The following is a 71,369-nucleotide window of genomic DNA, read 5'->3' as shown; positions in this document are numbered from 1 at the left end:
TTTTTTACTCGAAAATATATCAAAATAATATTTTTTTTATTTTTAATAAGAACTCATCAAAACAATCCAAAATACATAAAAAAAAAATTAATTTTTTTTTTAAAAAATTGATTTTTTAGCAAACCTTCTCCCAAACAGGAGAGGTTTAATTGCATTGCAGAAACTGAACTGGAGTCAGTAGTTCACCGTCGGGCAGTGGACATCTATTGATGAAAACAACACCGTGATGACCAGTATGTTACTCCAGTAAAATTCTCTGTTACCTATAGTTAAGCTAGAGAACAAGATTGATGCATCTTTATGGATATGAAAAACCCACCGGCGGCACCATCTCACAAGAATACCACATCTTCTTCTTCTTGTTCCAGGACTACAGTGGCAAGGGCGAGTCTATATGCAGAAGATCTCAGGTTCCTAACAAGGACATATATTTCCTTCTTCCTTTGCTTCACAGGCATCCCAATCCACTGCTCCTCCCTAAGCTGAGCTAGTAAAACTGCCTCACAAAAAGCCTCAGCCACTAGCTTCTTGCTGCAAGCAAGGTACGAATCTGAGTTAACCACCACAGACAAAACTGCACATTTTATGGAAGAGAAATGTCAATAGATGTGCTGCACAAGAGCTTATCATACTAACCTCCCTCGAACAAATCCAGCAGTGACAAAACCAATAGGCCATCTATGAGATTCTCTTACCACAGGGCCCTGCGGTATCCAGAGTTCCCACTTACTAGAAGGTAGCTCTTTGAAATATGAACCCACAGATGACTGGGAAATTTGAAGTCCACCTTCATTATTTTCTGAACTGCAGCATACAAAAGAAGTGGATGATATTAGCTCACAAGTGTGATGCGCCTTAAGAAATGCCAAACAAGGACTAGTGTTATTTCTCAAGAATTATATCCTTCATGGAGTCAACTTGCTCCATTGGTTCAACATAGATACTAATAAATATTCTTGAAGCTTCACAAATATCTTTAAATCATCTTTTCCAATTATAAATCCACCATTTGTGATACAAAGCTCAAAGAATGATGATGAAATTGTTGATGTCAAAGAGAGTAAAGCAGTTATCATCAGTGAGAAAAGGGAAAAGATGAGAAAAGTTTTGTTAAAATACCTAGAAATCCACATGGATAAATCATTTGGACCAGGAGCGCAAACAACTGCTCCTTCTTCAAAAAAACCTTCCTTGTATGCATGTAGAAGAACTCTAATGAAACACAATCTACGGTTAGAAGTGATTTGGTGGGCACTACATTGACCTTTACTGAGGATGCTTTCATCCTTTATAAACTCTGAAAGCCTTGTCTTCTTATTTGGAATGTGAGGAAACAAAAGCAAATGACTGGCATGGATTTCACTCAAGAAATCAATCAGTATACTGGATGTCCGTCCTACAAATCCATCAAATGAATTACAATGACCAGTGGCTACTGTTTTTGCACAATCCCCATCTTCTGAGCTCAATAATGAATTGTCATCAATGTTATCTTTTCGACCAGAAATTTGAGGATCTTGAACTATAGCAGATCCTTTATCAAGAGCAAGACGGACACTATTCCATGGGAAAGGCATGGGAACTTTCAGAGGTCTTACAGAAGGAGGTAGTCGTTCCACTTTGTGGTCAAGGGCAGCCCTTTCGTTCACCATAAAAGATAAGTGCGCATTACAATCAGGAAAATCAGAAGGAAATTGTGGCAGCCCAACCTGCAAAGGCTAGAAAATTAGCATGCATGGTTTTGCAACATTGTATGGAAAACTGTACAGTTGTCAACTATGCATACTTCACAAGCAATCCATCGCTTTTCTCTCAGACCTATTGCATGTGCTCCTTTGGAGATGAAAGGAATCCAGAAGACCCTAACCCAGCTTAAGGGAAGTATAACAGACCATCTGAAAGAAAAGGAAGTGCTTATCAGATTCTAATAAGGTCTTAAAGCCCATTCACATAAAAAGGCCATGACAGCATATATTTAGAGATGGCAAAGGTAAAAAGGCAATGAGCAAGTAAATCTTATATATTCAGATGTAATTAATGGCAGAGTAGAGAATAATTTTTTTTTAATGATGAGAGCAAGTTCCAAATTGCTTTATCTGAATGGTGTAATTAAGCTATCACAAACCACTTCACAATCTAATCCTGTGTAAAATATTTGCAATTCATTCCAACCTCTCTTGTCGAAAGTGATTCTGATTTGGCCCATGAAGGCATAAACAAGATAAAACTTGAACTACTTTGGCCCTGGGCTTCGATTCAGGGGGCAAAGAGTTGGGCAGGGATAGGAATAAGCTCCTATAGGTTCAAAGTGTGAATTGATGATAAAATACATGAACAAACTCACTGAATAGGGTCAGCCAAGCAGACTTGATGGAATCCATTATAATTAATGGCAATATCAAGGGCAATTTTCTCAATGTATGCATGGGATTTTTTCAGTGCACAGCTTTAGGGATTTAAAATTGTCCCAAAATATAACCAAGATGGGAAAAAGGAGCAAGGAAAAATAAGGGACAGGTTGGGACTCCATTTGGGGGGGGGGGGTGAATTTAATTCCTTAATTCATGACTACTCTGGCACAACAATAACATCAGAATAACAATTTAAAAAGACAACTACCACCAAAAACTTCTCATCATCTTAAGCATTTCTTCATTCTGCTTTGTTCTTAAAAACAAGTGAGCAATTTGATTCTTACTTGCAGGTTACATCTATTGCGATACTTAGCTCACAAGATACCACTTAGAAGGTATCCATATTTGGGAAAAAATACCAAGGTAAAAAAGTGGTACATGAATATGTCCAACCTAGGTTTCAAGGCATAAACTGCAGAAATTAACATAATTGGAACTATGCCAAATGGAAGAATGAACCTGGAAAGTGGAATTACCGCATCAGTGAGTCCATTCCGTTACTGTTTGTAAGAAGCAGAATAGGGCAAGATGTTGAACCCTGCACCTTAGTTGAAGTATTTGGTGTCCTTGATTTACAACCATCAAGGCAGATAAAATCCAAACGCAAATGATGCCTTTCCCAGCAAAGAACATTCTCTTCCACTGGGGGAGTTACTCTGCTGCTTGCATCCCACAAACTCCTATTGTCAGGGACACTGCTACTCCTTTCAGGTTCTGAAAGCGATGAATGAGGATGTTTTTCACCATTTCCAAAATTTACGGTTAAGGCATCATGCTCTTTTGCTTCATCTTCTGGAACATTATTGAGTACACTAGTAGGGGTTGGCTTGGGAATGTCAGCAATATTTACAGGCAGTGAACGAGGATCCTTGACAGCAAGAGATAAAACTGAACAAGGAGAAATGTTCTTGCTTTGAAATATAGATTTCTTCAACTCAGAGTCACCATCAACTTCCAAAACAGAGCAGTTCCTCAATTGCCAAGAATTATCTGAATTACTGCACACGATAAGCATGTTTAACCATTTTTTACTTTTTATCTTGATTCAAAATAATCTAATTGTACTTTTGAGTTGCTCACCAAGAAAAAGGATGTAATGTCTTTTGTAAAAGTTTCGATGCCTGTGATCCCATTACTTCTAACTTTGCAAGCTGGCCTTCGAGTGACAAACAATTGATCAAAATGCCACTCTCATTCATCTGTAGAGAAAAAAAACAGGAAGTTAAGAAGTTAGCATATTAAGAGCACATTAACAAAGCCTTTTTTTTACAGAACCTTATATTCTTCATCCACTAAATGTTTAGAATGATAAGCTGCATCCCAAAGAAACATAGTTTTCCAGTTTAATATATAAAATAAATAAAAAACAGACAAACAGACACAATTTTTACCAAAAACCAGTGAGCTCAAAGGAAAAAGGGTTCCTAAAATCCTTTTGAGGCAGGGTGGTCAAGCCACCAGATAGATATATAATAGGTTTGGCCAGAATGTCACTAAAACACGCAATTTCCTCATGAGAACAGAAGATAGACCATGTACCTGTTTCTGACAAGCGAATTTCAGAGCATCATATCCCTCGCTAAAAGCTGATGCATGTATCCACACCCAAAGTTGACGATGGGAAGAACAAGCATCAGAGATTTGAGTTTCATTAAATCCACCAGAACTATGTTCGTTATTGCCATTTTCTCTATTGCGAAGACAAGAAGGTCGCCACATATAGTTCACAGGAGCTATCGGCTGAGAAACAGGTGCTCCAGCATGATGCAGCTGAGAAAAAATCAAAGAGTTTATATATCCCAATACTTAAGCTATCCTTGTTTCACAATGGTTTGCAATGGGCTAACCTACCATAGCAGTGCCATAGATAACACCAGTAAGAATAGACTTGGCAATATCGCGAGATTGAGCTGATGGAGAAGGCACTAGTACCATATTTAGAATTGAAATTAATGACTCCTGGAGATCACACAACGTATCATCTCTATTTAGATTATGAATTCAACAATGGAGGAATAAAAAATGCGCCACAAAGCTTGATATAGACAATGCTTATTCTCTAACATGTAATGTGGCAAACAAATAAAAAATATTTTGCTAACTTGACAGAAAAGTGAATGCCTGCCTCTGGACCCTTCAACTGGACAGCAGTATGGTAGCTTGCATCATGCACAACCGCTCCGTCTCTGTACCACTTCAATAGAGCCCTGGATCCCCTCCCTCTGCACCACACGAAATACATCATTAATTATTAACTAATTCCCAAAATAATCAGAATAAGTTAGCCTTACTTCCTAATTACCTGCCGTGCAAACCAAGAGGAAGGTGAAATCCCCAAAGCTTAGTCATTGTAAAACGTTTGGCATGCCAGACGTGAGTTCTCAATCTCCTGGTGCCATCGCCGGAAGTAGCAAAACCAGATTCTGGATTCTTTTTCAGCTCAATTCTCCTGCGAACTCGGCGAGGGACTTTCCTTGGCTCTTTATTTTCTGAAGCCGACGACAGGTCATCATTGGCTTTACCGAGGAGGCCTAAATTACGTCTTTTTCGATGTCTCTTTTTCGCAGCTTGATTTTCATAAGCAGTGGTTCTTCTTCTCTTGTTTCTTTGAGACCGGAAATTGTTGTTTAGCCGGTTTGATACGATTGTGTGAAGACTCTCCAGTTCAGATGCCCGGGTTTCTGCAAATTTTTGAACATTGATTTTTCTAGGTGGAGCTGTTGATACTTTAGATTTTTTGCTTCCATCAACAGCCATTGCAGCCTGATTCCCGACAAATAACCTATCTCCCTGCCTGCTACTGTAAGCTTTGGATTGATTATAGTTTGGCTAGCTGTGGTCTTTAGGGTTGGGTTAGCCACTGGTGGTGTTAGAGCGCGCGGCACCTGGACAAAACGAGGAGATGAGCAGAACAAGACTCCCCGTTTGTTTTCTGTGTAAATCTAAAACGCTACCGTTTACTTTTTTCTGTTTAAATCTTAAACGCCGCCGTCTGCACCGTTTCTCCCAGTGGGCAACTTAACACTACTTGCTCTTTTAAGAGTGTATTTAGCAGTGTAGTACGGTTGTATTTTGATTGAAAAATTATTTTTAATTGTAACTAGTTAAATAAAATATATGTTAAACACAAATTATGGTTAAAATTATTATTGATAAAAGGCAGTTTAAATTATAGTTATTAATCTCGACTTAGGTGTTGACCTGGCCAAAGAATCAGGTTTTGGGTCACACTAGTTAACCCTGAATAATCTGGAAAGATTAAAAAAAATATTTGAAATTTTAATATTTAACATGAAAACGATAAGAAACAATCAATGTGAATATAAATTATATATGTTATAAATAATAAAGTTTAAAAGATTATTTTAAAAAATATATATTTCATATTGGAAAGATATTTTTTTATTCTTTTAAGTTGAAAATTTAAATCAAAAATATTTTTTATCCCATGTTGAAAAAATACAACTTTCTTCTTGTAAACATAAAATATATATTAATGAGCTTTCAATCTCACATTGGAAAAATAAAATATTTTTCTAGTGTTTATATAATGAATTTTAATACGGGTTAGTAATCAACAAGGAAATGGTGGTAGGCTCACGCATACAAGGTTAGATTGAGTAAGAGAAAAATCTTTCTTTTAATTTTTCTTATGTAATTACCTTTTGGTGGTTTAGGAAATTTTATATTAGGATTATCAATAGTCTCCAAAAAGAATACATGTATCAAGTGCATCGCTTTCTCATCCTACCAAAACAAATGTAAATTGCATATCAAAGCAACATGCAATCATTATGTTTTGTATTAGTACACCTTTTCTAGTGATAAATGAAATTTGATTTTCTTAAGATATGTAACCATACATATATGTTTTATCAATGGCATCAATGCAATTCTACATGAAAAACAATAAATATCAAATTGAAAATAATTAATAACATTTTGAAAACAATTTATATTCGACACTAATGATTAAGAACGATATTTGCGTTACCGTGAAATGAGGCATATATTTTGGATTCATCGCAATTTCTCATGAAGTGTTTCTAAATTCAGTGTCTTTTAATGTTATGACATTTATAACAACAAATATATCATTTTTAAGATTTTATTAAAACATTTACTAACAAACTTCCTAAACTTCCCTATTTAAAGCACCTATTGTTATTGTACAGAGAAATGTGGTCACCTTTTCAATAACATTCATTCTTCTTGAAGTTTTTAACCTATACTGTGTTTTTAAATCATAGTATAGGCTCATTAATATTATTGTATCCATTCTAAACATGTGGACACATCATTTTCAATGTCCTTTTAAAATTTCAATCAACCATATCATACATGTGTTGCATGAAAACAATACATGGTTTTTTATGCATATAATTAACATAATATATGTTTAAAACTCTAATTACGCATACAAGTATTTTTTAGGATCAAATTGTCGCTTCCAAAACAATTCACCATCCTCACCACTATTATACTTGTGATTTTGAATATGGGCTTTTATACATAAATATTTCTAATACTAACAGTAGTTTATCAATACTTTGAAATTGTAAATGTCATAATAAAGTTATTATTGCTTTATATAGAATATAGCAAAAATTGAATAATAAGACTCAAACAATAAAATATTAGGTGCAAGGTTCAGTTAATAATCACTGCATAACAAGGCTAAATTAAAGCTACTTTAAATGGCATCGTTTAACAGAGAACATAATGCAAGGAAAACAAGGATGGTCTTATATTAACTTACGACTCTCTCATGGCCACCTTTCAACAAAATAATAATTGAGCTTCAAATAATAAGAATTCATAAAAAATCATAAACTATTTTCGGTCATAAAATTTGTTAATGAAAAAGGTGAATGAATAACCTATTAAGCCAGTAAACTAGTCAAAATTTTGCTAATGTGCATAAGCAATTGATTTTAAGAAATGTTGTTAATGAGAAATGAAAATACTAATAATATATTTGTGCTAATATGTTTGAGAAAATTTCATGATTCATAAAAAACCAACAACATTCATTCACACAAATATCCTAAGAAATCACATAGACAACATGAAATTCATAATCAATGAGCATTTATTGCCTTAGGATGATTTCAATGAGATTATGATATTAAATATTAAAAACATGTTAAATATTCAACTAAACCAAATATCCTTAACATAATAAGCCTCATTAACAACTAGAACCAAAACAAATGCTTTTAGAAAGTGACCTTCCTACCATAAGTTCACATCATAATTTCTAAAACTAGATTAACATAAGATATAAAGGCAGCTACCAACACCAGACAAAATTTAAATGACTCCTTACAATAATTCTAGACAACTATAAACAAGACATGATATTTTACGATCATTCTCTATTACATTAATCTTTAATCTTCTACCTCTTCCACAACAAGTAGTAGCAATCACATTAAAGTTAACTCATTAAATCCGTGACTCGGACCATGAACTCAATCGGGTTCAAATTTTTTTTCTTAAATTTATATTCAACCTTAAAAAAAAAAACTCATGACCCAGACCATAAACTCAATCGGGTTCAATATTTTTTTCCCATTAAATTTATAGCAAATGTTAAACAAAAAACACAAACAAAGTGAACAGTGTCGCCCACAGTAAAACATGTGGGGTACACTCATACCATGAACTCAATTGAGTTTAATATTTTTTTTCCTTAAATTTATATTCAACCTTAAAAATAAAAACTCGTAACTCAGAACATGAACTCAATTCCGTTCAATATTGTTTTCCCTTTAAATTTATAACAAACATTAAAAACAAAAGTGAATAGTATAATCCACTGTAAAATATGAGGGGGTGAATAGTGCGACTACACAGTATTCACCCCCATATGTTTTAGTTTATTTAGTAATAAATTATTATATATTATTATATAGGTATATAAGGGGAAAATGGGAAAACATTATGAACTTGCACAGTGTTTTTCCCTTTAGTAATAAATTATTATTATTATTATTATAGGCACTAGATTGATGGCTCGCGCTTTGCCGTAAGCCAAGTCAATTTCTTTGCAGCTAAAAAAAATGATGTCAAATGTTATCCTTGTATTTTAAACAACGAAACAAATTGATGACTTAACATAATAGAAAGAGAACTAAAAATAATAATGATCGTCAAACTCCACGAATCAAACTGTAAAATGATGAAATCGAGAAAAAAATCCATGAAAAAAAAGTCTTAAAAAACAAAACATTAGCAAAACCAAGTGAGGTCATCAAAATTCACGAGTGGTATAATATCAAATCTTAAATATATAAAATATTGAATTGAAATGCAAAATCAAAAAGAAAAATTAGTTCACAAAAGTATCCAAAACATAAAAAATAAAATAAAGGAAATCAATTTTCAACGAACTCAATGATGATTGATGAAATTTTTAAAAATAACTAAAAATAATTGAAACAAACCCAGTCCAACCTTTAAAATTTGTGACACAAATCATGAGGCCATATCACAACGTAAAAGGAAAACAAAAAAAAATAATAATATAAAATTCTAAACCAACCAAAATAATCAGGGATAAACATGAAAAAACAATTTAAAAAATATAGATTTGAAAAGAAAGAGAACCAAATAAAATCAAATTCATAAAAGAATCTAAAACATATAAAAAAGGAAATCAATTTTCAACGAACTCAATGATGATATATGAAAATTTTAAAAATAATTAAAAATGACTGAAGCGAACTCGATCAAACCTTCAAAATTTGTGACACAAATCATGAGGCCGGGTCATAATGTAAAAGGCAAAAAAAATTAACAATGTAAAATTCTAAACCAGCCACAATAATTAGGGATAAACATGAAAAAACAAATTAAAAAAAGAAATTTAAAAAATATAGATTTGAAAAGAAAGAGAACTAAATTTGACACAAAAAGAAAAAAACAAATCATAAGGGATGAAATTGAAAAACAATTTCAATTAAGAAAAAGGATAAGAACAACTAAAAATAACAATTAAAAGAATAAAAACCATAATTAATATAAAAATAAAATGTCAAAAGATGAAATTCAAAGACAAATTAATTCAATAAAGGATTCAAGACCAAAAACATCATAATTAAAAGAATGAAGACCAAATCTAATATAAAAACAAAGTGTAAAGGGATGCAATTGAAAAAATAATTAACTTAATAAATGATCCAAGAACAAATACGTTGCAATTAAAAAAATAAGGATCAAATCTGATAAAAAAAAAGTATCAATAGATGAAATTGAAAAAATAAATTAACTCAATATCTGATTCAAGACCAAATACATTTTAACCAAAAGAATGAGGACCTAACTTAACTTAACAAACAAATAACTAAACTTTTTTGTTTTTTTTTTTGCAATGGCCAACATGTTTTTCTAGGTGGAGAGAGGGAAAAGAGGGAGGAAGGGAAAAACACATTGTTGGCGCCCCTCCGTGCGCGGCCTGTGAACACGTGCTTCACCATCATAACAGGGGTGGTAAGGCGCATTGAATGCCACCCCGAACGATGGCATTCGACGTTGTGTGGGCACTGCACGTGCCACCTGAAGCGTGCGGGTGGGGCCCACTTGCTAACATGTGTTATGCGGGTAACAACCTTTTGAATTTAAAATGAATTTATATATATTAAAATATCAAATCACCTCTAACCCCACATGAGAATTACAAATAAAAAAAACCCAAAAAGCTCCTGAACCAAAGAGAATTTTTTTAAGAGTTATTTGGTAATTACATTATAGAAAAAACGTGAAATTACTAATTAACACCCTTCTTTAACGTAATTACTGATAAGCCCTATGGAAAAGATCCATATATTCCTAAAGCTAACCTTGGCCACAAGAGCAAAATCAGTCTTTCACCGTGGATTTGCATAATGAAAAGTTGATGCCTTTTAGTTATTGTTAGTATAAGGGGAAAATAGGAAAAACACTGTGGACTTGCATATTATTTTTTCTACATGGTTTAGATTATAGGTAATACTAGTATATTGGCTCGTGCTCCGCAGTGGGTCATTATCAATTTTTTTAAAATGTAAAAAAAATTAAAAGTATAAAGAATATTTTAAACGTGTTGGGTTTAGCGGCTATGCGAGATCCAAAAGCCTTGACCGGCGGCCCTTGGGTTTGGCGGCAATGCGAGACCCAAACGACTTGGGTCTAGGGAGCATATGAGAACCAAGTCTGATTATGTGATAATTAAAATGTTGAGACTTATAATTTTTTTATTTTTTATAAAAAAAATATTTAAACTATCATTGAAGTATCCTAAACATAAATGTTATTCCTTCAATAGAAATTATATCTTCTTTGTTCTTTTCTCTCTTTTTTAACTATATATTTTTTTAACTCAATGCCTGGGTATTGCATGATCCAAGTGCCTAGGCCTGACAATCATGCCAAACCCACGTGACTTAGGTCTGAGAAGATAATAATTAAAATGTTGAGACTTATTTTTTTTTATAAAAAATATTTAAACTATACTTGAAGTATCCTAAAAGAAAATCCAAGTCCATAAATTATTTATAAATAACAAATCATCACAAAAATCTAATTTAACGTTTTAGATCTAAAAATTCAAATCATATCTTCCTATTGAAATAATTCATTTTTTATGTTTATGAATTTGTTATTCCTTTAATAGAAATTCTATTTTCTTTATTTTTTCTCTTCTCTTTTTTAACTATATTTTTTTTAATTCAATGCATGGGTCTGGCATGACCCAAGTGTTTGGGCCTGACAACCATGTAAGACCTAAGTGACTTGGGTCTAAGCAGATGATAATTAAAAAATATTGAGACTTATTTTTTTTTTAATTTTGTATAAAAAACATGTAAATTATCCTTGAAGTATTTTTAACAAAAATCTAAGTTCAAAAATTATTTATAAATAACAAATCATCATAAAAATCTAATTTAACGTTTTATATCTAAAAATTCAAATCATATCTTCCGATTGAAATAATTTATTTTTTATGTTTATGAATTTGTTATTCCTTCAATAGAAATTCTATCTTCTATCTTTTTTCTCCTTTTTAATCAAACTCAATGTGAAAAAACATTAATTTAATGGGAGGCCCTTCGTGATTTTTCACCGACGACAACATTATTTTATATATTTTTTTAACAATAATGGACTATGTGTGTTTAGTTTCATTATACATATTTTCATCCATAATGCATATAAAAAAGAAAAGTTTATTTTTGAAGACTTGAAATAAATCATTTAGAACTCAACATTGACCTAGGTGCTTGGGTTTGACATGATTGTTGTAGATCAAAAGACATTTCACTATGGATTATAATAGTACTTTCACTTTCAATAATATAAATAAGTTACTGGACAACTAAACTATATAGTAGTGTTGTTATACTTTATTTCGATTATCAAAAATCTAAAAAGCTTTAAAAAATCAACAAAAAATATAAATATTAAAATTTAAAACTTCAAAACTCATTAGAATAAATTGAACTCTTTATTAATTTTTTTATAGGTTATCTTTTGCTACTGTCTTACGTTGTTTTTACTAATTTAAACAAAAATTGATAGTATCAAATCATTTCTTGGTTGTTGTTTAGAGCGTCTGATTCAATTCTTTCCATGAATTATAAACTAATTTATTTATTTATTCGTTTATTATTAATTTATAATCATGTGGCATATAATTCAATTCCCTCCCTAATTTTTAATTAAGAGCAATTATAAATTTTATTATGTGTTTTAAAAATTAAATAAATCAATTATTATTTGATAAAACAAAAAGGCTAATCTTATAAATATTCAAATTTATTTATTTATAAATAATTCTAAACATTTGGCTGTTAGACCCATGTACCTTAGGTTTTGCAGCCATGCTAGACCCAAGACAGACCCGTGCCTGGATCTGGCAATCATGCCAGACCCAAACATGGTTGTTAGGCCCAAGGTGCTTGTGTCTGACATATTTACTAGACCCAAGATGCTTGAGCCTAGAATGGATTACCAAACTCAAGACTTTTGGGTCTTGAATAATTGTTAGACAATTGATGCTCGTGGACTAAAGTGGCAGAGAAAAAACAATGAATAAGAAGAAAACGAAAACAAAAAAATATCTTATGAAAAGATAAAAAATTAAATAGTTTATTATAATTTATGGTGAAATATTTCTTAAACTAGAATGATTTTCTTGTATCATTTTAATTTTTGTTATAATTTATTATTTCAGGGGGACAAAATTATAGGCAAAATACAGTGCCCAGACTCTGCCCCACCCAAATCAAGCCCAAAACAGATGCCCAAACCGAAACCAAAATGGGATAAGCTCCCGTGTTTTATACTTTAATTTGGCCTGCCTAATTTATATATCGTATTCTAAAAATCTCAAAATCCATAAACCCTCACGTCGGAGGGATATAGATACACTTACGCTCACAGTCGAAATTAATCCCACTAATTTAATCAATCACATGTGAAGTACCCACCACCAGATCTGTTCTCTCAAATCATCGCTAAAAATGAAGATGATCGGAGACTTATTTCTCTGCTTATCGATCGCACTAATTTTCTCAATCTCAGCTGTTTCCGCTGATTTGATTAACGGTTGTGGCGGATTCGTCGAGGTGATTCCCTAAAACATCACTCTTTTTTTTTCCTTCCTAACAAATTTAAAGAAATTAACTTAGCTTAATGAAATATCATTACGGATCTGAGTTAATGGAAACTGCAGGCGAGTTCTTCTCTGGTAAAGTCAAGGAATCCAAGCGCCACAAAATTGGATTATTCTGACATCACGGTAAGTTTTCATATTCAAATTATTTTCACTTATTTGTGTCAACAATTTATCTCATTTAATTTTTGTATCAATGTAAGGGCAGGTAGAGCTTCGTACTGTAGATGGATTGGTAAAGGAGAGAACACAGTGTGCACCCAATGGTTACTACTTCATTCCAGTCTATGACAAGGTAATAATTCGTTAAATCATTTCAGTTTTTTATTTAATAATGATTGATATTGTTTTCATCCTCCCATCCTTTTCGTTTTTTCTTATAAATGATCTGCAGGGCTCATTTGTTATTAAAATCAATGGACCGGAAGGATGGTCGTGGGACCCGGAAAAATTCCCGGTTGTCGTTGATGATATGGGCTGCAACCGCAATGAAGATATTAATTTTCGATTCACAGGGTATGTTTAGAAGAATTGTGTTTGGATAATTTGAGCATAGTCTTGCATAATTCGCGAACTAAGTTAGCTGGTATTAGGACGATTTACTTATCTTAAGCTTGTATACTGTAGATTGAGTTGAGTTCATGTTTTTACGTTACAGGTTCACTATATCTGGTAGAGTTGTGGGAGCAGTTGGTGGACAGAGCTGTTCTGCAAAGAATGGTGGTCCTTCGAATGTTAATGTTGAACTTCTGTCTCCTAACGATGATCTCATTTATTCTATTGTAACCTCACCAGACGGGAGTTACTTGTTCAAAAATGTTATTCCAGGTATGGGGATTCCTTTTTCATTTTGTTTTCAAGGTTTATGTTAGTTTTATGCTTGTATTCCATACAAGAACACACACATTTATTTCGAACTCATCTGAACATTATTAAAACTTGCCAACTATTTGCATGTATCAGTATGAAAATGGAGAATGGTTGTCTTTAAGTCTCCATCAATGAAACGAATGGTATGAATTGGTTATCTTACATTGCACTAAATGTGGTGGCATAATATCCCCTGTTGGGATTCCATGTTTCTTCGTAATTTACATTAACTGAAGTCTCTTTTTCATTATGTTATCTATCCACAAATATGTGGTGAACGGTGTCTTGCAACATCCCTTTCCATTGTTTGGGGGTGAAAGGAGCTGAACCTGGGCAATCCCATCCCTCAGGGCCTTAGTTTTAATTATTCTACTGCTGGATCCATGCCTTGCTGAAATCTCAAAAAATCATTGTATCTGTGCAGGAAAATACAAAGTTCGTGCTTCACATCCTGATTTGAAAGTTGAAGTTAGAGGTTCCACAGAGGTCAGATATGCTGTCTGTCCTTTTCTCAGTGACCTGTAATTTTGTCCTTGCTTGCTGCTGTTTGCTTAATACTGCACTGCTTGCAGGTGGAATTGGGGTTTGAAAATGGCATAGTTGATGACATTTTTTTTGTCCCTGGATATGATCTTCACGGATTTGTGGTTGCTCAGGTAAAACCTTCTGTGAAGAATTTTTTTGACTGTAGCTGCTTTATATATATATTTAAAAAAATTGTGTTGTCAACAACAACAACCAAATCTCATACTAAACCATTCGGAGTCAGCTACATGGATCCTTTTGAACCTTTCTGTAAGATCATGCACCAAATCTGCCCCAATATCGAGAGATTTTAAATACTTTGATGCCACTTCCATCCATGTTAGCATAGGTTCCCCTCTTTCCTTTTTGCCCCCTGCTATGACAACTTATCACGTCTCTGAACCAGGGAATAAGGTGCCCTGTTTTGGACATTGCCAAACCTTCTAAGGCGCCCATTGTGTGCTACACAGACCTTTCGGTGGATGTGTTCGTTTCTTTCATTTGCATTGTCTATCTACTGAAAAATCTATTGAATCTATAGATTCTTACAATTTTTTTCTTTTAAACTGGGTCTTGGAACAGCCTTCTTCTTTTAATTTGCTCTTTTTAGGGCAGACTAGAATGCAAATCTTTCTTTTGATTTGAAGCTAAGAGTCACTATTCCACTTCTGACACAGAAAATTAATGTACAAGAATGTGCATTCATATATTAGACTATATATGCTGCCAGAGCTAGACATTATATCTCTAGTTTACGGCCCCAATAATGCAGCATTTATAATCATGATAACTTTGTGCATGTTTACTATATTTTTCATAATTACAAAGCTTGTTTTCCTCTTTGGTAGGGAAATCCAATTTTGGGAGTTCACATTTATCTATGTTCATGTACAGGAATGTGCATTCTTATTAGACTAAATATGGGACCAGAGATGGACATTATGTTTCTAGTTTATGTTCCCTATAGTGCAATATCTATCATCATGAGAACTTTGTGCGTCTTTACTATTTTTTTTTCACATACACATGGCCTGTTTTCCTCTTTGGTAGGGAAATCCAATTTTGGGAGTTCACATTTATCTGTATTCGGATGATGTTGAAAAAGTAGATTGTCCCCAAGGCTCTGGTGAGGACGTGGGGCAAAGAAAGCCTCTCTGTCATGCTGTAACCAATGCTGATGGAATGTTCAGATTTAAATCACTACCATGCGGTAACACTCTCTAAGACTTTTTTTCATCTCTTCACTGCACTGGCGTGTGCATATAAATGCTTGTACATGTATTTGCCTGGCATCTTTCTTTATGCTTGTTCTGAATGTTATGAACATTTTGTGTTTAGTACTTAGCTGAACCCGATGCTAAACTAAATGGTAGTTGATGAGTTTCATTAACTTGACATCATTTCAGTGTCTGCATGCTATTTTACAGTAGAAAACTGAACCAAGTTTACCACATTCTGTTAGATGTAATAGCATAAGTTTAACTTGTTGAACCCTACTGTAGCTTTGCATTTGTACTTTATTGCATACTTTCTGCCCTGAAGTTACTATTTTTTGCATTTTCTGCTTAAATTGTCTTGGTTACCATCTTGTGTTCATCAAGTCTTGAAATGTTTATTTATGCATTTTGTCCAAATTAATAAAAGGTGCTAATTTCATGCTTCTTGGCGATTGTTCTGCATTGTTGTGATCAATTTATCTAATGCTTTATAGGTCATTATGAGCTTGTTCCATCCTACAAGGGTGAGAATACGGTATTTGATGTTTCACCTCCTCTCATGTTGGTTTCTGTTGAGCATCAGCATGTAACAGTTCCCCGACAGTTTCAGGTAGGACATATTGTAGTTCCCGTAATCAAATAGATAAACTTCTATTCCTTTGTTATCTTTATCAACCATCTTTCTGGTGTCCTTTTTCTACCTTTTATCTTGAAAAGTATTGAGCACTGCATTTATTTTACATGAAGTGTTTTTCTATGGAATAAAAAAATAATAGTTGTAAGCACTATAAACCCGTGAGTCTATGCTGGTATTGGCTGCCCCCCATTAAGCAGCATCAATGGCAAGAAATATGTTCACAATTTATAATTGTATAAGGTTTACTACGTCAAACCAGCAATATTCATTTCCTATGGTGGATGATGAGATCAGTTGCCCCATTTGTTGACTGTTTCTGTTCAGATCTAATATCCATCTCAAAAGCTGTAACCCCTCACAGAAAAATAAAAAGATTGTAATTGTATAATCATCCTGATTTTGGTTGTATTGTCATCCTTAAGGTTAGAGCAACTTAATATCTTGATGGCCAGGCTTAGTATACTTTTCCTTGGTGCCAATCATTTGGTTACTAGCCAGCTGACAGCTAAATAGAGAAGTGAAGAACTAGCATTATGATGTTCTATCTGGCTAGTGAGATTCTTGTCCTTAATGGCATTGGTGTACATTCTTACTTCATAGGCAACAACAGCTCTGTTTACAAGCTCTCTCTGAAGCATCTCAGGAGTCACATCATTGTCATCTTTCTCACATTCTCACTTCCATCTGTTGTCAAAAAGGTCTATTCAGCTATATCATCCTTTGTTACTGTTGGTTTGTGCAGGTCACAGGATTTTCTGTGGGGGGTCGCATAGTTGATGGGAATGGCATGGGAGTTGAGGGTGTCAAAATCATTGTTGATGGTCACGAAAGGTCTGCAACTGATAAAGAAGGCTATTACAAGCTTGACCAGGTATAGTCTTGTGCATGATCTCAACTTTAATAATTATATTTGTCGTTCTTGATCATCTCAGTATTTTTAATGAGTATTTTTTTTGAGTGAGTTCACCCTATATTCTGTTTTTTTTTTTCATGGGGTACATTTCATCTTGCTATTGCATCAGATGTCTTGCTTTATTCCTTTTCTTTTCAGCTGATCAAATAATATCTGCTGGCATCCTACTATGTCTTACCAACCTTTGACGACCCTCTTGGAGCTCTATGAAGCGATTAACAGATACAATAAATTATACAGTAGTCCTGGGCTTAAACTCACTGCGAGTACTAAGCCCGGAACTCTGTCAATTAGATACATGGTTGTTTTTTTCCTAATTCATGGGGACCACTTAGGAGCACATTGGTATAATTTCTTGATGGATATGCTTAGTTCGATTTCAAATTGTGGCAGCATGGTTAGGGGTTAAGTTTCATAGACTTCATATCATAGGCTATAGCCACTTCATAATTTTAGGAGTTGATAACATCTCTGTTTATTAAAGCAAACCATTTACTGTCCTGAAATCTATGTAGTCATTCCTTTTTTCTCTTTATTTGTGGGGCGGGGGATATATTGTGATAGAGTGAATTGATGATACTTGTTCAGCATAAAAAAAGAGTTTACGGCTGTCCTTGTTAGAGTAAAATTTGCATAAGGATCCTTCCATCCATTGATCTCGGCCATGGTTTTCTAAAAAAGAATATTTGCAAGCTTCTATTGTATGCTTTCAAACATTTACTTCTTTTTCTGTCAATCTCCTTCATCAGTCTCATGAATCTAGTACCTCTTAATTATTGATCATGTTAATTGCTGTTCCATTATCACCAATAAAGTATTTAAGCTTAAGCTAGGTAGGAAAACTTTTCGTGGTCATGCAAGTATGTAGTTTCTGACCTTGAAACATGACAGTTCCAAGCCAAAGTCTTAAAGTCAGGCACTTCATCTTTGCTAAATTGCTTGTTTTTAGGTTACATCAAATCGTTATACGATAGAGGCCAAGAAGGAGCATTACAAGTTCAACAAGTTGAAGGAGTATATGGTAAAGTATAACAGAATATTTCTTTAGCATCTTGAATACTCTCTTCGTCTTTTTTAATGGATATAAGAGGTATACACTATAGGTTTAATTATTCTTTTAATTATGAGGCATCCACTTGACCGTTTCTACTTCTTTGATCAGGTTTTGCCAAATATGGCTTCAATTCCAGATATTGCAGCAATCTCCTATGATGTCTGTGGTGTAGTAAGCATGATTGGTTCTGGATACACGGCAAAGGTAATGTTTTTTAATTAAAATATGATAGCATGGTAAAAGTAATTTTGCAGATTTACATTTTTTTCCCTTGGTTATTATAGAATTTGCACATTTACAATTTCAAACTTTGTCGTGTATGACTTCTAGGTAGCCTTGACCCATGGACCTGAGAATGTCAAACCTCAAGTCAAACAGACAGATGGAAATGGCAATTTCTGCTTTGAGGTATGCTTGAGGAAGTGCAATTTGGAAACACTTTTGATCGCTGAAAAAATGACATTTCCCCCCTTATATTAGCTTATTGAACTGTACATTTTAAAAATACAAGCATATATATCCTGCATGTTGCAGCAAAAATATGAAATATTTTGAATGAAGTTGAAGAAATGTGTGGATAAAGAGAGAAAAAAGGCATATCTGATAATCAATTTAGGGTGGTGGGACCTACGCAAATTTTCTTTTTGCTTTTTCATTATACAATCATTATAAACCAGTGCTATTTTGCAGCACCACAAATATTCACAGATACACATGTATATATATGCATTATGAAAACAATAATGGAATGCGCCTTGATGAATAGATTTTTGTTTTAGGTAGTGCAAGCAAAGCAAGCCTTATAAAATCTTTAAGAGTTGTGACTTAAGCCTTGTAAAATCTTCAAGAGTTGTGACTTAAGCCTTGTAAAATCTTCAAGAGTTGTGACTCAGTGAGTTATAAATAGCTAGTTATATGAGGCATTATTTTAATGGATGGCTTGGGATCAATTTTTTTTTTGTTTTCTCAAGGTCTGGCTCATAGGTATCAGGTACTATGCTTCAAAATGTTTTAAAGAATTTAGTTGTTAACGTATGGGTGAAGGTAGATTTTTGCTATGTTGCTCAGGGTTTTTGAACTTGATGAACCATTGAGATATTTGTTTGATGTGGAGAGTATGATTTGCATTGTATTTGAGAAATCTCAGATGCTTCTACTCCTATTTTTTTTTATAGTGTCAGAAAGGAACACAGGATAGATATCTTTTACCTTTCATTGTTTTACACCACAAACATATGATTAAGAAATAAACCACTGTTAAAACAACAGTGTTGAAGTCACTGTTCTAAGAACAGTGTTATGGAATAAAATTTGAGTACATCTATTAAAATATTAATGAATTCTCCTTGATTTTTTTTTTAATTTTTATAAAGAGCTTTTAGGTTCATGGAAATCCATGATCCTTCCTTTCTGTCCCTCAACATGTAGTCATTTATTATTCTATTTATTTTTGCTTGGTATTTTGTGAAACTTGTGTGTGTCGAAAGTACAGAACTCTTCTGGTCCTATGCCCTGGTATGTTTCTGTTCAAGATTGATTATATAAGCAGCTGGCACTGGAATATGCAATTACTGCTCTTAAGTTGATCCATTCAATTATCTGTGTTTGATCTATGAGATCTTTGCTACAGCACTGTGAACTTATGAATATGCATTCTGGAGTGATTTTAAGTGCATGCCATGCAATTTTGATAACTTTTCTTCAAGATTTTATTAAGATGATCACACGGGATGCAAAAATTACCCTTGAGATGATTTAAGAATACTTTGCGAAACTCTATTGCTGTGGATTTCAACCATTTGTTTTCTTCCCTTTATTTTCATCAATCAAGCATTGATGCAATTAGAACTAAATCTGATGAAGTCACATCTTTCTTCTTTATCATCATTTGTCAGGTTTCACCCGGTGAGTATCGCTTATCTGCTTTGGCTGTTACACCTGACAGTGCTCCTGGACTTTTGTTTTCACCATCTTATGCTGATGTTATGGTCAAAAGTCCATTGCTGGATGTACAATTTACTCAGGTAACATGAAATGTTATATGAGAAAGAAATTATGTTTACCTAGTGATGACTTGTTGCAACTTTATTGTTATTGTGTCCAGATGACTTATTGCAACTTTATTGTTATTGTGTCCATCCGATCTCAGAAGTTCAATTCCAAGTCCATGATGTGTTTAGTCTCTTCCCACCACTGCTTTACACATGTAGTTGTTAGATTGGACACAGGAACTGGTTTCAGTAGTATTATCACATGATTTGAGATCGCAATCAATTTATTTCTATCAATTAGAGGAGAAATGTTATACTTGGTCTGTGTTTTTGTTTTCTTTCTTTTAGATCATGGAAATTGGCATGGATGAACTACCTCGGATTTCTAATAGTAATTGTGCATTCTTTCCTTGGTGAAAATACTTCTTACTGATGTTTATCTTCCTTTTCATGAAGGTTCTTGTCAATGTTCATGGTTCTGTTACTTGCAAGGAGAAGTGTGGTCCATCAGTTTCTATCGCCCTTGTGAGATTGGCTGGTAAACATACAGAAGAAAGAAAGTCTGTTAGTTTGACAAATGATAGTGATGAATTTCTCTTTCAGAATGTCGCGCCTGGAAAATACAGGCTTGAGGTAAAGTGTGTTCAAGGAAAGTTTTTTTATCTGAAAGATATAATTTTTGTTTTTACATGAATCACTACACTCATTTAGTAATAAATTGCACTTGTACCCCTACCTTATTATTTTCTTTTCCCAAAGCCAGCTGATTGTAAGTGCTTTTTGTGTTTTTAATGAATGTGATTTCTTAGGTTAAACATGGTTCCTCAAAAGCTGTGCCCAATGAAGATAATTGGTGCTGGGAACAGAGATTCATCAATGTGGATGTTGGTGCTGAGGATGTTGCAGGAATTGCTTTTGTTCAAAAAGGTTACTGGATAAATGTTATCTCAACCCATGATGTGGATGCTTCCATGATTAAGCCAGATGGTTCGCCCATTGATTTGAAAATCAAGGTAGTTTTCCCCTTAAAATGCGTGCTTGAAATTTGTTTGATTGCATCAGATGCCACACACAACTTCTGCTATATTGATATTCAATTATAATGTGAACTGCAGAAAGGTTCACAGAATTTATGCATGGAATCTCCTGGAGTACATGAGCTGCACTTTGTTAACTCCTGTATTTTCTTTGGGAGCTCGCCAATAAAAATTGATACATCAAACCTGCTGGTAAGCTATCAAACAGTGCCAGCTTTTGTTTCTCCTTTACCTTTTCTTTCTTGAATTTTCCACTTAAAAAAATCTCTTTAAGTTATTTCACTTTTATGTTTTTTGTCTGTAGCCTATCTATCTGAAAGGAGAGAAGTATCTTCTTAAAGGACAAATCAGTGTCGAGTTAGGCTCAGCTGATGGTGGATATGAATTACCTAATAATATCATTGTAGACATCCTTAATAGTGAGGGCAATCTTTTTGATGGTACCGCTGCCATCCTTGTATCACATGAAGATGATCAAACTGGATCTGCCTTGTTTGAGTACTCTGTGTGGGCTAATCTTGGAGAGAAACTTACCTTTGTTCCTCGGGACCCTAGGTATACAAATTATTTGTAATTGTTTTCCTTTTTTCCGTTGTAATATCATGATATTCTCAATGCTGGCAAGTGTTTGGTACAAGCTAGCATGTATTATCAGATTTTGCAACTGGTCTTTCACAATATTTTACTTTTGTATTCTGGAAATCAGATTTGTTCTGTGTGAATTGGTTACTAAAATCTATACATTAATGTGAATTGCATTTCCTTTTTTACTCGTAGATATTTATACATAGTTGAGAGAAAAGTTTGTGAACAATGCACCATGCTAGTTAAAGACAGAAGAGTTGCAATTTCTTTTTTTCATTCCTTCTGTGTCTATATGCATAAGCTCCCTTTCTCAATGATCTTATTGAGTTTTGTTCATGTTAAATTGAAGGGGCTGCAGCTCATTTGTTGTGTTTTTTCTTTTTGGTCTATTCTTAGAATGATACATAGTTTCCTTCATTTTTCTTCGTTCATGGTGTGCAATTTCATTTTTCTGGTTTCGTGTTCAAATGTCTAGAAATTCTGTTTCAACGTCATAAATTTTACACCTTGGCATAACCATCCTATCAAAGTAGTTAACTTGAGCTTTGATGTCTTTCAGGAACAATGGAGAGAAGAAGATCTTGTTTTACCCCAGAGAACAAAATGTAATTATCAATAATGTGTTTCGCCTTCTGAATTCTTCCTAAGATGCACGATTAAGTTTAATGCTTTAAATATTTTTCTTTGTTGTGTAGGTTTTGGTGGCAAATGATGGTTGCCAATCTCCAATCCCCCCATCATCTGGCCGAATGGGGCTGTACATAGAAGGATCAGTTTCTCCCCCTCTTTCTGGTGTTCACATAAAGATTATTGCTTCCGAAGACAGCAAAATTACTCCACTCAAGAAAGATGAAATAGCATTTCAAACTGCTACAGGAGTGGATGGTTCTTTTCTTGGGGGCCCTCTATACGATGATATAACTTACAGAGTTGAGGCTTCAAAGGTATTGTTCTCTTACATAACGCAGCAAGTAAATTTAAGCACAAGGTTTCTATGTTTCTTTCCTGTTAGACGGGGATTTTTTTTTTGCTTTTATATCTCAACTTATATTTCATATTTTATGTTATGTGATATTTCTTTCTATTCTTGCAGCCTGGCTATCATCTTAAACGTGTAGGGCCTCATTCCTTTTCTTGCCAGAAGCTAGGTCAAATTTCTGTACACATATACTCCAAAGATGATTCTAATGAACCCATTCCTTCTGTGCTATTGTCATTGAGCGGTGATGATGGTTATAGGAACAACTCAATATCTGGGGCTGGTGGAACTTTCCACTTTGATAACTTATTTCCTGGCACTTTCTATTTGCGTCCTCTACTGAAGGTAAATTACCGAGACCTCTTATATTATCCGTAACTTAACTCAACTAGGCTGCAATCTTATCTAGTTGAGATTGATTTCATTAATCCTCTTCCTTGCTTTAGGTTTCATGCTCATATGATGTAATTGTTGATTTAAGCTAGCCATATACATTGCAACACTCCTTTACCAGTTCTAAAACCAGCTCAAGTTTGTTAACTATGTTTCTTCTGATGAGCATTCCCCCCCTCACCAAAAAAAGAAAAGAAAAGAAAACTCTCCTTCTCAAGTCACCAATCAACATGCCTTGACACAGATGTTTAATTGGTTTGAATTTTATTTTGAAGTGAGGCTAAAAGTTCTTTCAACGAGTGCAAACTTTGCTTATCCAGCTGAAGGTTCTGAAGCTCTCATTTACTGTACGAAGCATTAATGCATATCATTAAGTTTTGAGCTCTCCAGCTTTTGATCAACATCATTGCACGTGCTTTATTTTTTTCAAATCACTGTTTAAAATATGATCATGTCATGTTAGTCACCTTTGGCTTTGAACCTCTGCCAAGAGGGAATTACAGAATACCTAAACCCTCACAGATTATTTGCTTATCATCTCATCCAATGATTTGATGTTTTTGCAGGAGTATGCTTTCTCGCCATCAGCTCAAGTAATAGAACTTGGTTCTGGGGAGTCTAGAGAAGTCACTTTCCATGCCACCCGTGTTGCTTACAGGTCTTATACAGTCTTCATTTCCTGCTAGAGATTTCTGTTATTTCAGCAAATCAAGTAGATAATGCCATAATCAAATGTATAACATTTTTATTCCATTTCTCCAGTACAAAATCACATTCCCAAGTCTTAAATCTCATTAAAAAAGAATTTTGAATCCTCCAATTTTTCCAAAGTTCAAATTGAATATTATTATGATACTAGTTTATAATTTCCTAGCATCATGTACTGCTCTGCTACACATTCTCCTTTATTTGCAAATATGCCGCATGAATTCTTTAACATTGCTACATTTTCATTTGATCCCAATCTTACTGAAATTAAGATAACCTTTCCAATGTTTATATTTGGATATCTTACTTTACTTAAAGACTAATATGGGTTCTGCTTTTCACAGTGCTACAGGTACTGTCACACTATTGTCTGGCCAGCCAAAAGAAGGTGTCTCAGTTGAAGCTCGGTCTGTGTCAAAAGGTTACTATGAGGAGACAGTAACTGATTCGTCTGGAAGTTATAGGCTGAGAGGGCTTGTACCTGAGGCAACCTATGTAATTAAAGTAGTAAAAAAGGATGGCTTGGGTACCAATAGAATTGAGCGTGCATCACCTGAATCTGTTACTATTCAGGTTATGCTTTTTGGTGTTCTTTTTTTTCTTTTCCTTTTTGTTCCGGTGAAACAAGGAAAAAAAGCTTAGGTTTATTCTTAGATTAAAACCTACCCTTATTGGGATTTTAGCTTCATCTTATTGGGCTCCATGTTTAACACCCATGTATAATCTCTTTTTGCTGCAAATATGTGAAGTCTGATGTGTATCCATTGATTTTGTAGGTTGGATCAGGGGATATAAGGGATTTGGATTTTGTGGTCTTTGAACAGCCAGAAGTGACCATTTTAAGTTGCCACGTGGAAGGACAGAGAATGAAAGAACCACAGTCACAGCTATTGGTTGAGATCAAGTCGGCAAGTGATTCATCCAAGACTGAGACTGTCTTTGAGCTCCCAGTGTCCAACTTCTTTCAAGTGAAGAATTTACCCAAGACTAAACACCTCCTGCAGCTTCGAACAAGTCTGCAGTCAAGAACCCATAAATTTGAGTCGGAGATTATTGAGGTTGACCTTGAGAGGACAGCCCAGATCCATGTGGGCCCACTGCGATATAGTTTTGAGGAGGATCACCAGAAACAGGTTTGTTTTACATTCATTCAAAGAGAGTTCTCTAGAACTAATCTTACAACAGTTCTAAATAGTAGTGATCTAGAGATAACTCTCAAATTATTATTTTTTTTGGGGGGAGATTGTACAGACAAAATCAGTTTGATTAATTGGGACAATAGAGCTGTAGTGCAGTGGCTCCCAAAAAATTCAGTTGATTTGGTCTACACATACCGAGTCTATTGAACAATTTTTCTGTTAGGTCATTAGTCGACTCAATAATCATTGGAATAAAAAAAACACCTCTATTGGTGGCTATCCCTTCCAAAATCTACTTGTGAATGTTCCCTAGAAAATAGTCTGATGGGTAAATTAGATTCGATATCATTAAATGATGACATAAGTCTCCCTCTCTATCTTTCTAATGTGTCCTTTTCCTCTTCCATGGCTGCAGGAATTAACTCCAGCACCAGTGTTCCCTCTCATAGTTGGTGTTTCTGTAATTGCCCTTTTCATTAGCATGCCAAGGTAACCATAATATAGTTACCCAAACAGAACACTTTTAAATGCTTCAAGACATGAAATATTCTAATGCATTTGGCTGACACCTGACAATTGTTTTCTGAATGTTCTTAAAGATTGAAGGATCTGTATCAAGCCACTGTGGGAATACCGACACCAGGATTTATGACAATTGCTAAGAGGGAACCCCGAAAGCCAGCTGTGAGAAAAAAGGCATACTGAAGATCCCTTTTGTGCCTATGGAAAGCACGATGGTAGAGTTGAATATGAGCCATTCTCAATTCTCCGTTTAGTAACGCAGAACACAGAGTTAACTTGTGTGAGAACACTAGCACTTACACAGACTGGAGTTTCTTTCTTTTTTTCTTTCTTTCAGAATCCCTAGAATGCAAGTTCTCTGATTTGTAGAAGCGAAAAAAGCAGATCTAGTAACACACACTTTAGTTATTTTTCCTCTTCTTTCTGTTCTTTCCATTTTTGTTTATGTTGTTGTATTTTGAATTAGCTTTCAGCAAATAGAACAATAATTCCAGTAGAATGCCACCAATTTTGTTTTTTTTTGTTTTAATATAACGTTGCAGTAAGTCATGTTACATGCATGTAGTGAAGTGTGAAGACCAATGATTCACATACTGTTGTGTATGAGTTCTTTACAGCCATGAAAATGGTTGTGATGTCTTGAACCAAAAAGAAACTGTATGGTTCTTTTGGCATACCTAGCCATACACTAGCAGCTGTTTTTGGGGGTCACATGATCACTCGTGGGACTTGGGTTGGAAAATTCTTTTCTGGTTAAGTTACTACTTCTACATAGAATGAGACGAGTAGGCAATTTGGCTGAGTTATATTCTTTTCTGGTTAAAAATATTCTTAGAATACAAAAACACGCATGCTTTCTTTAATAGGGTGAAATAGAGTAGGCAATTTGGCTGAGTTATATTATAATATTTCTTGTTTTTTTCTTCTTTTAATTTTTAATTTTTTAGTCAACATTTTACAAGAAGGTGCCATTTCTGACGTCTTTTAAGATTTTTAAAGTCAAAAGCCTGCCTGTTGTCGTTTCTTGGTAAATAAGCTGAATACGACAGGCTTGTCGCTTATCGTGAAAGAAACTGACATCGCTGAGAGCCATCCTCCACGCTATTGAAAATGGGGAGGGGGTGCTTTAAAGCTTGAAGAGGTGAGTAAATTAATCACATTATTTGAAATATTCATAAAACTTTAACTAAGTAGAAAGGTTATTTGGTTTTTTTTAGATAATATTGGTTATAATTTTTTAAATTAATTCAGTTTATTTTTTATTTTAAATTTCAAAAATTAAATTAAATTGAATCGAACCAAACAAAAACAAATCATTATAAACTTGATTTTGCAACAAATTATTATCAAACAGTTAGAAATTGATGCCATCGTATTTCAACACAATGAGACTAATAAATTGTTTAGGATTATGATAGTGGTTGCGGTTTAAAATGTTTTTGTTTAAAATTATATCAAAATATTTTTTTTTATTTTATAAAAATTATTTTTGACATCAGCACTGAAAACATAATTTTTTTTTAATTTTAATTTTTTTAAAAAATTTAAAAGAACACAGTTTGTACCGTGTTTTCAAACTAAATCAAACACATGCATTAGATTGAATCCTCTCCTCCCATGAATTTCCATTTTTTTGTCTACTCTTTAAGATAATATGATCTCACCATCTTTTATAATTATTTTTTTTTATTAACTCAAGCTATCACATACAAATTTAATAATACTACACCAACACATACAAACCAATTTCATATATTTTTTTCTTTTTGGCCGGATGGCCCTATTAAGTTACCCATGTCAAATTTTTCATGTTCCTAAAAAGGGTCTGTCACCCACTTTTTCTTTGTTCTAACCAACAACACAACTCTATTTATAAAATCATCATAATTCAATCAAACAACTCCACACTTTTGCCTCTCATCTTGGCCGAATTATCCATCCATGGAGGGGGTAAGTTTTCTTTTTAATTATGTCATTAATCCTTTTCCCACGTCTAAAAACATGATTATACAAAATCAAGTAAAAATCAACACAAAATCAACCTCTTTCTTAAGCAATGACTTCTTTGAGAAGCCATGCACGTGTTTTTATATGGTCAATTTCTCTTTTATTACACCTTTGCCCCAAGTTTTCTATAGTTTCAACTTGATCCCCACGTAATTTTTATGTTTTTCATTTTTCTAAATATTAACCCCCTTTTTTTTTACTCGGGTGTGCAAAACAATGTTTTCCCACGCCCCTTGGTTTTTTTTATTTTATTATTTTAATCCCCAGCCCCCACGGTACCATTGCCAGGTTGAGTTGACATCCATTGGAGTCCAATCCAATTCAAAAGGTTTCCTTTATCTAAATAATAGTAGCAGTAGTAACTTCCAAAGTATGACAAGGCTACTTTCGTAAATCAATCTACGAAAGGAGGTGACGTCCAGCACAGCTTCCTGTTTGGGTTGGTCAGCCCTTCAGTTATTTGTTGAGTGACAAAAAAACACCAACAATTCAATCTCCGCCGTTTATTTCAGTTCAATCCACCACCTCCTCCTCCTGGGTCCCACAGATTTAGCGGTGGAGCCTTTAAGTTCAGATCTCCAGCAATTTAGACAACATCCCACCTAATCCTCACCAATTTGGGTAAAAGTCAAAAAGAAAAAAACGCCAAGAAAATTACGACGGAATCCGTACTTATTACAAAACAAAAAAACCCTGTGAAGATTCCAATGGCGACCCCGAAAACCTGTGAAGTCTCAGCTGAATAACAGTGGAGTGGACGAGCTGGAATCTCTCTCTCACTCTCTCTCTCTCTCTCTCTCATCTCTAAACTTTACCCCTAAAACGCTTCACTTTCTCCCTCTAAAATCTTCTCCACAACCACAACCACAACCACAACCATGACCGCCGCTTCACCTCCTCCCTCTCCTGCTCCTGCCCCTCCTCCCATCTAGCCTCAACCTCCCACACCCACCCGGTCTCCCTTTCCAACCACCACGTAATATATACATACCTCTTCCTACTACCCAGCCGGTATCTATATCTAACCGAATTGAATGGCGTCAACGCCACCGCACTGTTCAATCACAGCAACGACTAAGCATTATCAAAACCACCCCTATCCACACAACCAGTTAAAAAACCACCGTCAAACCCACAACCAAAACCCCCACCAAAGATGGACTTCTAATCAAAGAGTCTCTCTTGCCAAACCCCCTCTTCCTCCTTCTCGCAATGCACCAAAACCCGCCGCCACCACCACCACCACCACCACCCAACACCCCCAAATCCACCCCACCTTCTCTTCCTTTCAACCCCCCAAATCCGAACTTGTCTCCGATTTCCCAGGTCGCCGCTCCACCCGCTTCGTTTCTAAGCTCCACTTCGGGCGCCCCAGAACAACCATGGGCACTCGCCACACCTCAGTCGCCCAAGAAGCTCTCCAGAACGTAATTGAGTATGGGAAAGACGAGAGGGCCCTTGAAAATGTGCTGCTTAATTTCGAGTCTCGTCTTTCTGGGTCGGATGATTATGTTTTCTTGCTTCGGGAGCTTGGTAATCGAGGAGACTGTAAAAAAGCCATTTGTTGCTTTGAATTTGCAGTGAAAAGGGAGAGGAAGAAGAATGAACAAGGTAAGTTGGCGAGTGCCATGATTAGTACTCTTGGTAGGTTAGGTAAAGTAGAGATGGCTAAGACCGTTTTTAAGGCTGCTCTTACTGAAGGCTATGGTAATACTGTTTATGCTTTCTCTGCTATAATCAGTGCTTATGGTAGAAGCGGTTATTGTAATGAGGCTATCAAGATTTTTTATTCGATGAAAGATTACGGATTGAAGCCCAATTTGGTTACTTATAATGCTGTTATTGATGGGTGTGGGAAAGGGGGTGTGGAGTTTAAGCGAGTATTGGAGATTTTCGACGAGATGTTGAGAAATGGAATGCAGCCAGATCGAATTACGTTCAACTCGCTTCTTGCTGTGTGTAGTAAAGGAGGGTTGTGGGAAGCGGCGAGGAGCTTGTCTTGTGAGATGGTGAATAGAGGGATTGATCAAGATATTTTTACTTATAATACGCTTCTGGATGCTGTTTGTAAAGGTGGGCAACTTGACATGGCTTTTGAGATCATGTCTGAGATGCCCGCCAAAAATATATTGCCTAATGTCGTGACTTATAGTACCATGATTGATGGATATGCTAAGGCTGGTAGATTAGATGATGCGCGCAATTTGTTTAACGAAATGAAGTTTCTGGGTATAAGTTTGGATAGAGTTTCTTATAACACCTTGCTTTCTATTTATGCTAAGCTTGGTAGGTTTGAGGAAGCTATGGATGTTTGCAGGGAGATGGAAAATTCTGGGATTAGGAAAGATGTTGTGACTTATAATGCGCTTTTGGGTGGGTATGGGAAACAATACAAGTATGACGTGGTTAGAAAAGTGTTTGAAGAGATGAAAGCCAGGCATGTATCACCCAATCTATTAACTTACTCAACTTTGATTGATGTGTATTCAAAAGGTGGTTTGTATAGGGAAGCAATGGATGTTTTTAGGGAGTTTAAGAAGGCTGGGTTGAAGGCTGATGTTGTTCTTTATAGTGCATTGATAGATGCCTTGTGCAAGAATGGGTTGGTGGAGTCTGCTGTGTCTTTGCTTGATGAGATGACCAAGGAGGGAATTAGGCCTAATGTGGTCACTTACAATTCCATTATAGATGCATTTGGCCGGCCAGCAACCACAGAATCTGTGGTTGATGATGCTGGCCAGACCAGTGAGTTGCAAATTGATTCTCTATCTTCAAGTGCTGTTGAGAAGGCCACTAAAAGTCTGGTGGCTGACAGGGAGGACAACCGGATCATAAAGATTTTTGGGCAGCTTGCTGCTGAAAAGGCAGGTCAAGCAAAGAACAGTGGCGGGCAGGAAATGATGTGCATTTTGGGAGTCTTTCACAAGATGCACGAGCTGGAAATCAAGCCAAATGTGGTCACATTTTCAGCCATTTTGAATGCTTGCAGGTAATTTTTGTTGTGCTGTTATTTCCTTTTTATTTGTTTAACAAAATCGAGGATGTTGTCCTTAAAGGGATTTTTTTAATTAATGTGAACACAGCATGTTTTGAACCTGTCTCTTTGGGATAGCCACACATGAATGAGGATACTTAAAAGATGTTGAAATTTATCATTAGACAAAGGATAATTGTATATACTGCTCATTCTACCATAACTGAAAAGGTAGGGTGTTGTTGACGAGATAATTCAAAACTGCATAATCATACATGGATTGTGAAAAATCTCACAAGGCCCCCGGGATTGTGGAACATGTGTGCAATTTATTTTGCTCTTTGTTCATTCATACCTCAGTAATCGTTCATCTTCAGCAAAAATAGATCAAGCAGATGAGACTGTGCCAGTATTTCTTTCCAGTAAAGATGAGCAGAATTGCGAGTTTTCTGTTTTGGACTTTTGATAAAATTCCTTGTCCTTCTTATGTGCTAGTGTGATGTATTAGTTCAGTTTATTGTTCGATTTCAGGGTGAGAAAACATGTTTGTCCATGTTTGATCTTATACGTGCATGTTCGTCTATGCATGCATGTTTGCATGTATACATAAAGGAGATTCAGCTTCAAATAAAACATGGTTTAAATTCATTTTTATATTCTCTTGATACAGTCGTTGCAATTCCTTTGAAGAGGCTTCAATGTTACTGGAGGAGCTCCGGTTATTTGATAACCAGGTTTATGGCGTGGCCCATGGACTTCTTATGGGTTATAGAGAAAATGTTTGGGAGCAAGCACAATCTCTCTTTGATGAAGTAAAATTGATGGACTCTTCGACAGCATCTGCCTTTTACAATGCCTTGACTGACATGTTATGGCACTTCGGTCAGGTCAGTTTGAGCCATAGCTATTACTGATTAAAAGTATATATTTTGTGGTTACACATTTATATAACTGGATTAGTTCTGAATGCACAACACTATTTCTTTTCTCAGAAAAGGGGTGCACAACTGGTTGTGCTTGAAGGGAAACGTCGCCAAGTGTGGGAGAATGTGTGGTCTGAGTCTTGCTTAGATTTGCATCTAATGTCTTCTGGGGCTGCTCGGGCAATGGTGCATGCATGGTTGCTGAATGTACGTGCTATTGTGTTTGAGGGTCATGAGGTGCCAAAATTATTGAGGTATGCCATTGTATGTAGTTGTATTTGTTAACCAATACCATCTCTTTTATTCAACCATTTCAAGAGAAAGTTCTGAACCCATAGTTGTTTCAGCATTTTGACTGGATGGGGCAAACACAGCAAAGTAGTTGGTGACAGTACGCTAAGGCGAGCTGTTGAGGCCCTTCTCATGGGCATGGGTGCACCCTTTAGGTCAGCCAAATGCAACTTAGGTCGACTTATATCAACAGGATCTGTTGTTGCTTCCTGGTTAAGAGAATCTGGAACGCTAAAAGTTCTTGTACTTCATGATGACAGAACGCATCAAGAAAATTTGAGGTTTGGTCAAATCTCTAATTTGCAAATGCTTCAATTGTAGCTAATTGGATCGTGTTGTGCATTTTGTCTCCCCTTTGTAAGTTATTGAAATAGAGATACAGTTGCTTGTGTGTGTGTGTGTTGAATGGATGCGGAGCTAAACATTAGAAGTTTCTCAAGTCGCGTGGGAGAATGTGTTCATTTTGCCATTTTAAGTTCACAAAAAGAACGAGGCTTGAGGGTTATCTTGTTTGATTTTTGTGACGGCCATGGACTGTAAAAAGAAAGTGGCGTTTCTTTTCATCTAAGGACAAGATTTTAAGGCATATATGATAAAATCTTGAGTTGATATGATTTTACGAGTCATATAATGTTAAATAGTCGGTAAAATCGTTTTGGTTTTGTTTTTACATTTTCAGTTGAAATATAAAATTCTCACCAAACTCACCCCCTAGCCCTCTGCATCATAAGTCATACCCTAGAATCTCTTTCTCTCTGTCATTCCAACAACCACCTATATAAAACAACCCAAAATCAGATTGATCCACAAGCTGTCGTCTCTTCCATGATGACCTGATGATCCATAGCCGCCACCAGCAGCAACAATATACTCAGGGAAAGGAGGAAGGAGGAAGTTTGGTATACTAATAAGGTTTGAATCTTTTTCAGTACCATGGAGATTGAAACTTTTACTCTTTTTTTCTTGTTTTGTTGAGATGTGTATATAATGGGAACTACCCATTGGGTAGCATTAATGGTAGTTTACCTAGGAATTGGATTTAAAGTGTGGAAAGTTGGTATACACTATACCTAGTGCTTTTTGCAACATGAATATGATAGGAGGGGAATTTATATTTTTGTTTTTGAAAAAATTATGTTTGCTTGAATGCAAATGAAACCAATTTCATTCATTCAATATAACAATTTTTGCAGGAATCAGTAATCTTGATTCATTCATGGGTTTTGCTTGTAGATTATTTTTTAAATTAGGTAATTGTTAGTTAATGAAAATTTATAGACATGAATAATTGTATTGTATTTTTAAGTTACTGAAATGATGTATGAATTTTTATTTGAACCATGTATTTTTAGGTGCTTGAATTATGTATGAAAAAAAAACTTTCTTATGATTTTATGATTTTACGATCTGTTTTAACAATCTGAATTTATATTGTATTTTTTGTATCATGTTATGTGTTTTTGACAACTTTGAATAGATGACATGCTTATGGGACAATGACAAATTTTCTTGTGTGCATATTGAATAAGTTATAGTAACAGCATGCATGTCCTTAGATTTAATAAAGTTTTTACTCGGAGGTTATTTTTCATAGATTATTTTTTATTTAATTATACAATAATAAAATGCATGATATTTTTTTTTTCTATATGAAACAACAATTTTTTTAGAAGTAAAAAAACCATGATAGGAACATGGGACTGAGATACTAAAAGTAATTTATTGATAACAAATAGTGAAATTATATTATTTTATGTTTGAGTTTAATTAAAAAACAGATCATCGATTAAAAAAGAAGAAGGTGAAATTGTATTATTTTTTAAATTGAGGGACGAACAAATCATTAAACCAAAAAAAAGAAAAAGAAAAACAAATAAGAGTCCAAATATTGTGGATTAACTCGTTAAGCCTGCTAGTTGGATAATAGACTTAATTGGGTTCATTGATTTGTTCTATCAATTTTTTTTTTAAATCAAATATAACTAAAAAAAAAACCAAAATGAGCCTAGTCGTGTGGGTCTAGTATTAAAAGAAGCAGCCCAGACACGTGGGCCTTCTAGCTGAGTTCACGTGCTTGGGTCTGTTTTATTTTTTTTAAAGAGGCAAATGATTCATTATCTTTTTTTTTTTATAAAAAAAAGTAGCAAATGACACGCCTTCTGCTTTCTGTAGATTCCAGCAACTAGGGCCCGTCAGACAATTATGGGTTATCGATGAAAAACCAATCTTCAACATATTTTTTTACCCAAACACCCAGAAAATATCCAAAATATTGTGAGAAACCTATTCATGGCCATAAAAACCTAAAAAACAATTCAAAAAATCAAAATCAACTTGAAGCCAAAATTATTTCCATGGTCAAATCTACCATCTTCCTTGATGAAATGGAACTCATTGACATAAAAATTCACTATTCTTGCTATCAGAATTGTTGACAACGATAAATTTCTCTCTCTACTTCAGAACCCTGCGAGTCTCTCTCTCATCTAAAATTGAAAGACTGAAAAATAAGAGAAATAATAGAATTAAATTTCAGAAAACTAAAGGGACCAGTTACCTAATAGTTAAAAAAAATAAAGGACTAAAATGTACTTTTCAAATGAAATTTTATAACACCATCTATTTTATTTGTCCTTTGCACTTTAGTTCTTTGTCTTTCAATTTAACTCTTTTTTTCAAAAAAATATGTAATTGGGTGGTGATTTGGGTTTAAAAGTGCTGAACTGTGAAAAAAAAAATATTTCGAGAATCAATTTAATATTTTTTTGAAAATTTTATTATTCTAACCCAAAATGAGAGAATAAACAGTGAAAAAGTTCTATAATCTCAGTCAATATTGCCATTATGTTTTTGTCTCTTGATTTGCTTCAAGAGGCTGTACCACTATTATGTTTTGCTCTCTTGATTTGCTTCAAGAGGCTGTTTGTACAGAATCCAAGAAGTCTCTTCAGGCTCGAGTAGTTGGAAGAATTGATAACGTGACCTATTTTTGTATTTTAGCATTAATTTCAAACTGTTAAAGAAAAGTGAAAACTAGATTATGCGGCCATGAGTGTGTTAAACTAGAATAATTAATAAAAAATTAGAATAAGAAATTGACCCAATAAAAAATAAATCTTACTATTTCTTCTAGAATGGATTGATTGTTTGGGTTTTTTTATCTTTGTTTTTTTTGCATAGCCATAAATTTTTTCTTTACATTCAAATCCTTTCATAATTGTTTTTTAGAATTGGCTTTATAGTTTGCTTTAATTAACTTTTTATTGGGTTTTTGTTATGTCGGGTTAACATCCCGATATGAGGTTGATGATCGAATTGCAAGAATTAGTTAGGATTTTTTGTTTGTCAAATGATTATAAATATAGGGATTGAAGTTGACTTTGGAACAAATAAGAGAAGAAAGACAGAAAAGAAAAAATGGTTGTTGGAGACATAATGAGCGTGTATAGATTACACGTGTTGCCTTAGAAGAAAAGTAAAATTGTTAAGAGAGAAAAAAAAGTTACAAAACTAATTACGTGGTCATCTACACCTGAAAATAATTGCATGACTATTGATTTTTTTTATTAACGTGGGTATCCGGGCCAGCTTGCACGTACCTCGACTAATCTCATGAGTTGTGAAGTTAACAACCATGTAAGCCTCCAGTGACCCTGAGGTTTGTGGAACTCGAACTGGTGACCTCTAGGGAGCAAACCTATGGCCTGATCAGTTGAGCTACACCCCTCAGGGTTAATGATTCCTTGCGTGTATTAGTGGTGGTTGCTCTTGTGTCACTATTATAGAACCCATACTGACCTGATAAATCAACTTGGTACGTGGTCAACTCGAGGCCTGAACAGGTTTGGATTGAAAAAAAATAGGGCCATGTATTGACCCTGTAAAAAACTAGATCGACTAGTGAACTAGTCAACCCGAGATAAAATTCGATCAAAACTCGAGTTTTTGTATTTTTTTAAACTAAGACTTTTCTGACCTGTAAAATTCAGCTTCTTTGCTACTTTCCTATTAGCGACAATAACCGAATCAACAACAACATTTTTAATGAAAATCTCAACTGGGTTTTTTTTTAAAATAAATTTTTGTAACTAATTCATTAGAGGTCAAGTTAAAATCTTAACCTGAGAAGAAGGTTAATGACATAAACCTTAACTAAGAAGGTTCTTTAAAGGTAATATATATATATATATATATATATATATATATATATATATATATATATATATATATTAAAGGACATAATCCATAAAGAAAAGGATTTATTGTTGTTTTTCTTTTGTATAGCCATAATTTTTTCTTTTCACTTAAGTCCTTTCACAATTGTTTTTTAGAGTTGGTTTATATTTTGCTAAAACTAACTTATTATTGGTTTTCACTGTGCCAGATTAACATCCCGATGTTGGGTTGACACTTGATTTGCAAGAATTAGTTTGGATTTTTTGTTTGACAAATGATTAGAAATATAAGGACTAAAATTGACATTGGGAGAAAGAAAAGAAGAAAAAAAGGAAAAAGAGAAAATGGTTGTTGGAGGCACAACAAACGTTTCTATATTACACGCGTTGCCTGAGGAGAAAAGTCATGCCTTCAATAGAATAAAAAGTCACGAAACTAATTACATGGTCATCTACACTTAAAAAAGATTGAATGGCTATTGCTTTTTTTTTTATTATTATTAACATGGGTGTCCGGGTCAACTTGCATGCACCTCGACTAATTCCATGGGTCCTGAAGTTAATGATCATGTAAGCCTCTAGTGGCCCTGAGGTTTGTGAGATTCGAACTGGTGACCTCTAAGGAGCAAACTTAAGGCCTGACTAGTTGAGCTATATCCCTTAGGATTCCCAACCAATAGCTCATTGCTCTACAAAGAGGTGAGACAAACAAATCTTTTCACTACTCTAGCTCTATTCCTAGGCCTTTTAGAACGAAACAAATGTTGGAATAATGTTCATAAAATTGCCTCTATTAGTGGACATGAATTCGAGAAGATGAAGGAGAAAGCCTATGACAGCTTCAGGTTGGACTTTGCAGGAAGTAGAGAGCAAATTAATGATAAATGTGAAAAGATGTACATTCAAACCCGAATGATAGAATATGCAGAAGAGCTATGGGGATTACTAAAGAAAGAAAACATTGATTATAGATAGGTAATGTGAGTTGTTGTAATTTTTGGCTAAAAATTCTTTTCTTTATTTTATGAAGGAAGGGGATGTATTATTATGGAATTTGCAAACAAGATTTATTATTTGTTAAGAAATCATGGTATGTAAAACATATATGCATGAGTCAAATTCTATGATCTCTATTGAATGGATATTATAATTTCTTTAGAATTTGTTAGTTTCAAGCACACTTTATGTTAGTGAGTTTATGATACCTATGTTTTGGGCACAATAAAATGAGTACAATTACCTTTAGAAGTAAAGAACTTAAAACTTGCATCAATGTGATTTTTAGTCTTTTCATCCTTATTTCTTTCATTAATATCAAGTGGAGTAAGGAATATGGTCTTTTAACATGTGAAAAAAATAAAAAAAAATTGTTGGTGTATGTAGCACATGAGCCAACAAGTTGGGGGTTCTTGCGCCCTTCGACAAACTTATTTATTTGTAACTTACTTATTTTTATAAGGGTAAAAAATTGGGTTATGACAGTGATAACAATTATAATTCAAAAAATAAAAAGTGTAACTTACTTATTTGTATAGGTTAAAAGAGAATATTATACAACAAACTTCAAACCAACTTCTACATGGTTTACTTATGAATATGAAACAATAATTTTGAAAGTGACATTGCAACTACTCTTAAAACTCAAATTTATATACAAATGGATGCATGAGTAAATATAGTTGAATATCAGTTTTTGAAATTATCAAACTAACTTTTAAAGTTTACTATTTTCACCTAAAGTTCTTCTCGAACACTCCTCAAATGCAATAACACTAGAAATTCTACAATTCTAACCATTAAAATGTTAGGTAATCAAGTTCTTATACACACACAATAATAAGACAATTACATTAATGTTACAACAACTATATTAAGGAAATTGAAATCGTAGTGCACACAATGAAAGATTGGCTTAACTATAACAAAGAAAAATTAACGCAACAGCTACAACATATTCACAATGCAATGCGATAACTATGATTTACTCCAGCCATGGCTCTCTTATTAAAAGTATACAGTAAACAACAACACTATGTTTTATCCAAACTATTTTTTTTATAAAAGAATTAACATTAAGATATGGTTTATAAAGCATATCAAACATACATTAATACCTAATGTTATCAGCATAATAAAGACATTGTAATCACTTATTGCACAAATACATGATTCAAATATCATAGTTAAAACACACATTGTACAAGCAAATGAGAAATATATGTACATAGAAACAACTCATATTATGTAATAAAAGTCAGTTCTAACATTATCTAAGAAAAATACAATGACATAAGTAAGTTAAAAAGACAGAACTACACCTCTTGGTCTAACTCTTTGATCTTCATTCAAAATTCATTTTAGTTAAGAGAACTTTTTATCAATATCTTTCATTGATGATCATATCTTCTTTTTGCTTCTTATACAAAAACATCAGTAGCAAAAATGTGCAATTCACTACCAATGTGAACTCCATCTATGGAGTGAACCTTTTTCATCACCTTTTGATGCTATACCCTTTTCTTATCCTTAAAAGTGGATGTGCAATCACTTTTTGTTGAAACGTTATCAACCAGTCGATCCTAACATAAAAATAATTGTGCTCCCATTTCAAAACCCTTTATTTTCCACCTTGAGGTTTAAGATATTGTGTTTCTCTTCTCTTGCCAATACTATGGTTGTTACTGCTATTTGCAACATTAAAACAAGCTACCATGTTACTCACATCATCAACAAAATTAGAAATATTATTCTCCTCTAAATCACCAGTTCTTTATCTAGATTGATATCATCATTATTAGTGCTCGACAATCCATAATCTCCACCATCTTCATCAAACAACATTCATTGAGAGGGAGCCCAAACAAATTGTTTAGTAGCCATAATGTTACTAAACATTAAGTCATATTTTCCACACAATGATGGCTCAATAATAGCATACCTAAACTTTCTTGCTCCTCTGATTTTCTACGTAAGAAAAATTAAATATAATTAATGAAACTTAATGTATTAATGAAATACTTTAACACAACAAATGAAATTGAAAAGATGAAGATGCTAACAACTGACCTAGATTTTTGTTTTCCACCGCTCATCAGTTGCAGAAATAGACTCTAAATTCACTAATCCAACCAACTTTAGTTTTAGATATTAATTTTTTCATATCCTCCAATACTTTTTTATTCCATCCCATTTTTTCTACAATTGTGATTTGGTGAAAGCATGCTCAGTCTACTCTTTGAAGGCAATTATCATAAATTTTCATCCAACTTTGTCAAAATAAGTGTTTGGTATCATGCCTTTCTTAATAGTTTTGATGCAAATATCATAGAAAATGTGTAACATTTCTCTAGTCCAAGAAGCTTTATCTTGACTTCAAGAACCTTTCATTGCTTTGTTTGATAAACTACTTCTAAACATACAATTAAGCAGTTAATATCATAAGTGTAATCTAATCATTAACTAGAAGAGTAAACAATGTTTGATTGTATTGTATAATTTAGACTTTGTGAAGTACGGATTATTATTGACAATAGTTCTATTTTTGAATACAATGCCTAATAAAGAGATAAATAGTATGAATAAAAAAAATCTATTTATACAACAATGGAATAATAATGAATGTTTTGTTGATTTACATAATAATTTCAAAGTAAATAAGAAGTATTAAGAATTAAAATAATCTATTATAATAGCCTATGTTCTTGATCCTAGTTTCATTAGTTTTTTACTTCATAATACAAAAATTCAATTATTGTTAAATATAATTAAGGTTGTTAATAGAGGAGATGTAGTTTAGTATTGTCAAATCATTAAAAGACACAATAATATAATAAATAGGGGAAAGGCTCACACAAATTAGCACAATAGATTAAAAAAGCAGTACGCTAAAGACAACCAAATATATTGCAGTCTAAGCATAAAAAAGAGAAACACCAGTAATGAACATATAGTTCCTCCAAAGAGCATGAAATAAGCCTATAACAAGTAGGGAAATGTCATCTGAAATTATCACTAGAAAAGCATTTGAGATTGAAACAATCAAGAACTACATCTAGCTTTAGCAAACACAAAGAAAGAATATCATTATTAGAGAATAGAATCTAAGGTAAACAAGCCTAAAAACCTAAAGTAAACCAAGCAATCAAGAACACCATATGATTGAATTCATTAAAAAATATAACTATGAATTAAGGATCCATGAAGAAAAAAATTGATCACTCGTCTGACAATCCCTTATCTATTGTTTCTATTCACTCTTTGGGTTCTTCTTCTTCTTACTTTACCATAGAAAAAAAGGGAGCAACTTTCGTTCATGCAATCACATAAATTAAAAGTTTAAAGGATAAATACAATGTAACTAACACACATGCATAAAAACCAAAAAATATAATAAATTTTTATTGTTGATTTTAAAGAGATAGAAAAAGATGATAGATCTTTGATTTTTATTGTGAAGAAATTGTTAAGAAGAAGATGATCATTTCAGCATGAGAAACAATAACTAAACATCTGAGATAAGTGAAATAAAAAAGGCAAAAATTACTTCACAATGTTTACTTACCAAGATCTATTGACATAAATGACAATGTAATTGATAGGTTTGTCTAACACAAGAGAAGAAGAGAAAAGTGAAGCAAATTTAATGAAAAACATACGAGGGTTATTAGAAAAAGATGAGGCTAATTTGATCTAGTTTTTTAACAATGGTTTTTTCTCACTCTTTTTTTTCTTTTGCCAAAGTTTTTGGTTGGTAGAGAATAAACTGAAGTTTGATCTCAAGATTTCATTCTACACACTAAAATAGAAGAAACATGATAGACAAATCTGATGGCCTTAGGACTTCAAATAGATACAATAGAGAAAACAAGGGTTCTTGGGAAGAATATGAGGGTATTTTATTCTGTCTCCTATCACAACAGTTCTTTCACTTTTTTTTTTCAATAGTTGTTGGTAGAGAGAGGAATAATTGAGGCATGACCTTAGGAAAAGCTGAAGCAAGATGCTTCATGTGAAACTATGGTTCGACCTTAATGGGTCATACACTCTAAAATTGTGTTTTAGTTGGAACCAAATAATTAATTTTGGTGGTTTGGAGGAAACATAACAACTGTCACACTACCAAACACAATCTCTGTATAACACTTGTAAACCAAATGGCCAATGAACATGATACTAATTAAACAAATGATTTGTTAATATAGGGAACTTAAGTTTATTTTTTCCTTTTGGTTTATACACGAGAATGGGCTTACAAGTAGGGGAGGCAATGAGTACCCATAAGTCGAATTTCTTGATATCCATACCCTATTCATTACCCATCGAATAAAAAATTTAGATATTCATAAATTATCAATTGAGTTTTGGGTATCTATATGAGTATCTATTATTTGACTATTATTTATGAATCAACAAAAAATAAAATGGTGTACGCACATATCAAACATAGAGTGAAACACTAACTTACAATTTACACACACACAGATCTTCAATGATAAATTTATTTTTGTTTATTACAATAAAAAGGCGTAAAATGCAATGATAAATGTTAAGTTTTTCTAATAAAAGATTTCTTGCTATGGAAAACAATCAACATCTAATATATGAAGGAAGCTAGAATTACTCTTTAAAAGAGGCAAACAACATTTTGAACTAACTATTTACATAAAAATATACACAGTCAAATTCAACAATGAGTATCAAGAATTAATACATAAACATGAAATTGAAATACAGGTATTAAAATACGATAATTATAAGAAATTAAAATATAAAACTACTTTTAAAATAAAACTTGAAATCTTTGATATTATATAGACAAATAAATACATTGGCACACACCGAGATTGATTGAATCTTTGACTTATTCGAGTTTTATTAATAAACAATCTCTCACGTTAATGGCAAAAATCTTTGATATCTATCTCCCCGCCGAATCTTTCAACTTCAATTATTGGATAATATCTCCTGTGGTCGTTGCGTACTTCAAACGACATCGTCTCCTCGATTGATCCAGCTTCAGGGATTGGATGGTCACCCGTTCCAATCATGGTTTTGTCCTTGCTCGTGTCCCTCCTAGGCCATTTATTTAAATGCTCATAGTAAATCACTCATTGTAAATCATCTCTACTTGGGATTTTCTGAAGGTTGCCGTAAATCAGCAATCCAAGAGAAGTCAACTATAGTTCTGCAACTTAATTCTCGATATAAACAGAGAAGAGGGACGGACGGACGGACAAATAGCAGTATCAGACATGGCAACCTTAGAAGAGAAGCAAGTGATGGTTGTTGGGATTGATGATAGCCAGCACAGTACATACGCTTTAGAGTGGACATTTGATCACTTCTTCACTCCCCCTCTGGCTTCCAATTCACCTTTCAAGGTCGTTGTTGTCCATGCCAAAACTCCCGCTACCTCCGTCGTCGCCAGTCTCGCTGAACCTGGTACCTATTTGTTTTCCGCTTTATTAATTCTGTACGTATCCTCAGCTTTCTCCTCTTCTCTCTCCACTTCTATAGCAGTGTAGCATGTGCGTCTTTTAGTCGTTCTTCTTTGTTTTCAGGGATTGCTGAAGTTTTGCCACAAGTGAAATCGGACTTGAAGAAGATAGCTGCAAGAGACATCGAAAAGGCTAAGGAAATTTGCATCATTAAATCGGTACTCACAATCTCTTGTAATCAATTCATTCCTTAATTACTTAAAATCATTCATATAATTAATAAATATTCAACGTTCTGTCTGATATATACTAGACGCGTCGTCCTTGCAAAAGAAACAAAAACGAATTTGCAATCGTTATTTTTTTTGTTAATTAATACTATGACTATATCTAATCTAATGGGGGCAATGCGTGTTTTATTGTTATGACCTCGATCGTTCCTCTTGTAACCACTGTTAAAATCTTGAAAGAAATTTAGCGTGATTAACGAAAAACACTAGTGCTTAAATAAGCTCCAGTGCATTGTAAGATGATGCTTTCCGGTCCCAAAGAGAAAGAGAGAAATGGGGGCTAATTTGTTCTTCCCGTTGCCTTCGCTCTTAGTGAAAGCAGATGATGAATTGACCGGGTCATTCATCTGACATCTAGCAAATGAACATTGAACTAAATGAGTGGATTTTGCGTTGGCTGTTTTCCTGATCATTTCAGCTTCTCTGCAGGTGAGTGATGTGATCTTTGAAGTGGTGGAAGGTGATCCTAGAAATGTTCTTTGCGAGGCTGTAGAGAAGCACCATGCTTCAGTGCTCGTTGTAGGAAGTCATGGTTATGGAGCTATTAAAAGGTATTTGATTTTATCTTCTCTTTTTGCCCCCCCAATGACCCAATGTATCTTATTTTGTTTTCAAATCTAGTACATTAATGTAGTTAGATCCACTGGACTCCTGTTAGATATCCAGTAAATACTGTTGAAAGGCTCTTAGGAAGCTCCACGACAGCTACTTCGCAGTTTACGCATGGTTGCATAATGTCCAAATCACTTAGTTATCTGCAGAAAGTTCGTGCTCACAGGTTTTCACATTTCTCTTGCAGGGCAGTTTTAGGTAGCGTGAGTGACTATTGCGTTCATAATGCTCGCTGCACTGTGATGATAGTGAAGAGGCCTAAGATGCCTTGACTGCTTCTGAGTTGACAATATTATTGAAAAACATGTAATATATTCCTGTCGTCAAAAAAACATGATGGAATCTACAGTCATTTCCAGATCCGAGCAATTCTCATGCTGCATAGAATTGTGATAGGAGTATTTTGTGTACTCTAGTGCTAGAACTTGCTATGTATCCATGTTTACTTGTAGAAAACAAACCCGCACCACCATCTTCAAGTTCTTGATAATTGATTCTTGGATTGATTACAACATCTATATGATTATTATCAGTGTTGCCCTTTACCGATAACAGCAAAAAATTACTTACCTGTTGAAACTAGTGTTTTCATGCCCGGAATTTATCTCATCGAGAATCTTTTTTTATTATCAGAATCCAATAATTTTTTCTTCTCTTTCATACCGGTGATAAAAAAAAAAATTTTGAATCAAAATTAAATGTTTTAAATTGATAGGAACTAAAAATTTATAATTTAAAAATTTATAGGACCAAAGTGTGTGATTAACTCCAAATTTAGAAAAAAAAAAAATTTTATCCTAGTTTTCTATCTTTGAATCTTTCTCTACCTTAGTAATAATATGTTTTAATTGGATATTAATTTGAACTTATAAAATTAAAAAAAAAGGGACAAATCCTTGGTGTATAGTATTAAACAATATTTTCCCAAGTTTTTTTAATTAGAGTACGTAGTTCTTAATATAATAATAATATAATAACAATAATATATAATCAGAAACTTGGCAGGGCGAAACTTCGGTTTACAGCTTGCAGCTCGCATCTCTTCCTGCATCATTCTAGAAAATTCCGTAACCAACAACGTCCCACTAAAATTCACTTCTCTTGGCAAAAGATAAGCATAACCCAAACGTCTTTCTCGACTAATATTTTATGTTATATAATGTTACAGTGTGCTGCGAATCTGCCTTTATTCTATCGGACAAAAACTTTAAAATATCAGCTTTATCACTAAATGATTTTTTATATCAATTTTATCTTTAAAATTATATAAATTCTCAAATTAAATCTATTTTTAAAATTTTCCATCCCTATTTCCATCTAAATTATATCTTTTTTTTAAAGAAAAACAATGTCATCATGTAAGAAATTTAATGTTTTTTATTGAGTCGTTCTAACATAAGTCTTTATTGAGAAATAAAAATACTATAGTGGTAAAATTGATATAAAAAAAATATTTTAACACAAAATTAAGACAAGCACAATTGCTGGGGATATGTTTGAGATTTTCCATCCCTGTTTTTTTTTTGGTTAACCTAAAAACATTAACAAATCTCTCACCAAGCTCAAATGACTATAAAGATCATATACAGAGAAGAACATACAAATCTTAATGGATAGTGACTTGAACAAGAATGAATCTCTCCATTTTTGCTTGAAGCTCATAAAAAATTTAATTTTCTCTCAAAATTATCTCTAATATATACGGTGGCTGCACATCTAAAATGACTGATCATCTCACTCTATTAACAAAAAAAAAAAAAAAGTTGAAGGTCAGTTTCACTGTTCATATGAACAGTGAAACACCAGCCGAGTTATGCCTCCCTCAGCTAACTAGCATAAAGTTAACCATTTATTCTTTTACTTCTAGAATCTCCAAGACTAACCCAGTCCACCGCCACCCCTGCAAAAAACTAAGCACTGCGCCGCCACCGTACCCCTACAAAAAACCAAGCTTTCAACCCCGTATAATTGGTGATCCCTCTCGAGTCATCTTCCACATTAATCGATCCACGCATCTCAGTACCACCCACCAATAATGTATTTTTATATATCAAAGCCCATGAGTCCTGTTTAAAAACTACACCTACAAGTCAAATAAACATAATGTAAGGTGTAATCTCACCTGGAACTTTCCAGGTCTCTAATGCCAAACAGTTGTCACCATCATTTTTTAGCAGTCCAATCCACAAAGATTAATCTGGAGTATATATTCTATCAGCCTCAGAGGCACTGCTACTTTACTTTACCCTACAACACTGCTTTAAGAAATTGCTGGTAAATTACTTCGCATGCATGTGCCATGCATACAGAGATTTAATTCTCCTCTGGGTTTCTATTCGGACTTTACATTCCTTCAAATGTTTCAGAATCTAACAACTACTTCAAAGCCACTACCCGAATGGAACACATTCTCTTTTGTTGTTTCATGTAAAATGTTTCTCAAATCTCATCACTAATATTTACAAGGGAGAAAATAAAAAGCAGAATATCAAATCTCATCACTAATATTTACAAGGGAGAAAATGAAAAGCAGAATAAAGTAGAAAAAACCAACCATCACCTGCACGCGTCCAATCTTCTTATCTGGACTACTGTTTACAAACATAACTCTATGTTTCAATTTATATACTTGTTAACTGTATATTAAGTTGGGAAAAGACATCAATATAACAAAACTCACAATCCATAAATTCCAATTCTTTTTTCTTTTTGTGCAATTAAAATGAGGGTCAACCAATCAACAAACTAAGTAATCAATCATAATAAATCAACACAAAGATTGGAAAACCCTGATGAGAGAAAAAACTACGAGACCATAGTCCACCTAAAAATTTTCGATATCATGGGTACACAAGTGTTCTTTCTTGGTTAAAACTAAAATCTACAACATAAATCATCAATAACAACATATTATTAGAATACATCAACAATAAAGAGAAACAATCGAGAAGAATCTCACAAAACTGACAACCACGCTTCTGTGAAGAACAAACCAACTTAGACACCTCCGATCTTTAATCAAACCGTAAGATTTAGGTGTTCAAAATATCATGTCAAAACTTCTTCTTGAGCCAACGGTCAATTAACTACTTATCAAAGTTTTAATCAAGTTGCCATGCTCTCTCCTTCTCTTTGTATATGGTATTCACTAACTTGAAAATAAATCAAAATTGACTTTTTATGCCTAGTCATCTATATGGCCTAAAAGGCTTTAAGCATTTGTCCCTTTTTTCCTTCGTTTACATGTGTTATGCCTTAAAGCCCTAAAGCAGGAGTGATCAAATCCAACAATTCCCTTCCTCCCAACTTATCTAGAAGGCTCCACCAAGTCTTCTTGCCTTTTATAAAACATAAATTTTTCTCTTGGTAAAGGCTTGATCATCATATCTGACACATTGTCATTAATATGAATCTTTTCAAAAAAAAAAAAATGACTTCATCTCTTTAACATCTCGTCTCCATTGGTATCTAACCTCAACGTGTTTTGATTAAGAATGAAAAAAAGAATGCTTACTAAGATGGATTGCACTCTGACTGTCACCATGCAACACAAATTTCTCTTGCACTATGCCAAGATAAAGTAAGAACTTTTTCATTCATAGTAACTTTTTAACCCCTTCAGTAAAAGCATGTATTCATCTTTTATAGTGGATAATGCAATATATTTTGTAACCTCCATTGCCATGAAACTGCTCCCTTGCAAAGGTCATTAAATATCCTAATATGGACTTTTTAGAATCACCATTATCAACTATATCTGTATTTGTGTATCCATCAAGCACATGTTTACTATTTTCAAAACATAATATGAAAGTACATTTGAGATACTTGAATATCCATTTCATTGTTGACTAGTGTTCTTTATTAGGATTGAAAAGAAATCATTTGATCACACCAATAACATGAGTTATATTTGGCCTTGTATAAACCATAACATACATCAAGTAACCAATTGTTGATGCATAAAGAACCTTATTCATCTCATTTCTTTCTTTGTCACTTGAAGAACACTATTTAGAACTTACCATAAAATGGTTTACAAGTGGAGAACAAATAGCTTTTGTCTTGCTCATGTTGAATCTCTTAAGTACTATTTGAATATATCTCTTTTTAAGATGGTCAAATCTTCATATTATTCATGTCACGAGTAATGTTCTTGCTAAGAATTTATTTTGTCAGTTCTAAGTTTTTCATTGCAAAAGACATGCTTAACTCTTCCTTCAAACTCTAGATTTTCTTAACATTATGGCTAACAATTAGCATATCATCCATATATAGCAAGATAATAATGAAGTTACCATTATGAAACCTTTTTATAAACACACTAAGATCATAAGTTGCCCTACCATAACCATACTCCACCATGAAAGAATTAAACTTTTTGTACCACTGCATGTTGTCTTTGAGTTAGTTTTAACTTGTATAAATTCTTTTTCTTGTAAATTAGTTGTTTTTCCTTTCACTTCAAACCCTTCAAGCTACTCTATATAGATATGATTTATATAATTCTCTAACAATGAGCAATTTTTTTTTTTAAAATTTTCAACCTGAACACCCGTTTGTTTTTGAGTGCTCTGTTTCCTTTAGAAAGCTTCACTAACTTGAAGATGTGGTTCTCATGCAAGCATTTCATCTCTTCTTACATGGCTTTCATGTAACATAGCTTCATAAAAGCATTTTGGCTCTCTCTTATTAGTGACTAACACATACTCATAAGGAGAATATCTGGTGGAGACTTGGCGAGGTCTAGTGGACCTCCTTAATTGTGGCTCATTTAGAGCTTCTTGAATAACTTATTTAGGGTAACATAATTATCATCATCATTAACTGGTTTAGAATCATTAATTAATGGATCAAAAGGCAAACTGCCATTATCATCCTTTCAAGTTCCAATTCCTTTTCCTCTTTATGCAATTAAAAATAGGTTAAATCAATCAACAAACTAAGCAAGTGATCACAATAAATCAACAGCAATATTTTTTTTATGTGGAAAACCCCTATGTGAGGAAAAACCATTGGATGGTAGTCCACCTAAAAACTTCACTATCAATTATAATAAAGGGTACACAAATGTTATTCCTCAATTAAAACTAATAACTATAACATAAATCATCAAGAACAACATATTTTTAGATTACATCAAAATTAAAAAGAAAGAATTCTAAAGAATATCACAAAACTGAGGGTCATGATTCTATCAAGAGCAAACTAACATAGACACCTCCAATATTTGATCCAACTGTAAGATTTATCTGTCAAAACTTCAACTCGATCCAATAATAAATCAAGTATTTATTAAAGTTTCAAGAGAGATTGCTCAAGCTACCATCTTCTCTCTTTTTTTTCTTTATATGTGTCGGTCTCTTTTTTTTTTCTTTCTATGTGTCGGCCACTAACTCGAAAATAAGCCAAAATTGACTTTTTATATCTAGTAACCTATATTAACTAAAAGATTTTAAGCCTTATTTCTCTTTTTTTTTTTTTTTGATAACTATAGATGTCCGAGCCAGCTTACGTGCACCTCAACTAATCTCCTGAGGCCTTGAAGTTAACGACTATATAAACCTCCGGTGGCTATAAAATTTGTGACACTTGAACTAGTAATTTCTAAAAAACAAATTCAAAATCTGACTAGTTATACTATACCCCTCTTGTTCTTATTCTTTTTTTCTTAGATTATTTGGTTATGGCACGAAAGAGTGACCAAACCATAATGATTGCACTTTCTAATTCCGTGCAGTGATATGCTTGGAGCTCAAAGTTATGCATATTCTAGAGGATATATACTACCCTTTCGTAATTTCATTAACAAAAGTTTTCAGTAATTTTTCTTCCATATACAGTGCCTTATAAAACTCTATAAAATCCTCAATATAGTTATCCTCCATAACATTGTATTCTTCTTTTAGCTCTCTGTTTTTGGCTCTGTTTTCCTCTGCCATGGTTGCCCCAAATGATCCTTCTAGTCTGCCTCTTAGAATTTGTAAACCGGAAAGTCTAGACAAATACTTCGAATTGTTGGATGGGAAATTCAGTGTAAAAGGTTTTCCATTGCTTTCTGAAGTTCCAAGCAACGTGGTTTTTGCTCCCTTTTTGTCTATTTATAAATCCTCTGATGCTCCGCTTGCTCTGCTCCAACGTGTCCAAGCTCTGTCGCACAAGGGCGGATTCCTTGGGTTCCACAAAGAGGCTCCGTCAGATCGCTTAATGAACTCCATCGGTAAGTTTACTGGTAGGGAATTTTTGTCCATCTTTAGATTCAAAACTTGGTGGTCTACCATGTGGATGGGTAGCTCTGGGTCTGATTTGCAAATGGAAACCCAATGGGTTCTCCTTAATGTTCCCGAAATAAGGTCTTATGTCATAATCATACCTGTCATTGATGGGAGATTTAGGTCTGCTTTCCATCCTGGAACTGATGGTCATGTCATGATTTGTGCTGAGAGTGGTTCTACTAAGGTGACAGCATCATCTTTTGATGCTATCGCTTATGTTCATTTGTCTGAAAATCCTTACAATATCATGAAAGAGGCCTTTAGTGCACTTAGGGTCCACCTCAATACCTTCAAGCTTCTGGAAGAGAAAACTGTCCCTTCTCTTGTTGATAAATTTGGGTGGTGCACTTGGGATGCATTTTATTTAGCTGTAGAGCCTGCTGGTATATGGCATGGTGTGAATGATTTTGTCGAGGGTGGTGTCTCTCCGAGGTTTCTCATCATTGATGATGGCTGGCAAAGCATCAATACTGATGATGAGAATCCGAACGAGGATGCTAAAAACCTAGTTCTTGGTGGAACTCAAATGACTGCCAGGCTTCACAGGCTTGATGAATGTGACAAGTTTAGGAAGTACAAGGGAGGGTCTCTGTTGGGACCTAACCCTACTTCATTTGATCCAAAGAAGCCAAAGATGCTTATCTTAAAGGCAATTGAAATCGAGCATGCTGAGAATGATCGCGATAAGGCAATCCAATCTCGTGTAACTGACTTGTCTCCTTTTGAAACTAAAATTCAAAAGTTGAAACAAGAACTGGATGTTATTTTTGGTGGAGAAGAAAAGAGTGTTTCCAGTGGGAGTGGTGGAAGTCGTTCTTGCAAGGCTGAAAGTTATGGCATGAAAGCTTTCACGAGAGATTTGAGGACAAAGTTTAAGGGTTTGGACGATATTTATGTGTGGCATGCTCTCTGTGGTGCCTGGGGTGGTGTCAGGCCAGATTCTACTAATCTGAATTCAAAGATCATTTCTTGCAAACTGTCTCCTGGTCTGGATGGGACAATGGCTGATCTTGCTGTGGTTAAGATCGTTGAAGGTGGTATTGGTCTTGTTCACCCTGACCAAGCAGGCGATTTCTATGATTCTATGCACTCCTACCTTGCCGACGCTGGCATTACAGGAGTGAAAGTAGATGTCATTCATGTAAGACTTCTTTTCATAGATATCATCTATTTTGTTCTTTTCTGAGTATTTGGATATTCTATATTAGATTGACTTAATTGTTTTGTGTATCTAAGTCTCAATTGGCAAATGCAGAGCCTTGAGTATGTTTCTGAAGATTATGGAGGCCGTGTTGAGCTTGCAAAGGGCTACTACAAGGGCCTGTCAGATTCCCTGTCAAAGAATTTCAAAGGATCTGGACTCATTTCCAGCATGCAACAATGCAATGATTTCTTCTTCCTTGGAACAAAGCAGATATCCATGGGAAGAGTAGGCATGAAAGTCTAACCAAATGATCTCCTTTGTTCTTTTATATCCGCTAGAAAGTTGTTATTTTTACCATGGAGCTTGACACCTTTTTGCTACAGGTGATGACTTCTGGTTCCAGGATCCAAACGGAGATCCGATGGGAGTTTACTGGCTGCAAGGGGTCCATATGATCCATTGCGCCTACAACAGCATGTGGATTGGTCAGATTATAAAACCTGACTGGGATATGTTCCAATCTGACCATCTGTGCGCCAAATTTCATGCTGGATCAAGAGCTATTTGTGGAGGACCTGTATATGTGAGTGACTCGGTGGGTGGGCATGATTTTGAACTCCTCAAGAAACTTGTTTACCCTGATGGTACCATTCCCAAGTGCCAAGATTTTGCCCTGCCGACAAGGGACTGCCTCTTCAGGAACCCTTTATTTGACAAGAAAACAATTCTCAAGATTTGGAACTTCAACAAGGTATTCATTTATTTTGTCTACAAGGACTTGGATAAAACAATCTTTTATTATTTTGGATATATAGTGGCTGTCTATATATTTTTTATTTTTCTTGTAGTTTGTAAATAAATAAAAAAAATAAAAAATATTTATTTTATATTAAAAAAAACATTAATTAATGTTTATAAGTGTAAGTTTCAATTGTATAATAAATTAAGTGAAAATTATGATGGATTGACTTTTCTAGTGAGTTTTTTAATATTATTTTATGAATATTTATAATATTAAAAGATGAAACTTGGAATTTAATATGTTAATGAGATTAATTTGTTTTTTAAATTTATTTCTTTAATTTTTAAAATTAATTTTGATATTTATGATTTTTAAAATAAAATTAAATAATAATTATTCAGTTTAATTTGAAATATAATTATTTCTTTAACAGTAGTAATATTAAGAAACATAATATTTCATTATAATTTTTTAAGTCTAAATAAACTTATTACTACACAGAGAACATAAAAGTATAAATGTATTTTTTTATTTGCTTTCTCTTTTTATTTTTTTGTATAGTTATATTTTCGAGATGTTTTCTAACACCTTAATTACAATTTTAATTACAGTATTTTCACACCTGAAAACAACTCTTTATTTCTTTCTATTTATAAACAATTATTTTAACACTGTTTCCATACCCAACATGTCTCAAATAAACAACGATATTTCTTTATATGGTGTTCGCCAAATTGTTTATTAAGGATAAGGTTATTGATGAAGTCAAATGGAACTAAAATGGCATGTTGGACTTCGCAGTATGGAGGTGTGATTGGAGCTTTCAACTGCCAAGGAGCTGGATGGGACCCCAAGGAGCAAAGGATCAAGGGCTACTCAGAATGCTACAAGCCACTGTCTGTTTCTGTTCATGTTACCGACATTGAATGGGACCAGAAGAAAGAGGCTGCTCAAATGAGTGAGGCTGACGAGTTCATCGTCTATCTCAACCAGGCAGAGGAGCTGCTACTTGTATCGCCAGAATCTGACGCAGTTCAAATTACCATCCAACCATCTACATTTGAGATCTTCAGCTTTGTGCCCATCAAGAAGCTAGGCGGCACCAGTATCAGTTTTGCTCCTGTTGGGCTGGCCAACATGTTTAATAGCGGCGGCACAATTCAAGAAGTGGAGTATTTTGATTCTGAAGCGGAGACTTGTGTAAAGATTGAGGTTAAAGGCGGAGGGAGTTTCTTATCTTACTCAAATGCATCTCCAAAGAAGGGTTTCTTGAATGGGGCTGAGGCGGCTTTTGAGTGGCTGGATAACGGCAAACTGGCCTTGAATCTCCCTTGGACGGAAACCGCTGGTGGCGTATCTAATGTTGCTTTTCTTTTTTGAAGTCTCACAACTTGTTTAGTCGTAGAAGTTTGAAGCCATGTCGACTAAGCATCTAAAATAAACCAGATTTTGAGTGTAGTAATTTGATTTTAAAGAGTTTTTTTTTTATTTGAAAATATATATTTAAAATATTTTTAAAACATAAAAATAAACAGATTTTTCATCAATAAGAGAATCTGTATTACTAGACAATCCCTCTACTTTTTAGGCTCTTAATCCACCCTCACATGGATATAAATCTTATTAACTTGATGACTTAATGCTCACTAAATAAATTAATTTCAATGAATTTTACTACTTTTTAAATATAGAAACCATAAAAAATAAAACTAAATGGCAAGATTTATTATGATATTAGTGTTATCTTATGAAAGGAAAATATAAACGCCCTAATTCTAATCTTCCATTGCATTCCTAGCAATGCATAAATAAATTAATAAAAAAAAAAATCTATAAAAGTCATGTCCATGGTAGTAGGGTTAGCAAGTAACTTGATTTAAGATGGAATTTTTTTTATTTTAATTATTATTTTTTCAGTTTGTTCTTCAACATTGGGTTGTTTGATAATTAAACTTTATAATTTTAATCAATTTACTTTTGATAGGGTTATCTCGGTATCACAACCAGATCGTAAACTTTGTATGCTAATCTAGATGGGCTCGGGTCAAGTTTTCTTAATCTTTTTTTAATTATATTTTTTCTTTAATTTCATCCATCAATATTTTATTTGCTAGAAATTGAGTTTTGAATTTTTTTTATTTTTATTTATATAAAGTGATCAGGTTTTCATTTAATTTATACTTTATTATCAAATAAGATTCTTCATCATTTAATTTTTTTAAAATGATTTTTTTTAATTTTATCTTTCAGCATTTGATTTGTTAGAAATTGGTTTCTGTGAACTTATTTTTTTTACTTTTCTTACTATGACGTTATTGTCCATAATCACGGGTTACTAAGTTTAGTTTAATTCAAGTCTTTTTTGTTGTTTTTTTTAAATTATTTTTTTTTAGTTTTACTCTTCAACATTGAGTTATTTGAAAATTAAATTTTATAATTTATTTTTAACAAGGTTACTCTAATATCTAATATCACGACTAGATCACATATTTAACATGCTAAGTCGGATATATCCAAGTCAAGTTTTCTAATTTTTTTCATTAATAATTTTTTTATTTATATTATTAAAATTAATCAAATTTATTAAACTCATCAAAACAAGCAACTTATATCTCAATTTTTTTAAAAAAATGTTTGCATCATCGGACTCCGTCCATCTAGTCTTTTCTATAAATGAACAAATTGTCACTTCTGACGTCTCTACCGCGCCCGTCCGCAGAAGAGGTTAATAAGTACACTTTCGAAGCTGTAGATATTTTCAGTGAATGATGACTGAATTGGAACTTTTAAGTACACAATTTTACCTGGCCAATATCTATTTGCCCTATTTGTTAAGACAGTATTTGCTCGGATCATAGTCCGACAACATTGTTTAGACATCATCATACTATCGTGCCGGCATCCTTGACATCCTTAACAAATGCAATTGGGCAATCGAGGAAACAATCAACGTGGGGGGCACTTGATTAGAATGAGAAAAAAAATATATCCTAATGTTTTATAAAGAACGAGATTGAATGGATAAAAATTCAGATTGGATCAAAACATAATAAAATTTAAGTATAATACTCGCAACAACTCGTAATTTCTTCCATATGTTAATAATATTTTTTTACAAAATTAATTTTAAACTTTAAAAATAATAAAAATATATCTTGCTATTATTTGGAAGAATAGTAATAGTTATTAGGTACTCAAAATAAATTAAATTAAAAAAAAATTAAGGACACACCTAACTATGCCTATTCACTTTGATACCTTAATTTGTTTTTATTTTTTAATTTTATCCTTTAATACTATATTTTTTAGAAATTGGTTATGGTAATTTATTTTTATGCTTGCATATGGGTGCCTTGCAATATAGAGGGATATTTTGTCACTCGGTTTAGCAAAAAAAGATTCAATTTTATTAATTTATAAAAATTGGAGCTTTATGGACCAATTTTGAAGCTTAAACAAATACTAAGTCCCTTATTTTGCTAACATCAAGGACTAATTTGCACGGTCAAGCGAAGGTATTTTTTCAATCACTCCATTTTTTTTTTCTAATTTGATCTTTCAAATTAAATTTATTTGATATTTGACTTGGTAGTTTATTTTAAATGCCTAGATATGAGGTTCTTACAATGTCAATGATAAATTTTAGTGTACGGTTTGATAAAATAAAATATATTATATTTATGTTAAGCAATTAAGAGGGACCAAAATTGAAGCCCAAACAAATATGGTAGACTAGGATAAACGGGTAAGGTAACTTGGTTGGTGCATGCATATGCTAGCGCAGGGGGATTATCCACCACAAACAAGTGGTGTGTGAGGTTTATTTTGGTGGCCGAATACAACTATTCACCAATGAGTTTGATTCGTCATGGCACAAACTTCATAATGAGGTAGCGCATGTAACATCTTGAATGGTGGCCTATTTGTTTTCGTTCATCCTCCCTCTTTTCTCTCTCATCTACTCGGAACTCACACTACTCTAAAAAACATAAAAGTGTCCTGACATTTTATTTTTTTCATTCTTTTGATTGATTTTATTTTTTAATTTCTCCCCTCAGTATTTGGTTTTATTTATTTCTTATATTAATTTTGGATCTTATTCTTTTGATTGCTATTTTTTATTTGAATTATTTTCTTAATTGATTTTTTTTTTAATTTCATCCCTTAACATTAAGTACTTTTTTTTTTGTTAAATTTGGTCTCTATTTTTTATTGCTATTTGTTTTATTTTAATTTTTTTTCTTGAATTTGTTTTTTTTTAATTTTACCCATCAGTATTTGGTTGAATGAGAATTTGACTTTATTATTTTTGCAGGTTTACCTTTCAAGAGATAATTGTAGCCTTATGACCTAAGTTACGTGTTTGAAAGATTACTCGAGTTGACTATCAACAAGAAATTAGACATCATGCATCTCATTTTTAATTAATTAATACTTTTTTTCGAGTTTTCCCCAAATTAACACAGTGGGAAAACTTATTTCTCAAATCAATACAATTGAGAAAATAATTCTCACTCTAGCACACAAATAATAGTTGCACTTGCACATGTATTAAATGGGAAAACTTATAGGACACACATATACCACATGTGCGTTAAAATACTAGCCACTCTCGTCTCAACCATTTCAGCTCCCTATCCAGCAAACACACAATTTAACATAGACACGAAAACAACAACAATAGTTGAAGCCAACATTTCACAGAATCATAAAAACAACAACAATAGCCAATAACCAACATAAACACCTAATTTCTATAGCAAGTAAATTTATAATTAAAAAAATTAATCTCAACATCAAAATAATTCATTGCAATAAAGAATATCAATTAAATTACATGGTTAAACATCTGACAAATTAACATGTCGATGGGCTTACACCATCAAAATCACGAGCATGACATCATGATGCATGAACACGGTCATCCTCTTCTACTATATTGTCGAAATGATGAGCCTCCACAACCTCGTCAAGTGAAGAACAACACGATGAGAACCAAGTATTGAAAACATTGTGCACATCATCGTCGGTATCGTCATGAAATGTGGTTGCAGCTCTCTGGCCCTCGTGTATTAAAAAAGTCACCTAATATATTAGAAAAGAACATACTATCATTTTTAAGATATAAATAAGAATTTTATTACATGTTAAAAAAATTAATCCATACATACCAATCTATTATATCTTGGTGCAAGAGGCTTATAATTCTCCGGATTATGTGTTGGTTGACACGCAGTGTCAGATGGACTTCTAGTAACACGCTCATATGATGATGTTATGAATCACTTTGTTATGTTCATATACCAAGACATGTAAAGATATAACTCAATAAGAAGATACAACTCTGTAAATATGTGATATCTCATTGCATGCCACAAATTGATATATTGTGCATGAACCATTGACCAATCATCTTCCTCTTTACCCCAATGATTAACAACATGCAAGTCATCAAGTGTGTCAACATCATTAGGTATGTGTTGATGTAATCCAAACTAACGCATTACCCGATTAGGATAATGCACCTTAACTTTGATAAAATAATGTATAGGGACCATTGATAGCCATAAATCACTTCCCTCCATGTATAATAGAGATGCTCTTCCAATCAAATTATTAGTTTAAGGTGTCTATATCACCTATGAAACCATAAAAAATATTTATCAAAAACATTCACACAAAAAATAAAGTTAAATAAGAAAATGAATAATTGACTTTAAACATACCCGGTGAGGCTCATGTGAATCCAACTCGTCCTGATAAAACTCAAGAATATGAGTGGGATTTTGTGTAAAACTCTTAGACTTCTCTTAACCTAAGTAACATGTTCAAGACAATTAAGATAGATAATTTTTTTTATAGAAAACTTAAATTTAATAATGTGTTTATAATAATAATAATAATTATTATTATTATCAAGCTCCAATTAACATTCATCTTCCTGTAATCGTGTCAAGCATCTAATTTCTTCAAAAATCAAGATGACCAATATGAAGATGCTTTCACGATCATAACTTTATATTAACAATAAAAAAATTTAGTAAATATGTAAATTAACTATATTTAATTAATATAATATCAAATTATACCTATAGAAATAGTAAATATCCGCCGATTTGTTTCCTTTCTGACATGCATGCATGGTAAAGCTAACGATACAAATATGCAACTATCGTCAATCCCTAACTATAGTTACAGATGCCAAAAACATTTTCTAAAAGTGGTAGAAAGTAACATGAAACTGCATTACCTATCAAACCGGTGAAGATCATGGCCCGAAGCATATGCATTATGCATGCTCTAGTATAATAATGCATTACAATCTCTATAGTGCCCTCTGGTGGGGTCTCAAGACTCTCATTTGACCATGTCAACCTAATATAATTCCCTTTATATCCTTCAGAAGGAGGCACTTTTCCAAATAGAGGAAGACATAAATCTTCATATAACAGGAGTTCCATTTATCAGAAGGTTAAATAACATGGCAACATCTTGTAATGTCGGTGTCATCTTTCTAACATAAAAATAAAATGCGTGGGTCTCTCGCTTTCACTGCTACACTAATGCTACAATCAAATTGTGATCAATATTTATACCTCATAGGTGGTTGATCTATAAAAATCCAGCCTTGATGACATATAGATGAACACAGTCATCTAGATCCATCGAGGCATGATGACGAGGTTTCATCAGACCACCCTGAGATTCTCATGAAACAAATATGAACATAAGTATTAACAACATTTATAATTTATTATATGACCATGTTATATATATAAAAAATTAACTTACTTGTTGAGCCCAAATACCCTCAGATCAATGCTTATGTTGCAATCGCATAATAAAAAAATCATCAAGACCTGAAAATAATAAGGGCTCCTTCTCTCATATGCTACGACATTTTGTCATAGATCTACCTCCCCTAGTTCATACCATGACATGTACTTGTGTTGAAATGTTAAAAGATATGGAGTTAAAGGATAAAAAAAATAACTTAACATGGAGATATAAAATAAAAAGTCTCAATTCAAAACAAAAGTTTTCATTTACGTTATCCACTTTGACATGTTTTTCTATTATGATCAATTACATCACACAAGACAAATCTATTTTATGTATGCCACTCTCTAACATCCATCTCGTTATACAAATGAGTGGATATGCGTTAACCCTTTTCAACTCTCCATCTAGTTAGACATCCTTCTACTCGTGGCCTAATATAACCAGACGTTGATGGAATATCAAGTAAGGGTTCAAAATAAAAACCATATGAATTTTTATAAATGGTGTTAGAAAATAAAAGGTTAATAAATTTTTCAAAGTCAACATGTCGCATTGTACAACATGCAATGAAGTGTGAACATGGTCAATGATACAACTGTCATTTACCATAATTACACGTTCTTTGATTAAATCAAACCATTCATCGAAACTTTCTTTGACTACCAATTATTATGGGCGTCTCAACTTCAAAAACACCATCTCAAATATTAAATATACCTGGATCATGTGATCTTGATTTTAATGCATTAACAATAAGTTCAACAAGCACTTATAGAGGCCACAGTACATCACAACTAATGAAATCATTAACTATAGCTCTTCGATCAACAAAATAGGTATTGGTAATAAAAAAAAGTTATTTGCATTATAACCATTGCAAGCAAACCATGAACAATTTTCAAGACAATTTTGAAAATCTTTGACAAATTAATGGTCATATATTCATAACGATAACCACCATCATATAAGAGAGCCAATCTTTTTGGTTCAATAAGCCATTCTTTGATTTGATTATTTCTGTCAACCATATCATCACACATAGTAACAAATTTCCATCTTGAAGGCTCTTGACACATTTTATTTAATAGTTTTTTCAATGCCACACCTTGAATCTTTTGTTGAAATTACTCATAAAGTGGTGAGAACAATAATGATACTACCCATCTGGCTTGGTTCATATTCGTGACATAGCATTCTTAATTGCCACATGTCTATCTAAAATTATACATATTCCAATACATCTACCCATGACATGTCGGTGAATTAAATCTAAAAACCATGTCTAGTTACTATCATTTCTTCTTCAACCAAAGCATAACACAACAAAAAAAAAATCCTATTATTTGCATCATAAGAAACTGCAATCAAGATTTTTGCCTTATACTTTCCATATAAATGAGTCTCGTTAATATTTACTAGTGGATGAAAATATTGAAACACTTGAATTAAAGGTCAAAATGCCCAGAATACTCTCTCAAATATTGTTGTATCATCATTAACCATCTTATGATCTCATTCAACAACTGTACCAGGATTTGATTCTTTCAAAGCTAATAGCATCCTGGGCAATATTTGAAAAGAATCCTCATTTGATCCAAACAACCTCTCAAATATTTTCTATTTAACCAACCAAGCTTTTTCATACGATATATCACACAAAAACTCTCTATGGATAGTTGCTTGAATGGTTGCAATTTTAATATTTATTTCATCTTTGACAATGTTTAACATCATATTAGCAGCAAAATTAGAGTCAATCTGAAGGTGGGCTTGCATAACTATTGGATTGTAACATGTGTGGGGCTCTTTCAATTTTTAAATCTCAAATGAATCATAATTCTTGTGATATCCCCCACACAAATACCATTGATATGATGGTTTATGCTTACGCTATAACTACACATAAGTGATGGTTGAACGTTGCATTTTGTATTGAAATGAATTTTTTACATGCTACCGTTTAACTGCATTGGTTAAATCAACCTTGGTTTTGAACATTTGTCTAACCTCCAACTTAGTACTTAATCCTGAATTCCTACAACTTAAAGCCCAATCAAAGTTAATCATACGAGCAGACCCATTAACATCTTTAAATTAAAAAACAAAGGGTCTCATTGTTTAGTTTATTGACTCACCTTGCTTATTTTCCTCAACTATATAATCGATATGACCATCATTTTTCTCATTACTCAATTCAAATTCATCATAATAATATGGAGTTGCTACCATACCCAACCGAGGTTCATTACATCACCAATTGTCCTAGACGGACAAGCTGCATGTGATGATTTTGTGGTCCTTTGACTATAACCTAGGACCCGAGTCAACTCCGAACACAAAGGGTTTTCTACTCAAATAGAACTCTATCATTTGCAACCCTTTTACAGTGATCAACCTAATTATTGCATTAAAACTCATATCACTAGTAATGGCCACATCGACATAACGTTTTGGATGACCCCCACCCAACATCCTTCAAGTAACATCAATATCAAATTCGGCCAAATTTGTCAAATGAACTGTCTAATCTCAAACTACATAATTTGATACTTTCTCCATGATAAATGATACTATTATCACTATTAATAATTTTACCACCGTAACTAACATAAAATTTCCACAATAGAGGATATGATTTGTGAAAATCACAACAAAACACAATGTTGATTTATCAATATAGAAAATTATTCAAGTTACATTAAAAAATTCAAAATTAACAAAAATCATAAACTAAACCCTAAACAACATAATCAACACAACATAATTCATTGATTTTTCTTACTAAATAAAATAATGTATACACTTACTAAATTAGTATTTACGTAATTATTGTTTGTGTGCTTAGAATAAGAATTATTTTTAAAATTATACTAATTTTAAAAATAAGTTTTTTCACTGTAATAACTTTGGGAATTTTTTTTTCTTGATCTGTTTCCAAAACAACGTTCGTTATGTTTTCTATAAATGAACAAATTGTCACTGCTGATGTCTCTACCGCGCGCCCGCCTGCAGAAGAGGTTAAAGCGAGTGCACTTTCGAAGCTGTTGATATTTTCAGTGAATGATGACTGATTTGGAACTTTTAAGTCCAAATCCACAGAATTTTACTTGGCCAATATCTATTTGCCCTCTTTGTTAAGACAGTATTTGTCTCGAATCTCGAAAAGTCTAAAATCATAGTCCTACAACATTGTTTTGACCTCATCATATTATCGTGTCGGTATCCTTGACATTCTTGGAATTAGACTCGTACGAAGCATCCTTAAATGCATCGAATATGTATATTTCCTATAGTTTTGAAACCCGACCTGGTCATCGACCCGGTCAAGTGATCGGGTCACAGGTCAAATAGGTTGACCCGGGTTGATCCGGGTTGACCAAAAAAAAAAACGTTCAGCGCTTGATCAACAATAGAATCCACAAATTTGATCAACAATTTAACAAGGGTGCTGGATCAACAAAATTTTAATCAACCAAAATAAAAAGCCCTCTGTATTGGAAGCCTGTCATACACACTTTTCTGACAAAATTGAAAATCAGACAAAAAAAAAAAGGTTCAGCGCTTTTTTAAGAGCTCCAAGCCTCCAACTCTTTCTGTGACTTGTGCAGACATGATAAACTTTTTCAATGAGGAATCATATAATGTCATGGATTTTCTTCTAGCAATTAGTTCAAGAAAAAGAAAGAAGCTTCAGCATAATAATGTCATGGATTTTCTTCTAGCAATTAGTTCAAGAAAAAGAAAGAAGCTTCAGCATAGAAATGAGATTTTATGAACAACAACAATACATGTGATTTGAACCCCCACTAGGATCTTGGAAAAGAAAAGAAGAACAAAAACATTAAGAAAACAATCTGCTTCTATGTATCCTTGAGTGTTTTCTTAACATTTCTCATTCTTACCTGCAGCTTGATTTTTTTTTCTTATCAGGAATTTGGCACAGAGATATTAGAAAAAGAAAGCCTCCAAGCTCCTGCAGAAGCCAATGAAACCACACAAGACATTCATCAGGGAGAGAGAGACTCTGATTCAACTTCTAAAAAGCCAATTCCAATAGAAGCAGAACCCCAAGAAACCACAGAGAGGAAGAAAGATGCTCCACAAGTGCTGCTGCAGGAGCCGATTGCTGAAGCCACGGAGAATCGGAACCTAGAAAAGCTACAGGAATCGTTGATGCACAAGGATTCGAGCACAAAGTAGAGAGAAGTATTGATGCGGAGAATATAAGAGGGAATGATGAGAGTATGTCAGCAAAGACTTCTTTATTTGACATGATGTAGAGCTCCACAAGAGAAAGGCAAGTGGGGGGAGACCTGACAGAAGAAAGAAGAGTTGAAGGAGAGAAGGAAAAATCAGACGAATAAAAGGAAGAGGAGGAGGCAGCCGGTGCAATTGGCCGGGACTAAATTAGGTTTGCCAATTGTAAATGATTTTGCTTCATTTTTCTTCTGTTCTTCACATTGTCTTCAACATTTTGGCATTTAGAAGGATAAAAACGACGTCGTTTAATGACTGGCAATAAAAAAAATAAAATTGACCAGGTCTCACCCGGGTTTGACCGGGTGGACCGGGTCCCGGGTCGGCCCTCCGGGTCGACCGGGTTTCGCCGGGCCAATTCCCGAGCGGGTTTTTGCCTTCACCCGGACCGGTCCCAGGCCCGGGTCGGCCGGGTCCCGGGTCGACCCGTCGGGCCGGTCCGGGTTTTAAAACACTGATATTTCCTCGGTGAAAAGAAATTGACCTCTTTTGTTTTCTTCAAAATCCATCCTATCATCATAATTAGCTCGAAATTAAGCTCAGATTGAACTTCGTGCTATTTTGCAAAGGAAAACAATTCTCGATCGGTTACCTCACTGTTAAGGCTTTCAAACCACATAAACAAAGGGAAAAAATATTAGTCATTGGACAAAGGAAATAAGTTATTGACATCAAATTGAAGGTGGTCTGGGATTGAAAATCATTTCTTTTAAACGGGCAGTGTCGTTCAACTTTGAATTGAATAATTGGTATAAAAGTATAAACTTTAACTAACTTCCCCAGAGAGTTATTGATAAAAAAAAAAAATTAAGAAAATAGTTCTATTATTTTGGGTAAGATCTAACAAAAATATCTTTCCATTTGATGTTCATTAAAAGATCCAGGCTGACAGAAATTGATGTTCAACAACGGTGTCCAAGCAAGTCAAAACTCTACAAACAGCTAGGAGAAATTGCTTTAGACGTCACTCCAAATTCCACAGCCAAATTGACCGGTAGAGCAGCATATATTCGTTTCCGTCATAGCATACACCTGTAGTCATGTGGACAAACCATAATTTGAACTTAGTTTTCCTAAACAACAAAGATGGGATTTTTCAAAATTATCCATACACAGAAAAATCCCACCGAACCTTGAAACCAGGAAAGTGGATGTGTAATTTCCTTGCAAAGACAATACACCTGTAGTCACGCTCAAATAATTTTTATTTATTTATTTGAATCTATCCATTAAGCACTTTTTGGGTTTGCTGGACATGCTTTCACGTAACTCCTGCGTATTAATCCCTCAAATTCATATATCCTTGTGATGTGAATAAATATAGAAAACTGGTAAGCATAATGATTATATATGACGTAAAATCTGAATGAAGTTGAAATTCCAAGTCCTATGCCCTCTCCTCTGCATCGCAGGAATGAATAGTGAGTATTACCAGGCTTAATACTGCTTTTTTAAAATAATAATACATGTTTATTTTTATTAACGTGGATGTCCGGGCAGTTTGTGCGTATCTCGACTAATTTTACGAGTCCTGAAGTTAATGATCATATAAGTTTCCAGTGACCTTAAGATTTGTGAAAGTCAAACTAATAACTTCTAAAAAACAAATTTATAGAATTTGATCAATTAAACTACACCTATCAAGATTAATAATACTCATTTATTAGAAATATGTACTGTGCCGTCTGATGTGAATAACATAGCATGAAAAGAGATTAAAGGGATGCTCCAAATATATAAGCACCACAACAATCAGTCCATCACAATCGCGGAAAGGGTATGATATGCTCGGTGTCATGATCACAACAATAAGTCATCACAGTTTTAAGCCTCATAACGTTTCGTTTTGCATGCTATTTCATATTTATAATGTCAAAAAAAAATAATCTGATATGATTTGACTCTCAATTTCATTCAACAATGTTTAATTTTTTTAAGATTTAACAGAAAAACAAAAAAAAAAACTATCTTTTTTTATTGTCCATGAGATATGAAAAACTACAATTTAATCCTTAAAGTTTTTTTTTTAATTATTATCTTTATATTTTGAGAGTTTCACGTTTCAATTCTAAACTTTATTTACTCTATGTTTTAGTCTCTAAAACTTAAAAAATTTAAAGATAGTGTAAAAAAAGGGGAGATACAAAATAGTTAGTTGGCCACGTTTTTATTATCAAAAAGGTTAATATTGATCACAATAAATTCCTCTTAAAAAGAAAAGTTGCATTGAGGTGATTTTTTTTTTATGATTCATGTCACCAAAAAAAGTATATTAAGACTAGGGAGATTCTGTCTGACTTACTTTAATTTTGGAATTTTTTTTAAATATTTAAGGGTGTTTTGATGTTGAAAATGACTTTAGTGAGAAGTTTATAATGCTTTATTAGTGTTTTTAGGTGAAAATATGGTTGAAAATAAATTTTTGATGTCAAAAAACTGAAACATTTTTTCGACACCCTCTAGTGATTGGAAACTTTAGCAATAGCATATGTATCATATGCTACTTCAAATGTCATCTTCCCTATTAAGAAAAAAAAAAAAAAAAAAGAACAGAAAGCTAGGTGCACGGGCTTGGACTTGCAAGACCATGCGGGCTTGCCTTTCTTTCTATTGGGCCTAGCATCTAGATCTAGGCGCCTAGCCTCTTTCTATATTCTTTTAGTCTTTTTTTTTCCTTAGGTTTCTATTGAAATGCACTATAAATAAAATAATTAAATTTTTATTTTTATTTATTTTTTCATTGTTTTTAAATAATATCGTAGGTTTTTATGGTAATACTAGCAATTGTTTAATTATTATATACCTGAAAAGCAACAAAATTCAAAAATTCGCTTATTAATATCCATGAAAATAAAGTTTCTTTCTTTCTTTTTTTTAATACATTTTCTTGCATGATTTTATAAGATTAATTAATTCTTTTTCTTTAATCATGTACAAAAAATCGAGGCATGATTTTAATGCTTTTAAAAAAATTTTCTTTTCAAATTAGTGTAACTTTTTATTTAAACAATTGGTGCTTCTGATTATAAAACAAGCTTTTATTAAAAAATTTTAAAAATACATTCATAAATAAATGGGGTTTAGATAGAAGAATTACATATTTCCTACCATTTTTTTGGAGCTAATAAAAATATAATTTTATTCAAACAAAAAAATACATGAATAAGTAAAGAATCATTCATATAATAAAATGTATTTTTTTTATTTAGTGTTTAAATTATTGTCTTCATACACATGTCTATTTTAATTCTAAAAAAACTAAATGAAAAGATATCTGATTATACCATCGTGCGAGAAAATAAAAGGTAAAAAAAAAAACTAATTCTTGAGAGTTTAAAAGGTGTATGATTATAATGAGCTGCTTAGTGTGTTTCTTGAGAATTTTAAAGTAAAAAACAAGTTGAAATATGGGTTTTTAGATTCTAAAAAAAGTCAGACACCAACTTGTTGGCTAGAATCTTAACCAGTCAATGGCACGTCATATTTTTTTTTCTTTAGAAAAATAGGGCAAGTGATATATTGTTTGCCTATTTTTTTTTTAAAAAAGAAAAAAGTCAAGTGTATAGACCTAACCTTCTACGTGCATCTAACTTCTTTGTCTTGGCTCAAAAATGCTCGAAAAAAAAACATTTGCTAGCCAACAACTTTTAAGCCCATACACCTTATGTCTCTGTATATTGCCTTTAAGTATTTTTTTTTAATTTGTTTTTTTCTTTAGACTTTGAATAAAATTCACTATAAGTAAAATAATAAAAATTATATTTAAAATATTATTCAATTAAATATCATTCTTTTTTTTCATGGTTTCCATATAAGATTTGTCATAACCCAATTTTTTGACCATTTTATTTTAATTATTATTATTATTATTTTATTTATTAAAAAGAAAAAATGATGAAAAAAAATAATGTTGGAAAAACAAGTAAATGAAGAATGAATTAAAATTTGGGTTAAGGACAAAATGATTGGAAGTTTTGGGGTTTAATTAAACTTTGGAATTAATCCAATTAAGCTTGGAATTAATTTAATTAATCCAATTAAGAGTTTAATTGGAGAATTGATAAGTTTTGAGACTTAATTAAGCTTGAAATTAATTTAATTCATCCAATTAAGAGTTTAATTGGAGAATTGATAAGTTTTGAGACCCAATTAAGCTTGAAATTAATTTAATTCATCCAATTAAGAGTTTAATTGGAGAATTGATAAGTTTTGAGACTTAATTAAGCTTGAAATTAATTTAATTCATCCAATCAAGGGTTTAATTAGAGAATTGATAAGTTTTAGACTTAATTGGACTTTGGATTTAATTAAATTAATGAAATCAGGGACTTAATTGAAGAAATAGCAAAGTTTGGGGTTTAATTGGGGGTCCGAATTGCGAAATTAAAATCCAAGGACTACATTGAAAAATGCGCGCAAATGCAGGGGGCCAATTACAGTTTAAACCAGGGGTTTAATTACAAGACTTTCAAAACTGCATGGATCGAAACGAAAAATTGCTGAACGACGTCGTTTTGAAGACGCTGTTCATCTTCTTCTCCTTTAAGCCCGTGACCGTTTTCTACAGTGAAGGAGGCCGAACGTTGCAGCAGTAATCGTCGTCCGTTAGCTTCAGTTATGAGCGCCTTAGTGGTGGCCGACCGTTGGCCTACCGTCCGTTATCAACCCGCCTAGCCCTATATAAACCGAGCAGCACCGAAGAACAAGGGGTGGGAGAGAGGGATAGAGAAAGAAACAGAGGGGGGAGAAAAGAAAGAAAGCCATGCACGGCAGGGAGAGAGACTAAAACCAAAGGAAAACCGGGGAGGGACAGAACCAAGGGGCAGTGTTGGTGGGATAGCCCTTCTACACTTTCATCGTCTTCTGCAACTACCAGGAACAGGAACCACAGCGTTTCTTTCTTTCTTTGAGAACGGAGGCAGAGAGAAACGGAGAGAAAAACAGAACCGAGAGACTGAAAAAACCCGGGGAAAACTGAGAGAAGAGGAGACCCAGAACCAGGGAGAAGAAAAAGCCACGAAGGGCAGGGGAGACTAAAAAACGGGGAAAACAGAAACAGAGGAAGAACTGAAAAAATGGAGGAACAGACCAAGAACCACAGAAAAATGAAGGACGAACAGTGACCAGAAAAAGAAGAACCACCCGAGAGAACCGGCTTTGTCTTCATCTTCAGGAGCAGCGTCTTCATCTTCAGGAGCAGCAGACCAGGTAAGTAAACTTCTCTTTCCCTGCTTTTCATTTTAATTCACCGGCTACTGTTTACTTTGAATTTTAATTCACACATTCTAACTCATTTCCTCTATTCTGCTCATGCACGCGTGAAATCACTTCACGCGTGTTTTCTTTGATTTTTGCCCAGCCGGATCACTGGCTTGGGCCAGTGACCGGGCCGGGCTGGCTGGGTCCAGCCCAACCCATGTGGGCTGAGCTGGGCCCAGCCCCCAAAATAATAAAAAATAAAAAAATAGGAGAAATAGAAAAATAGAAAAATATATGTATGCATGAATAAAAATAATATAAATTTACCGGTTTATTCACCAACGCCAGAGTCGGGAGTAAAATACTGGTTTAAGTTTATATTATTTTTATTCGTTATATTTTATTTTATTTAGCAAGAAAAAATATATGTGCATGTATGAAAAATAAATTTATTTATTTATTTATTTATTTATTCACTGACGCCAGAGTCAGGAATAAAAACATTGATTTAATTTTTTTTTTAACTACATAAGAAAAAATAGAAAAATATGTGAATGCGTAATAAAATGAATTTAGTTTATTTGTTTATTCACTAGCGTTAGAGTTAGGAATAAAAAAATATTAATCTAAATTTATTTTATAGCTACGTAATAATTACCAACGCCAGAGTTGGAATTATCCGTAGTCGAATATTCACTGACGCCAGAGTCAGGAATATCGTGAATAAATCATCAGAATGTAAACCAATAAATGTTTAGCAATTTAAGACAAAACCAACAATGCAGTCTGCCTCAGGCAGAACGTTTAAGGGGTGATAATATCTTCCCTTTTACGTAACCAATCCCGTACCATAGAATCTTTGTTGACCAGTTAGGGTTCCTAGTAACCATAATACTAGGTGGCGACTCCTTAAACAAGGCCTTTTTCCTAAAAGAACAAGATGCCAGAAATCTGTTCTTTTTCCATAAATCAAGAATTATTTTTAGGGCCGCCGCGATGTCGGGTGCGACAGAATGGCGACTCCACTGGGGACTTAGGATTAAGCTTTGTCATTTGTCTTATTATTGCTATTTTTTCTGTTGTTGTGTTTATTTGTTTTTTTTTTCCTGCATTTAGTGCTTTAGCATGCATCCTTATTTATGTTGTCATGCATCACTTTGGAAGCACACACTTTACATCCTAGGATAAGTGGGGGAGTAACGGTACCCCAATGGCTTTAGCCTGGGTAAGACTCGTGAAACCATCCAACTCTCGCTTGATTGTTTACTTGGAAGTGGTTGATATGCCAAACTGATATTACTCAGGGCCTCTATTTTCACACTACTTGTAAGCCTCATATCGACCTTTCATGGACGATCACTGAGCATGCGAGAGACCCTTTGAAACTAGATAATGACTAACCCTTTAATGCACTCAATAATTAGGAACTTCCTATTAGGTTGTCATCCCGTGTAGGGCAAGTCCGCATTTCATACGCATTTTTTTAATTGCTTTAGCATTTTTTGCATAATTACATGATTTACATTTAGCAGGTTGAAATATAGGTTCCCCATTGAAACCCATCTATAGCCCTCGTTCGAGAAAAAGACAAATGGAAAATGAAGAAAGAGCCTAGTTGGAAGCCCAACATCAAAAAGAGGTGGATAATCTTAAAGAAGAAGTCGCAAGGCTTACTAGTCTACTCGAGCAGGCCTTGAGAGATAAATCTGGAAAAGCAACACTTATAGCTCAGCCTGAAGATATGCATGTAACTCATTTCGATCCACAAAATCTGGGGGCAAATAGGTTGTCATCTGAATTTCAATAAGCTATACATTTCCAGCCAGCATACCCCAGGAGAATGTCGTTTACCATTGATTCTACCGAGAAAGAATCTCAAAAGGGCAAGATGGTGAAAGAAGAGGACTTGGAAAAATGGACTGCCTTAGAAGAAAGGATAAGGGCAGTTGAGGGAGACCATTTGTGTGACCTGGTGAAAGCTGTCAATATGTGTTTGGTACCTAACATAGTCATTCCTAAGAAGTTTAGGGTGCCAAAATTCATTAAATATACGGGAACTCAATGCCCTATAACTCATCTCAAAGCATACTGCAACAAAATGGCTGAGGTGGTTGATGATGAGAAATTGCTAATTCATTTCTTCCAAGACAGCTTGAGTGACGCTGCCCTCACTTGGTATATGCGGTTGGACAATACCAAGGTTAAAAAATGGAAGGACTTAGTTGATGCCTTCATGAGGCAATATAAGTTCAATATAGACGTGGGCCCTGATCGTTTAAGCTTGCAAGCTATGGAGAAGAACAACAAGGAGTCCATAAGAGAATACGCCCGGAGATGGAGTGAGGTAGCTGCACAAGTTAATCCTCCCATGTTGGAAAAAGAGATGATCAGTTTATTTTCCAACACCTTTAAAGCTCCATACTTTGAATTCTTGGTTAGAAGCTCTGCACAACATTTTACTGACCTGGTTATTATAGCTGAGAGGATTGAACAAGCCATTGGGTTAGGTAAAATTGCTGATCCGACTGAAAAGAACGGTTTCACCGAAAAAGGAAAGGACACTGAAGGGGGTTGCCAAGGCACTTACCATTCCTATAGTTAATTTCTTCGCACCGACTCCCAGAAATCAACTATTTTGAAGATAAATCTATGGTGACAGTAGGTCGAGGATGGTCTGCATATGGCTTCAACTATCTGCTGAAAAGATACCCTTGTCAAGAAGAATAAGTGATTGAAAGATTCTAAAAATTCCAATCAATGATCACTAAATATTTAGCCCCTTTATGTGATATCATGCTAGTATTCATGTTGGTATAAGATCTTTGTTATTGAACTTATTTTCCTAAGCTTCAATGAAATAATGAGTTTGTCATTCAATCGTGTTCACGACCAAGCATTATTCATCTGATTAAGAGAGTTTCTTATAAGAACTCATGAATACACTTTTGAAGCCTCGCGTGATCACATAGACTCAATTCATCCCTTTTACCACAATCAGTTTCTCTATTGGAGTTTTGAAAAATTGATCTGGTATTTTGATTTCAAAAAAATAATTTGATGTTCTTTCAAAAATGATATTTTTAACATTCTACTTGTAGAATGATAATTGAATCAAGCAACTCCATCATTGAGGTGACTATTATAAACCAAAAAGAAAATAAAAAAAAGAGAGAGAAAAAAGAAGAAAAAGAAATGAATAACCCTTACCCCATGACTCTTGAATCATGTGTTTTTAAATGTATGAATAATGGTATGTAGTAAACTCGTTGCTCATGACCCATGAAATGCATCTTTGCAAAGACCAAACCATCACACTAGATGAGGTCAAAGTTTATTGATCATAGCTGCTTGCGCTTGAAATGAGGAAAGGTCATCTTTGTTATTCCTTTCACGTTCTGAAATAAGTACATCCCTTGCGATCCCCTTTTGAGCCTGAATAATTTTTCTTTCATGAAAAAAATCCCGACTAGGATCGCACCCGACACTGGGGGGCAAGTGAAATTTCAATGATCAAGAAAGATGATAAAGCCGTGAAAAAGCCAAAAGGCAAAAGAGCCCAAGAAACTCAAATGCTAGGGGGCATGCCCAAATCACAAGAAAAAAGTGATAACCAAGATAA

The 71,369-nt window shown here is 33.7% G+C and overlaps 5 protein-coding genes across 6 annotated transcripts in view; 4 read left to right on the top strand and 1 right to left on the bottom strand.

Annotated features, from left to right (window-relative positions):
• LOC7460471 (ribonucleases P/MRP protein subunit POP1) overlaps nucleotides 1-5,386 on the bottom strand; it is a 6,420-nt gene extending 1,034 nt beyond the window's left edge. For both annotated transcript variants that reach the window (XM_024595380.2, XM_052450445.1), the window contains exons 1-10: nucleotides 4,717-5,386; nucleotides 4,540-4,636; nucleotides 4,266-4,373; nucleotides 3,954-4,184; nucleotides 3,495-3,613; nucleotides 2,891-3,412; nucleotides 1,787-1,895; nucleotides 1,120-1,709; nucleotides 637-804; nucleotides 1-531 (exon numbers count right to left, since the gene is read on the bottom strand). The exon at nucleotides 1-531 is cut by the window's left edge and continues 415 nt beyond it. In XM_024595380.2, coding sequence (XP_024451148.2) covers nucleotides 333-531; nucleotides 637-804; nucleotides 1,120-1,709; nucleotides 1,787-1,895; nucleotides 2,891-3,412; nucleotides 3,495-3,613; nucleotides 3,954-4,184; nucleotides 4,266-4,373; nucleotides 4,540-4,636; nucleotides 4,717-5,171 — 2,598 coding nt within the window. In that variant the 5' untranslated portion in view covers nucleotides 5,172-5,386 and the 3' untranslated portion in view covers nucleotides 1-332. The remainder of the gene's footprint in view (nucleotides 532-636; nucleotides 805-1,119; nucleotides 1,710-1,786; nucleotides 1,896-2,890; nucleotides 3,413-3,494; nucleotides 3,614-3,953; nucleotides 4,185-4,265; nucleotides 4,374-4,539; nucleotides 4,637-4,716) is intronic.
• Nucleotides 5,387-12,762: 7,376 nt separating this feature from the next.
• Nucleotides 12,763-26,163, top strand: LOC7481407 (uncharacterized). Its single transcript, XM_024595079.2, has 26 exons — nucleotides 12,763-13,024; nucleotides 13,132-13,197; nucleotides 13,280-13,366; nucleotides 13,466-13,587; nucleotides 13,730-13,899; nucleotides 14,366-14,427; nucleotides 14,514-14,597; nucleotides 15,517-15,676; nucleotides 16,178-16,293; nucleotides 17,063-17,191; nucleotides 18,183-18,254; nucleotides 18,396-18,491; nucleotides 18,618-18,695; nucleotides 20,183-20,311; nucleotides 20,735-20,911; nucleotides 21,088-21,291; nucleotides 21,394-21,507; nucleotides 21,620-21,870; nucleotides 22,460-22,505; nucleotides 22,596-22,844; nucleotides 22,994-23,224; nucleotides 23,839-23,930; nucleotides 24,325-24,553; nucleotides 24,757-25,113; nucleotides 25,535-25,608; nucleotides 25,719-26,163. The coding sequence occupies exons 1-26, from the start codon at nucleotides 12,920-12,922 to the stop codon at nucleotides 25,822-25,824; spliced, it is 3,606 nt and encodes a 1,201-aa protein (XP_024450847.1). The 5' UTR covers nucleotides 12,763-12,919; the 3' UTR covers nucleotides 25,825-26,163.
• Nucleotides 26,164-28,272: 2,109 nt separating this feature from the next.
• On the top strand, nucleotides 28,273-32,450 carry LOC7481408 (pentatricopeptide repeat-containing protein GUN1, chloroplastic). Its single transcript, XM_006386651.3, has 4 exons — nucleotides 28,273-30,637; nucleotides 31,293-31,509; nucleotides 31,615-31,799; nucleotides 31,893-32,450. Exons 1-4 carry the CDS (start codon nucleotides 28,683-28,685, stop codon nucleotides 32,155-32,157), a joined length of 2,622 nt encoding a protein of 873 aa, XP_006386713.2. The 5' UTR covers nucleotides 28,273-28,682; the 3' UTR covers nucleotides 32,158-32,450.
• Nucleotides 32,451-41,945: 9,495 nt separating this feature from the next.
• LOC7481410 (universal stress protein PHOS34) lies at nucleotides 41,946-43,868 on the top strand. The gene is made up of 4 exons (XM_002301485.4): nucleotides 41,946-42,452; nucleotides 42,572-42,666; nucleotides 43,168-43,289; nucleotides 43,538-43,868. Exons 1-4 carry the CDS (start codon nucleotides 42,263-42,265, stop codon nucleotides 43,620-43,622), a joined length of 492 nt encoding a protein of 163 aa, XP_002301521.3. The 5' UTR covers nucleotides 41,946-42,262; the 3' UTR covers nucleotides 43,623-43,868.
• A 5,308-nt stretch (nucleotides 43,869-49,176) lies between these two features.
• Nucleotides 49,177-52,969, top strand: LOC18096427 (stachyose synthase). The gene is made up of 4 exons (XM_006386650.3): nucleotides 49,177-50,766; nucleotides 50,881-51,058; nucleotides 51,153-51,520; nucleotides 52,313-52,969. The coding sequence occupies exons 1-4, from the start codon at nucleotides 49,291-49,293 to the stop codon at nucleotides 52,889-52,891; spliced, it is 2,601 nt and encodes an 866-aa protein (XP_006386712.3). The 5' UTR covers nucleotides 49,177-49,290; the 3' UTR covers nucleotides 52,892-52,969.
• The last annotated feature ends 18,400 nt before the right edge of the window (nucleotides 52,970-71,369 follow it).

This window comes from Populus trichocarpa, chromosome 2 (assembly GCF_000002775.5).
Source record: "Populus trichocarpa isolate Nisqually-1 chromosome 2, P.trichocarpa_v4.1, whole genome shotgun sequence".
In the NCBI taxonomy this organism is placed as follows: Eukaryota; Viridiplantae; Streptophyta; class Magnoliopsida; order Malpighiales; family Salicaceae; genus Populus; species Populus trichocarpa.
This window is presented reverse-complemented; position numbering and strand designations above follow the sequence as displayed.

Excerpts from the sequence above, each read along its gene's own strand:
- LOC7481407 (XM_024595079.2), top strand. The coding sequence starts at position 12,920 with ATGAAGATGATCGGAGACTTATTTCTCTGCTTATCGATCGCACTAATT. Across the intron at positions 15,677-16,177 it reads ATTTAAATCACTACCATGCG|GTCATTATGAGCTTGTTCCA; the intron begins GTAACACTCTCT and ends AATGCTTTATAG. Across the intron at positions 20,912-21,087 it reads CTGGAAAATACAGGCTTGAG|GTTAAACATGGTTCCTCAAA; the intron begins GTAAAGTGTGTT and ends GTGATTTCTTAG.
- LOC7481408 (XM_006386651.3), top strand. The coding sequence starts at position 28,683 with ATGGCGTCAACGCCACCGCACTGTTCAATCACAGCAACGACTAAGCAT. Across the intron at positions 30,638-31,292 it reads GCCATTTTGAATGCTTGCAG|TCGTTGCAATTCCTTTGAAG; the intron begins GTAATTTTTGTT and ends CTCTTGATACAG. Across the intron at positions 31,510-31,614 it reads TGTTATGGCACTTCGGTCAG|AAAAGGGGTGCACAACTGGT; the intron begins GTCAGTTTGAGC and ends TTCTTTTCTCAG.
- LOC7481410 (XM_002301485.4), top strand. The coding sequence starts at position 42,263 with ATGGCAACCTTAGAAGAGAAGCAAGTGATGGTTGTTGGGATTGATGAT. Across the intron at positions 42,453-42,571 it reads CGCCAGTCTCGCTGAACCTG|GGATTGCTGAAGTTTTGCCA; the intron begins GTACCTATTTGT and ends CTTTGTTTTCAG. Across the intron at positions 43,290-43,537 it reads GGTTATGGAGCTATTAAAAG|GGCAGTTTTAGGTAGCGTGA; the intron begins GTATTTGATTTT and ends TTTCTCTTGCAG.
- LOC18096427 (XM_006386650.3), top strand. The coding sequence starts at position 49,291 with ATGGTTGCCCCAAATGATCCTTCTAGTCTGCCTCTTAGAATTTGTAAA. Across the intron at positions 51,059-51,152 it reads GATATCCATGGGAAGAGTAG|GTGATGACTTCTGGTTCCAG; the intron begins GCATGAAAGTCT and ends TTTTTGCTACAG. Across the intron at positions 51,521-52,312 it reads AGATTTGGAACTTCAACAAG|TATGGAGGTGTGATTGGAGC; the intron begins GTATTCATTTAT and ends TGGACTTCGCAG.